This window comes from Phoca vitulina, unplaced genomic scaffold (genome assembly GCF_004348235.1).
Source record: "Phoca vitulina isolate PV1807 unplaced genomic scaffold, GSC_HSeal_1.0 scaffold11, whole genome shotgun sequence".
NCBI classification, from domain to species: Eukaryota; Metazoa; Chordata; class Mammalia; order Carnivora; family Phocidae; genus Phoca; species Phoca vitulina.
In genome coordinates this window covers 45,258,111-45,319,058 of record NW_022589714.1, presented here as the reverse complement: position 1 = coordinate 45,319,058, position 60,948 = coordinate 45,258,111, and the positions used below count along the sequence as shown (strand labels likewise).

The 60,948-nt window shown below is 45.6% G+C and overlaps 1 protein-coding gene and 2 pseudogenes across 4 annotated transcripts; 1 reads left to right on the top strand and 2 right to left on the bottom strand.

Moving 5' to 3' along the window:
• The first annotated feature begins 4,415 nt into the window (after positions 1-4,415).
• RNF8 (ring finger protein 8) lies at positions 4,416-38,849 on the top strand. 3 transcript variants are annotated; one of them, XM_032409901.1, is made up of 8 exons: positions 4,417-4,703; positions 11,250-11,378; positions 21,935-22,675; positions 24,964-25,026; positions 27,429-27,518; positions 29,852-29,959; positions 31,869-32,073; positions 38,393-38,849. In XM_032409901.1, exons 1-8 carry the CDS (start codon positions 4,593-4,595, stop codon positions 38,407-38,409), a joined length of 1,464 nt encoding a protein of 487 aa, XP_032265792.1. In that variant the 5' UTR covers positions 4,417-4,592; the 3' UTR covers positions 38,410-38,849. The 3 variants fall into 3 exon arrangements, with proteins under 3 accessions (XP_032265794.1, XP_032265792.1, XP_032265793.1); XM_032409903.1 differs by lacking the exon at positions 31,869-32,073 and having other exon boundaries at positions 4,416-4,703; XM_032409902.1 differs by lacking the exon at positions 11,250-11,378.
• Positions 38,850-41,046: 2,197 nt separating this feature from the next.
• On the bottom strand, positions 41,047-44,589 carry LOC116635807 (annotated as a pseudogene).
• Positions 44,590-54,389: 9,800 nt separating this feature from the next.
• On the bottom strand, positions 54,390-57,533 carry LOC116635806 (annotated as a pseudogene). Its single transcript, XR_004300212.1, has 5 exons — positions 57,508-57,533; positions 56,691-56,914; positions 55,874-56,485; positions 55,011-55,286; positions 54,390-54,898 (listed from the first exon to the last, which is right to left on the bottom strand). The product of XR_004300212.1 is annotated as a class I histocompatibility antigen, Gogo-B*0101 alpha chain-like (transcript).
• Positions 57,534-60,948: the final 3,415 nt, after the last annotated feature.

The following is a 60,948-nucleotide window of genomic DNA, read 5'->3' as shown; positions in this document are numbered from 1 at the left end:
TTTGGACTGGATGATGATTGTTGTGGGGCTGTCCTGTGATTTGTAGGATGTTTTGCAGCATCCCCGGCTTCTAATCACTAGATGCCAGTAGCACCCCTGCCCCTGTCAGGACAACAAAATATGCTCCCAGATATTGCTAAATGTCCTGGGGGGGGGGTTGCCCCCACTTGAGATTCACTGTTATAAGGGAATAAACAGGGGAGATGGAGATAATAAAATCCCTAAATCTTAGAAGGCAGTATCTCCGAACTGTTTTGACCATGCACTCTTAGCAACAAAAGAAGGGCTGAGGATACAGCCCAGCATATGCATATTTATTTATTTGTATAAAGTCTATGTATATCCTCTGTGTTGTCCTTTTATGTAAGTATAAAATATCCACAAAAGTAGACTTTTTTTTTGAAGGATTGGATAAAAACCTAAGTAGATATCCGAATATATTCTTCCCACAAGCAAATGGGTCATCTTGTGTACTCCCTGGGGTATGGCCATTTCACCTTAGAGACCACTGCTGGGCTGTAATGAGTACAGCCTTTGGGGCTAGGTAGGTCCAAGCTCACAACCCTGGCTTCAGTCTCCAGCACTGCCATTTACTAGTTGAGTTACATTTATTCAATCAATAAAAATGTCAGGAATACAACTGAAAACAAGACATAACTCTCAAGAAGCTCATGGTGAGGAGACCTTGAGCAACCCAACAGTCTCAGGTTCCTCATAGGTAAGTGGAGATATCTGGCAGCATGGTAGTGAGGATCAAGTAAGATAATATATGAAAAGCATATAATAGGTACTCATAAATGGTACCTACTAATTCACTGTAGGGCCATTAGTGATAACTAAAGACTGGAAAGAGCCAAACTGTGTATCATTCAAGGACTGGTTGAAGAAACAAAGGTACATCTGCACAATGGATTAATACACAGCTGTAAAGAGGAAGGAGGAATATAGATCTATCCTGCTATGAAGTGATCTCCAGGATATGTTGTAAAATGAAACAAACAAGGTATGGGGTCAAGTAGAGATGAAGCACAGGAGACTTTGTAGGGAGATGAAACTATTCTCTGTGATACTATAATGTATGGCACTATGCATGTGCCAAAACTCATGGAACTTTATGAAGTGAGCCTTAATGTCTATGAATTATAAAAGATCATTATAGGAGGTCAGGGGATCCTAGATAGAATACAGACTGTGACAAAAGCATCTATGAAATAACCTCTTCGAAGGGGGTGGGGAAAAGGGTGCCGATCTAAGGAATTTTGGAAATGAGTGAAGTCTGTAAGACTAAAAGTCAAAGACTTGTGCATAAGTAGTGTACTCTAGTTGATAAAGTGTTTCCCACGGGTATATGGGTTAACAATTTTGAAAACACTGTATGTATACTGGAAATGACGATCAAATAAATGGATGGCATATGGTAGGAGCCAGGCTTTTCAGTTTTAGAGTGGAAGGTTACAGATAAGCAAGGGTGGGGGGATGACTGGAAAGATCCAGGGGCCAGGTGGTAATGCATTAGAGTTGTAAGCCATCATTATGCACACGTTCAGCTTACCAATGGAGATATATGTGTTATTACATACATTGTACATACATACATACAAGTGCATACATACATTATAAATATTCATAGATATGGGGATATGGAGGAGTTAGTATTCATACAAATATTTACTTCCCTGTCAGCTGAGAGAACCTAGAAGCAGTAACAGTTGCAACAAGCACAGTTAGTGTCCAGGTCTTGGTTTCTAATACCATTTCCCAATAAAAGGAAGCAGGGCTCCTTGGAGAACTGGCTGACTCTAGATGTAGAGCATCTTGTGCCAGAGAGTAAGGATGTGCTCTATAAAGCGCAGTGATGGAAGTATGTCAAAGGGACAATGTCGTCAAAGTAGGAACAATCTGAGCAACAAAATAAAGTGGTATTGGATTATAAAGCAAAGTATAAAATAAGTGAGTCCATACCACTATGAATATGAGTCCATACCAATATGAATAAATGATTCAATAAATAAATGGGGGAGAAGAGACAAATCTCCCATGCAGAAGGATTATTTTTTTTAAGATTTATTGATTTTAGAGAGAGAGAATGGGAGAGTGGGGGGGGAGGGGCAAAAGGAGAGGGGAAGAAGACTCCCCTCAGAGCGCGGAGCCTGATGCAGGGCTTGATACAGGGCTCAACCTCAACCCTGAGATCATGATCTGAGTTGAAACCAAGAGTGAGACACGCTTTAACTGACTGAGCCACCCAGGTGTCCCGCCCATGCAGAAGAATTATAAGCAATATATGTAGATACCCTGCTCTTAAGGAAGTGGAGCATAACTCCCCACTCCTTAAGTGTAGGCGGTGCGGGGTGACTTCCTTCCAAGAGGCACCGTCTGCAAAAGCGGAGAGGAACTTTACAGAAGAGAAACCTGACAAACACTGCCTCAGCCAGATCAAGGTTAACATCAACAGTAATAATTCATGTTGATAGTATGTACCCTCACTATGATATGATGAGAATGACATTTTACCTCTCTGGTCTTCCTCCCTAAAACCTATAGCCCCAGTCTAAGCATGAGAAAAACATCAGACAAATCCCAATTTAGGGACATTCTACAAAATACCTGGCCAGTACTCCTCAAAACTGTCAAGGTTGTCAAAAACAAGGCAAGTCTGAGAAACTGTCACAGCCAAGAGGAGCTTAAGGGGACATGCCAAGGAAATGTCAGGATGGCCTCTAGACGCCCTTGCTGTTCCCGGCACAGAATGCTAAGGTAGGATGGAGGCACCAACAGGCATTTAATCCACAGCCTGGGGAAGCACCTGCATGAGTACAGTTGTGGCTCCCACCCATTTTCCTGACCCTCTTTTACATCACAGGCTGAAATGCTTTTTCTTTTTTAAGATTTTATTTATTTATTTGCTTATTTATTTATTTATTTGAGGGGGTGGCGGAGGAGGAGTAGAGGGGGAGGGGGAGGGACAGGCAGACTCCATGCTGAGCTCAGAGCCAGTGGGGAGAGCCTGAGATCCTGACCTGAGCCAAAACCAAGAGTCAGACGCTTGACCAACTGAGCACCCCTCAGGCCGAAATTCTTGATCTGACATGCCACACAGATAAACCTCCAGGCTGGGGTTGCAACTGTGGTTAGGAAATTAGAACTGAATTGGCATTCTACCCTACCATTGAAATTGTTACTTGGAGAAGATTGCTAAACTTCTCTGTGCCTCTTTTCTCATCAAGCTTAAAATAAGAATTATCATTGTAACCACTATCATCATAGTGTTTGTGAGGAGCATACAAGATAAAGTATGTAGGGTGCTTGGCCTAGTACTTGGCACTTAGTTCTCAATAAATGTTAGCCCTGTGCTGTTGCGCTTTGTATGATTCATTTAGTGTATATATTTTCCCCTGACAGAATTTAAGAAAATTGGTAACCAGGTATTGGAAAATGGAAAAGACAAGAGGGGGTGTTGAGTTATCACCGATGTACTCACTGCAGGGAAGGGCTACCACACTATACTGGAGGATCAAAGAAAAGAATTTCAGATATTGTTGTTGTTTTTAATAGCTTTATTGAGGATAATCTACATACCATAAAATTTGTCCAATGGAAGTGTATGTAATGCTTCAGTGACTTTTCAGTAAATGTACACAATTGTGCAATCATCACCACAATCCAGTTTCAGCACATTTCTATCACCTCCCCAAATTCTTTCATGTCTGTGTTTAGTCCCGGCTCCCACACCTAGTCCCAGGTAACTGATTTCTGCCTCCATAGATTTGTCTCCTGTTAAGTTTTGAAAAATTCAGTAGTAAAAGGTCATGCAAAACAGATGCTATTTAGGAACAGTCTCAACACATTTTGTGCTCTTTTTTTTTTTTTTTTTTAAAGATTTTTTATTTATTTACTTGACAGAGAGAGACACAGCGAGAGAGGGAACACAAGCAGGGGGAGTGGGAGAGGGAGAAGCAGGCTTCCTGTCGAGCAGGGAGCCCGATGCAGGGCTCCATCCCAGGACCCCCGGGATCATGACCTGAGCTGAAGGCAGACGCTTAACGACTGAGCCACCCAGGCGCCCCTCTTTTTTTTTTTTTAAGTAAGCTCTACACCCAAGGTGGGACTTGAACTCACAGCCCGAGATCAAGAGTCTCATGCTCTACTGATTGAGCCAGCCAGGCGCCCCCAGACTTAACATACTTTAAAATCACAAGTTTAAAGTTGTTTAAAAGTTATAGTTTTAGGTAACATGGAACTCGTCATAAAGTAAAATCAATTTTTAAAAAAAGCGGGGTTAAGGTGAGAAGAGGTTCCACCTAGGGGAAGCTAGGAGTGGGGTACTGGTTCTTGAGAAGGGCTTCCGGGAGACGCCGCTCACCTGCGCCACCCCCGCCGCGGCCTCGCTCCGGCGCAGGCGCAGTGAGTCCGGTTTGCCGGCTGAGCGGGCGGGGCGCGGAGCCCGAGCGGGTGTTCACATCGATCGCGAGCGCGTAGCGATTGCTTCTGTCTGTTGTTTAGGTATGGCGCCGGCGACGAAGCTGAGAGGCGGCGGGAACCCGGGCGGGGGTCTCGCGCTGTGCTGACCGCGAGCGGGGCCAGAGTGGGCCATGGAGGAGCCCGGCTCGTTGGTCACGGGAGACCGCGCCGGTGGCCGGAGCTGGTGCTTGCGGCGCGTAGGGATGAACGCCGAGTGGCTGCTGCTGGAAGATGGAAACGAGGTGAGGGGGAGGGGTTCTTCGCGGGGGAAGGGGGTTAGAGGAAGCAGGGCCGGCAGGGAGCCGGGGCGTCGGCGGGAGGGATGAATTGAAGAGAGGAGGTGGGAGCCGGCCAGAGGGGAGAGATGTGAAGAGGGGTCCTAAGGGAGAGGAGGAAGGGGTTCTGGTGCGGGCGGTTGGCGGAGTCGAGGTGCGAAGTGTTTGGGGGGGGGGGGGGGGGGCGCGCGGGGGGGGAGGGGGGGGGGGGGGGGGGGGGGGGGGGGGGGGACTGGGACAGCCCCTGTTTGGATCGGACGGAGCCCTGTGGTGTCCGGTCCTGGCGGCAGAGCTGCCCCAACTTCCACCCGGAGTCACGAAGCGCCCGGTGTCCGGGAGGCTGGGGGGAGGAGGGGAGCGGAAAAGCATGAACTTTTTAGAGTTTATTTTGAAAAAGACTGTGAGTTTGGGTCATGTCCCTTTAAATGCGTAAATATTAATGTAAAAATGTCTTCCTTTCCAACTCTTGAGGAAAATTGACGCTTTGGGAGGGTCCACATTTATCCTGTGAGTCTTGGTACGGGCTGAGTGGCACCCCCTGAGGTGGGTTGGGGGTAGGGATTCAGAAATACTAGAGCTGCCCTCTCCAGGGGCCGCTTGTAATGTTTTCTAATGCGCTCATGAATGCAAAAAAGAAAAAAGAGGAAAGGTGAGGCACGGTTCCGGTTGGGGGCCGCTGGGGTGGTGGTTTAGAGAGAGTGATAGAAGAGGGGGCAGAGCGATTTAGAGTGCAGTCCCCTCCGGAAAGGGAGCTGGATCAGGGATCAGCTTGTGGTGGTGACTGGGAACCATTTGGGTTTTGAAATAATTTCTATGAAAGATAAGTCTTTTGATTATCATGTATGTTTAATTAGATTTTTTCTATAAGCTACATAATCTCAATTCAGTCTCCCAGATATTTATTATTTCTGTTTTTTGGTGTATTGTGAGAGGGACAAATAATAGCGACTTTGCCCTCAAAGAGTTTATCGCTTGAATGGGGAAAGACAAGTTTATACAGTGAAGCAGTCTGAGAACAGACATGCAGACTGTACAATCAGGTGCCAAGATGTGGATTATTTAGTACTGTCCTAGAACAGTGGTTCCTCAAGTCAGAGATGGGAGTCAGGTCCAGCCTTAACTTGCTAGATTAGGAGGTTTTAAATGGTTACTCAGGTGCTGTGATTTGAAGAACAGCAGGAAGACACCTCTTCCCCCAGATCTCTCTTTTTCTATCCAGGTATCAGTGCCTGGAGTCCACATTAGGCACACATTCTTTTTTTTTTAAGATTTTATATATATATTTTAGAAAGAGCAAGAACATGCTAGGAGAGAAGCAGAAGAGGAGAATCTGAAGCAGACTCCCCGCTGAGCCAGAGCCTGACGTGGGGCTCTATCCCACCACACAGGGCTCGATTCCACAACCCCAGAGATCATGACCTGAGCCAGACCCAAGAGTTTGATGCTTAACCAATTGAGCCACCCAGGCACCCCTCAGCACACATTCTTTGAGCTTGAGGCTTGAGCCTTGACGTTTCCCTGCCTGGCTTTTTCCAAAAGCATTTACCTTTGGGAAGTTTAACAAATGAAGATACCAACACCTGAATATTAGTAGCTATTCCTTATTTTGTATTAGGTTTGGGCTTTTACAAGTATTACTTAATCTGAGCCCTGCAAGTGTTCCACACTCACACACAGCCCTATAAAGTACTTAGTCAATTGTTAACATTCTTTCAGATTCAGTTGATGTGGACTAATTCATTACTTCTGAATAGCTTGATAGCACTGGGAGTGGGAGTAGGAGTTGGGGGCAAAAAGAATTAAAGCCCCTGTAGCAAAGGCAAGAGGAACTGTAAAGTACTCCTACATATATTTTAAACTCTTGGATAATTTTGTGTAGGGCCACCTCTATGGGAAGAGACCCATACACACCATAGTGAATGGTAAAGACCTAGTAGGAAGACCGGCTTGCCCTGGGTGCTTTGTGAGAGACCTGCCAGGCCTGGCTGTCTGCAGGGTCTGGTATTAGGAAGTAGTTGGAGCATAGCCTGCAGTGTGTATGAAGAGAGGTCTGAATTAAGGCAAGAGATGAAGTCGAACTTATTTTAGTGGCCCCCAAACCAAAGACAAGGTGGTGTGCACAAGATTTAGGAGGTGTGCTTATATGATTTAGTTATAGCAGCAGAATCAGTTTCCTGCCTTTCCAGTCCCCCTCAAAGTCTCAGATTTCCCAGATAAAACGATAAAACAAGGTTCTTCTTATTTCACTGAAGGGAATACAGCAGTAAATTGTCTGTCTGAATGGGTGTCCTTAAACTTCTTTTTTTTTTTCCCCAAAGAGGCCTATTTATGTATGTATGTATGTATGTATGTATGTATGTCTCTGCGCCCATTGTGAGGCTCAGACTCAGGACCCTGAGATCAAGAGTTGCATGCTCCACCAACTAAGCCAGCCTGGCACCCCTGTCCTTTAATTTCTTGAACCAATCCAGAGAGTTTGGGGGAAAAACAAATTAGATAGAGATGTATTGCTAATTAGCTAGGCCTTATAAGTATCTAGGTCTTTGGGAAGAACCATAGTATCTTCGTTTTTCTCTTTTTCTTTTCTTGTATTTGGTTTTCATGAACTTTTTTGCCCTAAGGGGGTTGGAAAAAGGGAAAGGATGGTTCTAGAGTATTTGCTGGCCATCTGGGAAACAATAGGAGTCATGCTCAGGAGAAATGAGATAGCAGTGAAGGTGGGTAAGGATGATGGCCTGCAAAACTGTTGTAAATAGAAACAACCCCCAACACTTGCACTGGTGGTTTGTTGGCACTCAGTTCCCATGGGAAATTTACTTTTATGTGCAAATGATGCTGGAATATCCGGATAAGCGCACCACAGACTCTAACCTTGGTGTACCTAGGTGAATTATAGGACCAGACAGTAAAAGGTAGGACGAAAAAGAGTGGTTCCTTACTTCCCTGGATTCAGAGTCTGTAGGAGGCTATTTGAGAAAAAGGCACTCATCTCCCTTTTCTGTAATACATTACCCAGACAGCTCTCAATGGTAACCTGGCTGTCTCCTCTCACGTATTAAAATTGTCTATGGAGTACTTCCTTCACCGGGGCGCCTGGGTGGCTCAGTTGGTTGGGCAGCTGACTCTTGATTTTGGCTCAGGGTCATGAGATCAAGCCCCACATCAGGTACCATGCTCAGCTGTCTTTCAAATTAAAAAGAAAAAAAACAAAAACAGAAAGAAAGCTACCTACATGGAAATTCTTACTGCTCCAGGATGACAGATAAACCCTTAAACATTGCATCTTTAAAAAATTTTAATTATTTGTTTAATTATTTTAAGTAGGCTCCATGCCCAGCATGGGGCTTGAACTCATGACCCTGAGATCAAGAGGTGCATGCTCTACTGGCTGAGCCAGCCATGTGCCCCTAAACATTCCATTTTTAAAGGAGATATAGGTAGGTAGATAGATAGGTAGATGGATAGATAGATATTCAGAGGAACTTGGATAATAAATGGAATTTCTGGCAAACTGTTCAAAGAACTGAAGAACTGAAATCAGATTGTAAGAGTTCCTGGCTTCTGCTCTATAGTTTCCAGTGGTAATGACCCAGTTTCCAAACTTCTGACCTAAAAAATGCTCATCCTAGAATCTGGGAGGACTCGTAAGCTCTTTATTCCTCTATTCACTCACACATATTTACTAAGCACTGTCCCAAGCACAGAAATACAGTGGTACACAAGATAGATAAGGTCCTTGCTTATGAAATTTATATTTTAGTAAGGGGTGGGTTGGGTAAAGCAAACAAGATAATTTTGGATTGTAACAAGTGCATGCTAACAACACGAAGGAATGCAATGGTGGGGGAGGGTGCAGGCAACAACTTTAGGGTAATCAAGGTAGGCCCTTGAGGAGCTGAAACTTGAAAGATGAGAAGGAGCCCATACAGATGTCTCAGAAGAGTGTTCTAAGTAGAGGGGACTGGAGAAAAGACCCTCAGGTAGTGGTGAGTGTTTCTGACTGTGGTATGAGATAAGACTAAAGAGTTGGAGGGGGTTAGGAAGTTTGGATCGTTAATGTAGTTTGGAAAGAAGGGAAATGGTCTGATTAAAAGATTTTAATTACCACTCCAGCTGCTGTGAAGAATGAAGTTGGTCTGAGTGGGGAAGGCAGGGCAGAAGCAAAAACAGCTGGAGGAGGTCAGGTTGTTTGGACTAAGGTATTGGCCATAGAGATAGAGAGAAGTGGACAGATTTAGGATATATTTGAATTACAACCGGTAGAATTTGCTGATGATTTGAATGTGAGGAGGAGGGACAGAGAAGAATCAAAGATAGCTCCTGGGGTTGGGGCTAAGCAGTTGCTTGGATGGTAGTGTCAGTTACTGTGATGAGAGTTTTAGGGGAAGCATAGATCCGGGGCAAGGAGACTCATGATGGTCTTTGAGGGACTGAGGAGGACTGGCATGATTCTGAAAGATTTTCAGAAAGAACAAAATGGGTAGCTTTTAGAAAACCACAGACCATTTGGCTTACTGTTCCCAGCTAAGGTTGTGGTATGGGTTATTATAGAGATGGCTTGTGCACCAAAAAGAAGCAGTAGGAGATTCTACGATCTAAATCTCAAGGGAATTTCATTTTCTTCCTTGACAGGGTTATTATAAACTAGACTGGTCCATCAGAAAAGTGTGATAGATGAGAATTGAGGCTTCTTTGCAACCTTTTTCGAGAGGCTCTCATGCTTTCCTCATGGATAAGATAGAAAATATGGACTCAGTGCAAAGACTTCTGGTTGAATTACAACTGGTTAAAGGTGTAGCCAGATAGTGTGGTGGAATGTTTACTAGGCTTTCCTGGGAGCTTTGCCTTTGGCTACATCCTGTTTCAATCTTTTTATCTGTGTCTTAAATGAATGTACAGAAGGCCTTATATCAATATGGTGGATGAGTCAAAGCTGGAAGGGATATTGAGTATGTCTGATGGCAGATTAAAAATTCAGAAAGGTCTTGACAAGCTCATGTGATAGGCTGAACTAACAAGATGAAATTTAATAGGAATCAATGTAAGGTCCTGCACTCGAATCCAAATGTACGAACTAGTCAAGTATAGGACAGAAGAGACATGACTTAGCATAGCAATTCTTGGAGGAGGGTTAGACCAAGAAATTTAATCATTCCCAAGCCCGAGGATACATTGGCAGCATGATAGATCTGCTGTGAAAGCTAATACAATTTATATGCTCCAGTGATGATATCTAGAACTGGGAAAGTGATGCTTGCATTTGACTGTGTTATAAAAATTAATTTTTTTTTAAATGTGACATCTAGGAATAAAAATAAACCAGGAGTCCCTTCACAGATGTATTAGGCACGCAAAGAGACGCAAACCTATGCCATGGGAGTTAAGTTTGAAGTAACTGGGAACATAGGGCCAGAAAAGAGAAGACTAAGTAGACACTTTGTAACTGTCAAGTGGAAGGGAGATGGCAGATTTTCTCATGGTGTTCAGAGCAGAGCCAGAGCCAAAGGATGGAATTTATAGGAAGAAAGATGCCAAATTAGGGCCATTGAAAAATTGGAAGGACTGTCTTGTATAGAGGCTGTAGTTCTTGGCAGTGTTTAAGACTAGTTGATGGGCGAAAGGAATGAAATCTTGCCATTTGCAACGATGTGGATGGAACTGGAGGGTATTATGCTGGGCAAAATAAGTCAATCAGAGAAAGACATGTATCATATGACCTCACTGATATGAGGAATTCTTAATCTCAGGAAACAAACTGAGGGTTGCTGGAGTGGTGGGGGGTGGGAGGAATGGGGTGGCTGGGTGATAGAATTTGGGGAGGGTATGTGCTATGTATGGTGAGCGCTGTGAATTGTGTAAGACTGTTGAATCACAGACCTGTACCTCTGAAACAAATAATACATTATATGTTAAAAAAAAAAAAGATAGTAGGAAGGGAAAAATGAAGGGGGGGAAATCGGAGGGGGAGACGAACCATGAGAGACTATGGACTCTGAGAAACAAACTGAGGGTTCTAGAGGGGAGGGGAGTGGGAGGATGGGTTAGCCTGGTGATGGGTATTAAGGAGGGCACGTACTGAACGGAGCACTGGGTGTTATACGCAAACAATGAATCATGGAACACTACATCAGAAACTAATGATGTAATGTATGGTGATTAACATAACTAAATAAAAAAAATGTTAAAAAAAGGAAAGAAAGAAAGGAAAAAAAAAAAGACTAGTTGATGGGGGTGTGTGGAAAGGATTCCTCCATCTCATGACAGAAGTTTAGGGTCCTCCCAACACTGACATTCCATGATTAACTTCATTCAGCTGTCTCTTGTCAGAACTTCTTGCCTTTTTCTACCTGCTGGTTCCTGTGGTAGCTGAAGGAGATAGCTGATAAGCTATATGGGTTTCACAAGAGTCTGGTATCTTAAGTCAGGACGTGTGGATATTGCTGGTTGACAAGATTGCAAAGGACCTCGCTTTTCAGCAAAATGACTGTGTCTCTTACATTGTTGTCTTCGTAGGTGACTATAGGGCGAGGATTTGGTGTCACATACCAACTGGTATCAACAATCTGCCCTCTGATGATTTCCCGAAACCACTGTGTTTTGAAGCAGAATGTTGAGGGCCAGTGGACAATTATGGACAACAAGGTACAGGAATCCACAGATGCCTAATGACTTTTACTGAATTTTTGTTTATTTTTAAATTACTTTTTTTTTGCATAGGTAATACAGAATACAAAATTAAAAGGTTCAAAAGTATATCCTCCCTTAGCCAGCCAGTTGTCTTCCCCACAGACGACCATTTCTGTATGCTGCCAGAGATTAGATTATACCAAAATAATTTCTTTTTTTTTTTTTTTTAAAGATTTTATTTATTTATTTGACAGAGAAACACAGTGGGAGAGGGAACACAAGCAGGGGGAGTGGGAGAGGGAGAAGCAGGCTTCCCGCAGAGCAGGGAGCCCGATGTGGGGCTCGATCCCAGGACCCCAGGATCCTGACCTGAGCCGAAGGCAGACGCTTAATGACTGAGCCACCCAGGTGCCCCCCAAAATAATTTCTCATGACTTGAATGAAAGTTCATTACTTCGAAGGAAACTCCTGAATTGGGGCAGTAGCTCCTGCTCCAGAAACAAGACTGAGTTACTGGGGGAATTGTCCTTTGTGAGTCATAGGTACAGAGACCTTGGGAAAAATCTGATGGATATTCTGGAGTATACCTATGGTTCAGAGCACTGGGAAGAGGAAGGAATTGAGCTGACTGCACTTAGCTCCTTCCCTTCCCAATTCCTTTCCATCAGAGCAACACTCCCATCCTCTTTTTAATCCGTTTTATATATTTCTGTCTTGAGGAAGATTTCCTTTGAATATAGGCCTTTTTTGCTTTAAACAAATTTGAAAATCACTGGTCTGGTGTGAATACTAAGGGAGGTGAAATAGTGTGTAAAGCCCAGCAATTAGGAGGCACCTAAAGGGCAGATATACAAACACCCAGGGATACCGTGAAAATAGAGACTATGCTCCGAGAGAAATTCGAATGTTGACAGCTAAGGCATTAGGAAGTAGGAAATGTCTTCAGACACCATCTTACACTGCTCTGGTTGGAAGGGTTGTAACGACACCTGGTAGAAAGAAGGGTAATAAATGGTCTGAGACCAGTTCTGAGGTGTGCTGGGGCGGAGGGGTCACCTTACACCGCCAAGCACTGCTTGGGACGCCAGCTCGGTGTCTTACTATTCACCTCAGTTCTGATAGCATCGAATTCCACAGGTTAACACCTATGCTTCTGACCAACAGCTGTAGATTGGAGGCTCCAAGGATGCCAGTCACAAGTCCCAAGTTGTTTACTTGTACTTCTAACCAACTGGAACCAACTGGTTCCAATGACTTCCTCCCCCTTTGGATTTGATTAATTAGCTAGAGTGGCTAATTAACCAACTGGGTGGCTCAGTTGGTTAAGCAACTGTCTTCGGCTCAGGTCATGATCTCAGGGTCCTGGGATCGAGCCCCACATCGGGCTTCCTGCTCAGCAGGGAGCCTGCTTCTCCCTCTCCCTCGACCTGCTACTCCACCTGCTTGTGCTCTGTCTCTCTCTGTCAAAAAAAAAAAAAATCTAAAAATTAGCTAGAGTGGCTCACAGAACTCAGGGAAACATTTGCTTATGTTTACCGGTTTATTATGAAAGGATAGGAATAAAGGATACAGAGGAACATCCATACAGAAGAGGTGTGTAGGGTAAGGTATGCGGGAAAGGGCACAAAGCTTTCATGTCCTGTCTGGGTGTGCCACTCACTCAAAACCTCCATGTAGTCATCAACCCAGAAGCTCTCTGAGCCTATCCTTTTGGGTTTTTATGGAGGCTCTATTACACAGCATGATGGATTAAATCATTGGCCATTGGTGATCAGTTCAATGTCCAACCCCTCACTCCTCCCAGAAGGTTGAGGGGTGGGACTGAAAGTTTCAACCCTTCAGTCACTGGGTTGGTTCCCCTAGCAAATAGACCCTATCCTTAGGTGACCTCAGGCTGGACCAAGGTTGCCTCATTAACATAATAAAAGACACCTTTCTGTGTCACCACTTAGGAAATTCCAAGAGTTTTTAGGACCTCTGTGCTAGAAACAGGGATAAAGACCAAATATGTATTTCTTATTATAATTCACAATATCACAGGTATCCCACAGGCCTGCCTCATTTTGCATGCTTAAAACTGCTGGATTTAAGCTGTTGAGAAACTACCTTCCTGACTAGGATGAAATTGAGTTGGCATTGTATTGAAGGAGAGGGTATAAGTGCTAAGTAAATTGGTTTGGCACGCTTGGCAAGGCGTTAGGAGCACAGTAGAGATTGGTGCTGCAACGGGGGCCTCAGAGATGATCAAGTTTAACCTCTTCTGGGAACAGAGGAATCTGAGACCCAGAGAGATAAATTGACTTGCCCAGGCCCTTCTAACTGGTTGAGTGAGTGAATGAGCCAGGGCTCAAACTCAAATAAGTCTCTACCATATCGTGTTGTCAAATACCAGTGAAGTACTCTGATTTGCTCTACAGGTACGCTCCGCTTTTGGAAAGTTCACATTATCTATCCTACACTTCGCTTTTACAAAAGACCTACGTTGGTTCCTGTATTTGCTAACGAAAAGAAATAGATTTCTTTTACAAAAAAAGGGCAAAAATAGTGTTTAACATTTGTTTTGCAGTGAGCTGTCATAGAGGCAGCATGCAGCAGAGCAGTGAGAGTGGCCCTGCTCAGCTCTTTCCCAGGGAACTACACTCAGCATCTCAGCATCAAGGTGCCATAGCTTTGAACTGTGTCTGGGAGCATCTGTGCTTTAATCTCGATTTATTTTGTGCATCTGTTAGCAAGCGATGTCCTAAGGTATCAGAAAAGCCTAAGAGAGGTTGTATTTTGGGTCTGGGAACAATAAAAAAATTTTCCACATAAGTTAATAGTGATTGCTTCTTTGCTTCTTTGCTTTACACCATTGGCTTGGGAACGCTCTACTTTTGTATATCAGGGGAAACCTGTACCAGTTGTATGATTAAAAAAAAATTAATGATGCATATCTAAGTCATAGATGCCAGGTTTTAAAGCCCCTGCAGTAGCTTATATCAAACCACCTTAGGAAAAGATGTTTTCCTTATCAGAGTTGGTTATCTGAGAAATGGGGTTGCAGTATTAGAGAGGTGAGTTCTCTGGTGCTTCTCTCCTTGATTATGTGCAGTATGGATGTGTTCCGTTTATGGGATAGCAGATTTTGAGAGGTTGGGAAGCCATCAGCTGGCTGATTTTAGTGTTCCTTGAATGTCAGCCTTAGGGACACAGAGGCAGCCCACGCCAGCCACAGATCATGACTGCTTCTGGGCCGCTCTCCAGCATTTGCCATGTACCCTTTCTTCTAAGGCTGTTGTTACCATGAGACTCCTCTCTTAGAGCTCAGACAGATAATACAGAGAGAAAGCAGGCTCCAGATTCTTTCAAGTCTTTTCTGGTTTAAGCCTCTTAGCTTTGATTCCATTTGTGAGGTAACTGATTTTTAAGAGAAGCTGTGACTCGAGTGTTTTGATGGAGCAACTGTTCTTACAGGTAAAAGCACCAACCCCTCCACCCCCCTGCCTTTTTTTTTTTCCTTAACAGATGCTCCTTTTCTTTGTGGCTTTTTTCTGGCATGATGCCTTGGCAGTCCTCTTCTGATGAAGGATTTGAATTTCAGGTGCAGGACATTATTGTTATGGTCATATTTGAAGTCATTTACCAAGTCTTTTCAAGAGGTAGAGATTTCAAATAATTCAAAACTCAGAACTACACTCTCTCTTCATTAAATGGTCTCTCTTATATGCTGGAATGACCAGAAAGTGAAAGCTTAAGTACAGATCTAAAAATTGCAACAAATGCAATTTTAGTTTAAATTGACTTAAAAAAAGAAAAACCTTGAAGGACTGCTGACTCTGCACACACAATGTTGTCGTGTACATTTCAGTTGAAAAGCTCTTCACATGGCTCATCTTATGTATTAATATCCAGCTCTTTCAGAAAATTGGTTGTTTCAGAGTCAGTCTGAAATGCCTTGGTGGGTTTACTTGCCTTCAGTCCTCGAAGCTCAGGCATGTTGTTTGAACCTTTCTCATTCTTCTCCTCTCGTGTTGTTATTCGTGTGCTCCCTGGTGATTCCTACCTTCATGTCTGCAGGCTCTGGCATTTAATGTGTCTGGTGAATTCGATCATCTGTGAACAAACCTTGTTGCTTGGGACAGTTCAGCTTCTGGTTGTCCAGCAGCTGGAGCAGTGGCTCTCAACCCCATTTCCAGTTTTTGTGCTTACCTGGGGTTTTTCTAAATATACTGCTGGTATCACATTAAAATTAAGAACTTCCATTCATCAAAAGACACCATTCAGAGAGGGAAAGGCAAACTCAGAGTAGAAGATGATATTTGCTACACATAACCGATGAAGGATTTATGTTTGAATATGTACAGAACTCCAGATCAATAAGACAAAGAAAGATAACCCAGTTTGTTTGTTTGTTTGTTTTTTAAGATTTTATTTATTTATTTGACAGAGAGAGACACAGAGAGGGAACACAAGCAGGGGGAGAGGGAGAAGCAGGCTTCCTGCGGAGCAGGGAGCCCGACGCGGGGCTCGATCACAGGACCCTGGGATCATGACCTGAGCTGAAGGCAGACGCTTAACAACTGAGTCACCCAGGCGCCCTGAAAGATAACCCAGTTTTAAAAATGGGCAAGAGCCAGGCACTTCACAAAAGATTATGCCCAAATGTTCAGTATCCATGAGAAGTTGTTCAACCTCATTAGGGATCAGGGAAATGCAAATTAAAACCACAATGGAATACCACTACATACCCGCCAGAGTGGCTAAAATTAAATACTGACCATCCTAGGCATTAGCAAGGATGGGGGCAAATAGTCTTTTGGTAGAAGTATAAATTGGTACAATCATTTTGGAGAATTATTTGGCATTATTTATTACAGTTGCACATATATACAGTTGCGCATATTCTCCTGACAATAATTTCACTGCCAAGGAAACAGCCCAGGTGTTCATCAACAGTAGATACAATCTTACAGTGAAACCTTATACTAGAATGAATATGAATGAACTGCTATATTCAACAGCATGGATTAATCTCACAAACAATATTGAGTGAAAGAAGACAGACACAGAAGAATACATATTATATGATGCCATTTATATAATTGTCCAAACTAGGCAAAACTAGTGTGTGATGTTAAGCCACACTAGTAGAACCCTTATGGAGTGGGAGGGGCTTAGGCGCTAGAGGGAAGTAGGGGTGGGGGGTGGGGGGACGTTCTGGGATGCTGAGAATGTGGAATTTTTTTTTAAACCTTGTAGTTACACTGAGATGTTCACTTTGTGATTATTCATCTAGTTGTACATTTATGATTTGTGCACTTTTATGTTTGTGTATTATGCTTTAGTAAAGAATTTCTAATACCAAATGCTGGTGAGCATGCAGAGTAACTGGAACTCTTTTTTTTTTTTTTTTTTTTAAGATTTTATTCATTTATTTGAGACAGAATGAGAGAGAGAGAGAGCACATGAGAGGGGGGAGGGTCAGAGGGAGAAGCAGGCTCCCTGCCGAGCAGGGAGCCCGATGCGGGACTCGATCCCGGGACTCCAGGATCATGACCTCAGCCGAAGGCAGTCGCTTAACCAACTGAGCCACCCAGGCGCCCAGTAACTGGAACTCTTAAACACCGCAAGTGAGAATACACAATGATACCACCACTTCGAAAAACAGTTTGGCAGTTTTTGTTTTTGTTTTTTTAAACAACAAACATTTACTTCTCACAGTTCAGGAGTTTGGTAGGCATCAAGATCAGTGATTAGGCAGGCAGGTTTAGTTTCTGATGAGAACTCACTTACTGGTTTGAAGATGGCTGCCTTTTTTTCTTTTTTTTTTAAGGGGGGGTGGGGAGGGAGAGAGAGAGAATCTTCAGCAGGCTCCATGCCCAATGTGGAGCTCTGCAGGGGCTTGATCTCACGGCCCTGAGATCATGACCTGAGCCAAAATACAGAGTCAGACACTTAAACCAACTGAGCTGCCCAGGGGCCCCAAAGATGACTGTCTTCTTGTTTCATCTTCACATGGCAGAGAGCACTGAGAGCGGAAGCAAGCTCTCGCATTTCTTCTTCTTCCTCCCTCCCTCCCTCCCTTCCTCCTCCCTCCTCCTCCCCTCCCCTTCTTCTTCTTCTCTTCCTCCTTCTTCCCCCCCCCCACCCCAGTTTGGCAGTTTCTTACAGTTAAACATACACTTCCCCAGCATTCCTGTTCCTGTCCCAAATTAATGAAAACTTACGTTCTCACAGAAACCTGGATGTGAGTGTTTCTCGTGGCTTTATTCATAATCACCAGAAACTAAAAAAAAACGATGCTAGGGAGTGGATAAACAAACTGATATGCCCATTCTCTGGAATACTGCTTACCAATAAAAATACCAAACTACTGTTAATGCAACAAAATGGATGAATCTTAGTCATTATGCTAAGTGAAAGAAGCCAGACTCAAAAGGATGCATTCTATGTGATTCCATTTATACAACATTCTGGAAAAGGCAAACCTATGTAGGGCAGAGAATATGTGAGTAGTTGCCTGGGAATGAAGGAAGGGTTAACTGTAAAGGGGCACTGTGTCTTGGTACAAATTGTGCACGTACCATATGTGTTTGTGTATAAACTTGACTTTGGGGACGCCTGGGTGGCTCAGTTGATTAAGTGTCTGCCTTCAGCTCAGTTCATGATCCCGGGGTCCTGGGATTGAGTCTCGCATCAGATTCCTTGCTCAGTGGGGAGCCTGCTTCTCCTTCTGCTCCTCCCCCTGCTTGCGCATTCGCGCGCGCTCTCTCTCTCTCTCTCTGACAAATAAATAAATAAAATCTTTTTTTTTTTAAAGATTTTATTTATTTATTTGACAGAGAGAGACAGCGAGAGGGAGTACAAGCAGGGGGAGTGGGAGAGGGAGAAGCAGGCTTCCCGTGGAGCAGGGAGCCTGATGGCGGGGCTCAATCCCGGGACTCCGGGATCGTGACCTGAGCTGAGGGCAGATGCTTAACAACTGAGCCACCCAGGCGCCCCAAATAAATAAAATCTTAAAAAAAAAAAGCAACTGGGGCACCTGGGTGGCTCAGATAACCGTCTGCCTTCGGCTCAGGTCATGCTCACAGGGTCCTGGGATCGAGTCCCGCATCGGGCTCCCTGCTACGCGGGGAGCCTGCTTCTCCCTCTGCCTCTGCCTCTGCCTCTCTGTCTCTCTGACTCTCATGAATAAATAAATAAAACATTTAAAAAAAAAAAAAGCAACTGGACTTTAAAAATCCTGATACCTAGTCCCCATCTCAGACCAATTAGCCCAGTGTTTCTTTTAAACATTTCCAGGTGATTTCACTGGACAGTCAAGGTTGAGAACCACCGGGCTACATAAATCATTTAGTGAACTGCCTGTTGGCTTTGGGTTTCCACTCTCCTCAACAGCTGATTAAAAATGCTGGGCAGAGACTGAGCATCAAGTGAAGTAATTGGTGTTTACGTGGGTGCAGGTTATCCCACCTTTTCCCCATTGATGGCTAGGAGTCACTGGGCAGGCTTTTCTTTGGTTATCACTTTGCTGTTGCTGATAGTGCTCAAACTGGGGATCGTGAAAACCAACATCAAGAAAGGCTTGAGGGGCGCCTGGGTGGCTCAGTTGGTTAAGCGTCTGCCTTTGGCTCAGGTCATGATCCCAGGATCCTGGGATTGAGCCCAGCGTCAGGCTTCCTGCTTGGTGGGGAGTCTGCTTCTCCCTCTCCTCCCTGCTTATGTGCTCTCTCTTGCCATCTCTGTCTCTCTCAAATAAATAAGTAAAATCTTAAAAAAAAAAAAAAAGGCTTGAACACAGTTTGATTTATTTAAACCATTGCATTTAAGATCATATCCTGGGCAATACTCGATTGTTCTTACACAGTCATGGTATTTTCAACCTTTTCTAGTCACCTTGTGAACAGACCTGACTTGGGGCTGTGGTCCAAAGTATACCACTAGATGTCACCAAGGAGTGATGAATGGATAAACAGATGGATCCAAGGGTAAAATGGGATGGGAAGATGTTGAGAGTTTATTTTCTGGATCTAAAGGGCTCTGAAGGAGGCGGGTTACTGCGGAGGATCTAGGGAAGGGTTTGCAGTACCTCTTAAAAGTTCACCCCAGTTTTTTAGGGGTTCCTTATTTGCTCCAGACTTGGGCTGCTTCTGTAACCTTCTTCTTTTATTTAACCCTCTCTTTGTCTTTGAGATTTTTCTTAAATATCTGTACCTTGGCAATAGGTGGCCTCCTGTGTCATATTACTTTCCCTGAGACCCTTTTCCTGTGTATAATCTGTAATTAACTATTCTGCTATAGAACTGTTCTCAAATAGAGTCTTTTGGCCTCCCTCCCCCTCCTTTTTTATTTCTGCCTGTGTTGTTTCAGAAGTCAGCAGAACTCAACACTCTCATAATTTCTCAGGCTGAATATGAATAGAAAGGTTGGGAGAAGTTTAGCCAGATAAGCCAGGTTAGGCCCAAGGCAGTGAGTTAAAGCCAGTCTTTCTGTATGTATCTATGTTCATTTTTCTCTTCCTCTCTCCCCTCCAGCCACATAATATAAAACAAGCAAGGGCCTACTACCAACCCAGAACTGAGATCCAAACTCTAGTCTTCATCCTCTGTGCCTTGTAGTCAAGCCCCCATCCCTCATTTTTGGGTTGACAGGTATCTTTTCTAGCTGTGAGGAGGTAGCTGTAGTTACCAACTTGAACATAGTCTTAATCCCAGTTCAGATGTGACCTTCATCTCTGGACTGTCTCCCAAAGATAAGTTCTTTTTCTTTTTTTTTTAAGATTTTATTTATTTGACGAAGAGAGACACAGCGAGAGAGGGAACACAAGCAGGGGGAGTGGGAGAGGGAGAAGCAGGCTCCCTGCAGAGCAGGGAGCTCAGTGCAGGGGTCGATCCCAGCACCCTGGGATCGTGACCTGAGCCGAAGGCAGATGCTTAATGACTGAGCCACCCAGGCGCCCCTTTTTTTCTTTTGTTTTTTTTAAAGATTTTGTTTATTTATTTGACAGAGACACAGCAAGAGAGGGAGATAAGTTCTTAATATGGGTTAAAATGCCATCTTTGCCTTTCTTTCTTTCCTTCCTTCCTTCCTTCCTTCCAAATTTATTTAAGTAATGTCTACTCCCAACGTGGGGCTTGAACTCACAACCCCAAGATCAAGAGTCCCATGCTCTTCCGACTGAGCCAGCCAGGCACCCGCGCCCCCCGCCCCCCCAGCCCCATCTCTTTAAACTTTAAATCCTGCATTTGTTTCAAGTCTGTTTTTAGAACCTGTCATCTCCATTTAGCATCTCTTCTCTGGCCCAGCTCTACATGATAGTCCTTTGCATTTATAGGCTGTGCTGTGTAATCCCATATTTACTTATATGTGCCCTCGTGTTTTCCTTTCCAAAGTCAGCTGCTAAAAGTTGTTTTCATATCTTCTACTTTTGTGCTCAGTATATTTACCTTGCAAGATGCTGAGCACAGAATTGAAATGACCGTTGATAAGTCGATTGAGCCAGAACATAATAATAGTAGTGAACACTTATATAATGCTTACCATGTGCCAGGCACTTTTCTAAGTACATTACATATGTCATCTCATTAAATCTACACAAAATCCATGAGGGAGAGTCTATTATTATCCTTCATTTTATAGATGTGGTAACTGGGGCATGGAGAGGTTAAGAAAGTTAACCAGAGTCACACAGCTATTAAGTGATGAGGCCAGATTACAAGTCTAGGCACTGTGACTCCAGGGTCCATGCTCTCAACCCCTACACTGTGGTTTAATTTAAGTCATTAAAGTAAATATTTATCAAGTATTTGTTATATATGAGTCACTGTGCTCGGTGTTTTACATGTATTATTTCATTCATTCCTCACAGAGCGGTATGAGTTAGGAACTGTACTATCCCTATTTTGCAGACAGAACTGGGACACAGGTTAAGTAAAGTGCTGAAGGCCGGGCAACTCATAAATCCAAGGTGGTGCATTTGGGCTGTGAACTCAAGTCTGTCTGAGCCAGAGCACCAACTCTTAACCACTATGCTGTGTTCCCCAGTGGACCTCTGGGGCTATTAATTGGGTTAGATCCCAGTACGAGGTACTGATACATTCTTTTTAGGTTTATGTGTACTGGGAAGTGCTTTGCTCATTCACCAATGTGTTCGGGGGCCACGTTAAGAGACAGTGCTTGTGTGACTTTCCTGGCTAAGCCTACCTTTTGAACCTCATCATTAGACGCTGCTTCCTTTGCTAATAGCCAGTTTTCCAGTCTTGGGCCATGGCCCCCAGTTTAGGTCAATAGGAGCTATTCAACTGCAGTTTCTTTTAATGCTGCTGCATTTGAGTAATTCATCTGCCAGTAATAAGGTGATTCCTGCCTATTATACCAGCAGTTCTCTGTGGAGGCATGAATGTAAAATGTAGGTAAAAAGCCAAAGCTGTTGGAAGAATGCTGTTTCTAAGGGTGGTGGTTTATGAACCTTTTCTATTTGTTCTCAAGGGTTTTCCTTCTGAAAAGGCAGAAGGTTTTGCAGCAGCAGGAAAAAGTCCATTAAGAGGAAGAAAATCATGAAGCTTATTTCGTCTTTCTTTCCCTTTTTCCAGAGTCTGAATGGTGTTTGGCTGAACAGAGAACGTCTAGAACCTTTAAAGGTCTATTCTGTCCATAAGGGAGACCACATCCAGCTCGGGGTACCTCTGGAGAATAAGGAGAATGCAGAGTATGAATATGAAGTTACTGAAGAAGACCGGGAGAGGATGTATCCTTGTCTTGCCCCAAAGAATGACCAGATGATGGGAAAAAATAGGGGATTGAGAACTAAAAGGAAATTTAGTTTGGATGAATTAGAGGGTCCTGGAGCTGAAGGCCCCTCACATTTGAAATCCAAAATAAGTAAAGTGTCTTGTGAACCTGGTCAACCAGTGAAGTCTCATGGGAAAGGTGAAGTGGCCAGTCAACCGTCTGAATATTTGGATCCTAAGTTGACTTCTCTTGAGCCGAGTGAGAAGGCCACAGAGGCTCATGTTCACCCTGGCTCCGCAAAAATCATAGAGCTTCATCGTAAGAAGCAGAAAGCCTCAAACCCTTCAGTGTCTCAGAGCAGCTTAGAACTGTTCAAGGTGACCATGTCCAGGATTCTGAAGCTGAGAACACAAATGCAGGAAAAACAGGTAGCTGTCTTGAAGGTGAAAAAGCAGACCCAAAAAGGGAACTCAAAGAAAATTGTGAAAATGGAGCAGGAGCTGCAGGACTTACAATCCCAGCTGTGTGCGGAGCAGGCCCGGCAGCAGGCCAGAGTGGAGCAGCTAGAGAAGACTTTCCAGGAAGAGGAGCAGCATCTCCAGGTACCACACAGGAGGGAAGGGCGCCAGTGCTCCTCAGGGATGGGCAGGCCCTTGGTGAGCCTCTGGCCACAGCTCTGTGTTTCTGGGTCAGGGACCGCGTGCTTTGAGTGCCAGGGACGCGAGATGGAATGGGAACGAAGGACTTTGAGAGGGAGAAGGGGGTAGCGTAAAGTGTTAAGACTTCAGCATGATGGTCAAGAGCCGGAGTGTGGTGCCATGTTGGGGTAAGGTAGCTGGCTAGCCAGGACGTAGCTGATCTCAGGGTGTAAAGCTGAGGCCCCTGAGAACTGAGGTAAGTTCAGAGAGAGGTTAGATGAAGGTGAGGAGGCCACAGAACCACAGTACACTCAGTTAAACCAATAGTGGTCCTTATGAATTATCTTTCTTTGCTGTGTCAAAGCCAAATCACTTAGCCCCAAGGCAGCGATGGGTCAGGTGGTAACTCTGCTCTTGTTGTACCTGGCAACTTACTAGCTCTGATGATTAGTTAACTCTGTAGCTAACCTAGGAAGTGGGAGCCTAGAAAGGCAGAAAATGTTTTTGTTTCTATCCTAAGCATCCAGCACAGGAGGGGCCAGGTATATTGTGATTCAGTTGTTGGGTTGAGTGATAAGCACCTTCCCCAGTGCCTTTAGGGGGAAGGTCGAATAATGACTGTCTTAGCTGTGTCAGGGTAAGACCAAATGTGTCTCCATCCCTGAGTCATTTGCTTAGATTGCAAGCTCTTGCACAAAGCCTCTAGGCTAGAGCTGATCCTGGTCCCTGCTCAAAATGTCAGTTCCCATCTGGCAAGAAGCACATGTTTACTCCCACCTACTTGCTCAGGTAATATTGAATGTCAAGAATTCCCCATTGTTGACTTAGAAATAAAAAGGACCAATCAGGATTGAAGAGAATAAGCTTTTCTGTTTTGTTTACTTTGCTCAGGGGAAGGAACAACCAGTAGTGTTGGCTTATTTCTGAACAATTTATAAATCTCATTCTAATCTCTGCTATCCCCTTGAACTGGTAGCATTAGCAAGGGCCATGGATTAAATGGGTCTTTCTGAGGGTATACACTGCTTGCTTATGTGTACCTTTTTGCTTCCCCTACCGGCCTGGACTAGTTCTTGCAGTTAATGGAGGGAGTTCATCTTTACATATTTAGCATATGACACCTTCACCAGAGCAGAACCTTCTTTAAAGGCTAATGTGTCCAGGAACAAGAGTTATTATTAATTAATATTTGTGGCTGCTTTGGTCATGCTTCAGGATATAGCTATAAAATCTTTTTCTATATCAAAATGGTAAAGAAAGGCAAAAAGGACTGGCTTGGAGATTTTCTAGGGTATTTGAGGGTCATATATAAATAGCTCATGGTGAAATGTATCTGGTCCTTTGTTTATGAGCTGCATGTCCCTCTGCCACCAAGCCCTAAGGATTTATTCTCCTCCTACTAATTGTTCTAAAGCTCATTTAACTGTTGCTTCACACAGATTTTTTTTTTTTTTTGGAGCACCTGCCTTGCCTGGTGCTCTGTACTTGGAGTCCAGGTGGTTATGAAGATGCTTAATAAAGGGTTTTTGCCATTAAGAAATAAATCTTGTTCAAGAAATGAGATATATTATACACGTAAAATAATCAGGACAGTTTTAAGTCAATGTATATTTAAATTAGAGAATAATTTCCAGTTGGCGTATTAAATGGGCAGGTAATTCTTAAAGTAAAGAGGGAAGGGCCTAGAGGGTCTTGTAGAAGGTGCTGGACAAAGGACAGCGATGATGTGGAAGGCATCCATATCAGAGGGGGCTGATGGAGAAAACAGTGTAAGTTGCAGCAAGGAGGAGAGGCAGTTTATGGGCTAGAAGTGACAGAGACTCACACTAACAGGGCGGCCAGAATCGAGGGAAGAAACGTGGTGGAGCTTGTGAGTGTCAACCTAGGGGATTATATCTGAGTTTAGATATTTGGTGGCTTCGAAGCTCTCCGTTTACATCTTTCTGGGAGTCACGGTGTTAGCCAGTGAAGAAGACTTGGAGTATTACCCCAGGGGTTCTCTCCAGAACAACTCAGGTGGTAGCTTGAAGGTGACAGCCCTGAGGTGTGCAGTGTTTGAGTAAGTAGTTCACGCTGCTCAAATCCCTTCCTGCCAACAGCTTAAAGTAAAATGGGAGATTTTCCACCTGCTCCCTGCCCCCTGTTGTTTCCAGATGCTCACAGAAGCCAGTCTGCTCTGCTTGTTGCTAGATTTTGTTTCTTTTATCCCCCTCTCTGCAGGGAAACCTTCCATTTTGTTTTTGGCTTTGCAGGGTTTGGAGAAGGAGCAAGGAGAAGAGGACCTGAAGCAACAGCTGGCCCAGGCTCTGCAGGAGGTAACTTATCTCTTGCCACTGTACTGGGATTGTAGTGGGCTGCGGCTTCCCGTGGCCGCTGGCTGCCTCTTGTGCTTAGCACACACCTCTGCAGATCTCCACTCTGCAGACAAGCGGCTGCTCACACCATCAGGTTGGAGACTGGGCCTCACAGACATGCCGGGACTCAGCATGAAAACCTGGGTCTTCATCTGAGCAGACGTTGCTCTAGTGAAGATGGGACGGAGCCTTTAGCAGTTAGGAGGCTCTCTGGGGGAAGTGGCTGTGCTTCCAGAAAGGTGAGGGCAGCAGAGGGGCATTTCAAGCTATGACTTGGCCACCAGGGCCTGCAAGGGTCTTTATTACCTCACTGTTCCTGAGCTGAAGCCTTCCAGAAACCATTCAGGAATGTTCCAGTTAAGCATTTTAGGTCAGGTTGAGAGTGCAGTTTGACAGTCAGCAAAGCATAGCGATTTACTGAAAGGGCAAGGCTCACAGGAATAAATTCCCCTCAAAGATTGCCTGTAATTTATTTCATGTAACTTGACTATCATCTGATAGTCTTTTAAACCTGCTTTATCTTCCATCTTTAACGTGTTTATGATCAGGAATTTGATGCAAGTTCTGTCGGGAGGTTAGTGGGATGGTTCAAATCTCCTTGAGAAGAGTGAGCAATTGCATTAGAATTTGTATAGGAGAATTTTTCCTTACGTTCTTTTCTTGCATATGTAATTCCCAACCTTCTTAGAATGCTAATAGCCCCGTATTATTGTGAGCTCTGGGGGGAATGCCTGCCTTGATTTCCCTAAGGGGTGTACAAATAGCCTTGAAAAGCCTTGGGTGAAAATTAATTCAATCTTTTTGGAATTTTATTTTCTAAGCTTGTTTATTTTCTAGGGTGGGAAACTAGGTATATTTCCCATTTAGAGCATTATTAAATTGTATTGCAATATTGTTTTGAAATCGACTGGAAAAGAGTAAGGTTCTGCTACTTGGAAATCCCCAAGGGATCATTGAGTACCTTGTACCCACAACAACTCACCCTCTCCTGAGAGATAGGAAAACATTTAGCATGAGGTAGTTGGCCAGTCTCCATTCATTAGTCTAAAATGGGATACTTTTAGGTCATGGTTGATAACAACATGCCTAGGGACATACCACTCTCTCAACTGAAACAGTGGTTGTTTTTTGGTCCACCCTGTTGGTCCCTCTGTAGCAGTTTTTTTTTTTTACTTACTAGGCAATTACAAAAACTTGCATTTACATAGAGCTTTTTTTTTTTTTAAGATTTTATTTATTTATTTGACAGAGACACAGCGAGAGAGGGAATACAAGCAGGCAGTGGGAGAGGGAGAAGCAGGTCTCCTGCCGAGCAGGGAGCCAGATGTGGGGCTCGATCCCAGGACCCTGGGATCATGACCCGAGCCAAAGGCAGACACTTAACGACTGAGCCACCCAGGCGCCCCTACATAGAGCTTTAAAAACTTTTCCAAATGCTTTCATATCTGTTATTTTATTTTCTTAACACTGATGTAGGAGGGGCACCTGTTGTCCCATTTTATAGATGAGTAAGTTAGGCACATACATCTAATCAGTGGTCAAGATGAATACCCAGGCCTTCTGATATAATTGCTTTTTGGGGGGAGACCACACATCTTAAAATTTGTTTCTTGAGTAATATCTTTTCAGAAATATTTACCTTTATTCCACCCTTTTTAAGAAAGGATTTGAGGTGAGAATTAAAGTGTAAGCTATACTTAAGCGCAAGGGTGCTCAGAAATTTTCATAGTAGAATCTCTTGACATTCAGTGTAGGCAGTTAGTCACAATGATTGAGCTATTAGCTCTTGGATGTGCCAGCTTCCAGAAGACACAGGCAGGGTTCAGGCAGCACTGCCTTACAAGCACGTCGTATGTGATTTGTAGAATAAATAGGTTAAAGGTCTTTTTTATCTCAATAAAAATGATTATCTAGACATTCCATTTCTCCCTGATTATTTCTTAAAAGCCACTCCCAGTGCTGGGTAGCCTCAGATTACTTACCAGCTCTTGAGCATTGGTTCCCAGAATCACTTGGGCGGCTTTTTTAAAAAAATGCACATTCCTGGGCCCCCAGCCAAACCTACAGAATCAGACTCTCTGGAAGGCAGTGTAAGTTCTTTAGTTGATTTGGATGGCCATTGAGGTTGGGTTATTTCCAGAGGGATTAATGGATTTGATGACCACCCTCCCTAGCTGCCCCCTTCCCTGAAGAAAACCAGCAGGTAAGTGGGCTGTCCTGAAGGAACAAAGGCATTCTTGAAATTGCCAATCCATTGATCCCTTGAACCAAAGCCACTGATGGAGGGAGCAGGCTCATGTGTGGCTGAAAGGAAAGATGCAGTATAAGCTCATCTTGAATATGTATCTGCTATGTTTCTGCAGCATCGGGCTCTAATGGAAGAACTAAATCGCAGCAAGAAGGACTTTGAAGCAATCATTCAAGCCAAGAACAAAGAATTGGAACAGACCAAGGTACTAGAAAGAAGATGAAGGTTTAGAATTTGGTTAGTACATGCAACTCAGCATTTTCAACAGTGCAAGGGTTGCTATGGTGAATGAAGAGAGAGATTATGGCAGTTCTCTGCCTCAGGGGATATAATCCGTAAAATTATTCAGGCCTATAGAAGGGTCTGCCTCTAAGACATTTTTTTCCTTCCCTCATTCAGAAGCGAAATGGTGGGAATGAGACTCTCATCCTGCAGTCTCGTCCTTTGGCTGTGGTAGATGCCCCTTCAGAGTGTTTCACTGAGACAGGCTAAGGGGTGGTATAGTCGAGAAACAGTTCATCCTGATGCATGTAGATAATTATTTCCCACATCCCATCAGTGGAATGCTTAAATTAGGGGTTCTAAACTCAGGTGCCCACCAGGGTAGACCGGTAATAGAAGTGAGTGGAGTGGCCTTGGTGCAGGATCACGGTAGGGAGCTGTGAGGACAGAGGCACACCAGCCAGGGGCACTCGCCAGCCCCCTTCCCTGCCCCCGTCCCCGAGAGGCAGCTCTTCTCTGCTGCAGGCAGTCGTTGCTGTCCAGAAGTGCAGGCCCACTGTTGTCAGATCTTCTGCCTTTTCCACAGAAGATGGAAATCCAAATGTTTATGTGAACCATTTCAATTTTAAATATTAGCAACAAATTCAAGGTTTTTTTTGTTTTGTTTTTTAATATCATGAGGGCCAAACTAAACAAATCTGCCAGCCAGATCCAGTCCACAGGCCACCGGTTTGGAACCTCTGACCTAAACTTAATGCCTGAGGCTGACTGCATCTCTCAGCCCACCCTTCCCCACAGACAGACCTGGAGCAGAATACAGAAAGGAGGAGACTCAACTTTCATTTGGTTTGAGATCCTTATCCTCTGTTTAAATCACATAGTACTTTCTTTCTTAAATTCCAAAAAACCACCAAATCTTTTTAAACCTAGCAATTTGTAAGTTTTCAGGGAACTTGACTTTAGTTAAAATGGGTCCAGACCCTCTTCACTGCCCTAAGCAGTGTGACGGTCTTTGCTTTGATTAAAAGAGACAATAAAAGATGAAAAATTGGGGCGCCTGGGTGGCTTAGTCGTTAAGCGTCTGCCTTCGGCTCAGGTCATGATCCCAGGGTCCTGGGATCGAGCCCCGCATCGGGCTCCCTGCTCAGCGGGAGGCCTGCTTCTCCCTCTCCCGCTCCCCCTGCTTGTGTTCCCTCTCTCCCTGTCTCTCTCTCTGTCAAGTAAATAAATAAAATCTTTAAAAAAAAAATGAAAAATTAATCAGTTACTCAGATACACCCTAAATGGCCTTACCTTTCCCGTAAGGGGCTCCTGACACTTTCAGTTTAGGGGATGAGGTGCTGACTTAAATAAATGTTTGCGGGGTGCCTGGGTGGCTCAGAGCATTAAGCGTCTGCCTTCGGCTCAGGTCCTGATCTCAGGATCCTGGGATCGAGCCCCACATAGGGCTCCCTGCTCGGTGGGGATCCTATTTCTCCCTCTCCCTCTCCCTCTGCCGCCCCCCCTGCTTGTGCTTGCTCGCTCTCTGTGTCAAATAACTAAACAAAATCTTTAAAAATAAATAAATGAATGAATGAATGAATGTATGTATGTATGTATGTATGTTTGCTTCAAGAGAACATACCTAGGATCCTTCCCAAAAAGTGTGTCCACGGGTGGTCTGACCTCTTGGGGGAAGCAGAGGGAAATTGGACTGCAGAGGGAAATTGGACTGCAGACCTCTGCAGGAGGTGGAGGTGGCAAGCATCATAGAGCTTGGATCCCCAAGGGCCTGGAAGAGGCCCTCTCAGCCTCCTGCCTCCAGGGAGGAGTATAAGTATTAGCCTTATTTTGTAGAAGAGGCAGCTGCAAGGAACACAGGGGACCTTATAAACTAATTCAGGCTTCCTGCCTCTTTGGCCTGTTTTTCATGTCTGCTTTCATGTCCAGTAAGTTCTTGGTTGCTTGGGATGATTTTATATCACCTCTAAACTGCCGTTAGTTATAGGATATGTAATCCTCATTATAGTCTTGGGTGGTCTGAACGCTACCTTCAGTTTTTCTCATTTGGTTAGTTCTGGGGAAGGAGACAGACCTACAATGCAAATACAGAAAAAGTGGAGAGAGGAAAGAAAGGAAGACAGTGCCCTATATTAGAAAGCAGTTCTGAGAAATCATAACCCTCTGGGAAAGGGTTTCATTCTCCTGTTGCTGCGCCAGGTTGAATATTTTATTTAGACTCCTGAATCCTATTCCAGACAATTAACCTGTTCCCTGTCCTGTTTTGCATTCTTGTCGGTTCCTCCAAATGACAGGTGGGGTTGTGTGTCTTTGCAGGAGGAGAAGGAGAAGGTGCAAGCACAGAAGGAGGAAGTGCTTAGCCACGTGAATGACGTGCTAGAGAATGAGCTCCAGTGTATTATTTGCTCAGAATACTTCATTGAGGTAATTACAAGCAGTGGCTCATGCCTTCTTACTCCTCTCAACCGTGAACGGAGCATCGGCTGCACAGGTTCTGCTATAGGGAAACATTCTGAAGAGGTTTTTATTCTAGGAATCTGTTGTAGTTATCTGACCTGAAAGTGACTTCGAGAGGTGGCCATGTCTCATTTGTCTTTTGTAGTCTTCTTTACCTTTACTGATCTTTTTATTTTGTGTGTTGTTGAGTGTTTATTTGGTACAGTCGCTCTTTTTAGCTGCAATAAAGCCTTTATTTCTTTGTTGTTGGGAGAAAACAGGGCCACGTGGCATTAGATTTTTGAGGTATCAGAGTAAAGCTGCTCAATAAAGCTTCTCTTTCTTTACTCTGAATGGGCGCAGTGCTGAGAGTGGGCGGATAGTTCATTCAGCCTTTAACAGGGTGGTAAATGTCACTGACGTGTGACCACTTTGGGAATTCAGCCAAATGGAACATATTTCCGGGACTCTGAGGCTCCCTATGAAAACGAAAACATCTCCTAGGTTACCATTTGTTATCATGTCAAATTTTTGCATTTGTGACCAGTTCATCTTATACCATTCATCTTAAACTCAAGTTGTTAAATGACAGTGCTTTTCAGACTTCTTTAAAAAAAGAAAATGCATGTACACACTCCTTCCTTGTCTCTGGTAGTCTATAGGGAGGTTGAGTCTATTAGCCTCCTGAGAAATCTGCCCTGGGTAGATCTGTTTCTTTTGCTCTGGATCCAGTTTGACTTCAGGTCATCATTTCCCCCATAGTTTCTAGTCATTTGATTCCCTACTTTGGAGAGACCCAGTGTGGCTTTGACAGGGCTCTGCTAGAGGGACGCAAGGGAAGGGATGTTGGGCTGGGTGATGAGTTAGCCCACCCGGAACATCTCCACAGACAACAGACAAACAACCTGACCCGCGCCTTGTTTACCGCAGACTGCCTGACCTTTTCTACGGTCACCTTGTAAAGTCAGTGTTGGAAAGAGGTTTTATTTTAATCAGACAGGTTTTTAGTCCTGTTTGTGAGGATTTATCTCATACAGTTAACAAAATACCTCCTAGTTGGCTTTCTGTGCTTGACTTGGCATTTGAAAAATGCATAATTTCTAGTATTTTCCACTGCTATCCTAAAAGTAGGAATGAAGACTTTTGAGCCTCAGAAAAACTTGTATCTTAGGAGATGTACATAAACAAGAGTAGTGAAGAGCACGGTTTATATTTTCAGAAGTGAAAAGGGCCCTGGCAGACATCTGACCATTGGAGTGACTCGGAGGAGCTCCTCAGCTTTAGACTCCCTTCTGCTTTCCCTCTTCTCTCAGGCTTATTTACTTAAGGATTCAGTCACTGTCAGTGAATCCATTACACTTTTCCCATTGTTTTAGTTTCTTTTTCCCCAGCCTTTTTAGTTGTCTTTTACATGTATTTTACTTTTTTTTTTGAGTATAGATGCTGCCTCCTGCCGTTCTATACACTGAGTATTCAGAGTGTGCTCCCCGTCATCTATTAAGATTGATCTGATTCTCCATTAGCAGGTTATACATTTGTTTTCCATGAGAGAATTAGTGATGTATTTGTACCAAACATTCACACGCTTACTAGTCCTGCTTGTGTCCAGTGACGTTCGTTTGCAAGGTAGCTAACCTGCCTTGGCAGTGTCGGCTGAGTTGGTGGAACAAGACAGACAAATTTGAACTTACCTTTGAGAACGAAGATGAACCATCTGACTTAAAATCTCCCATCCCCAAGAACAATTCTAATACCATCTGTAAGCCCTCTAGATGGGATTAGGGTTAAATTTCCATTTGGCCTTGGAAATGAACTCCTGTCCTAGCTTTGAGATCACAACCTCCCTGGGAAAGTAAGCATGACGGTTCTGATATGTGTGTTCACGTTCCCATTGTAGGCTGTCACCTTGAACTGTGCCCACAGTTTCTGCTCCTACTGTATCAATGAGTGGATGAAGCGGAAGGTAGAATGCCCCATTTGTCGGAAGGACATCAAGTCCAGAACCCACTCCCTGGTTCTGGACAATTGCATTAATAAGATGGTAGATAATCTGAGCTCAGAAGTGAAAGAACGACGAATTGTCCTCATTAGGGAACGAAAAGGTGAGTGGGTATGAATAAGAAGGTGAGTGCGTACCCTCAACAGAAGACTGACAAACTTAAGTAAGCAGATTTTTTGGTTGGGGAAGAGAGTAAGATAAATGATTCTTAAGCTAAAGAAGAGGAGGGAGAAATGGGAAAAAAGGAAGGAGAGTTAAAGGTAATGAACATGTGAGAAAGAGTTGAGGGAGAATGGACTCGCGTATTTGAGCAGCGGGAAAGGGGGAGACTTAAGTGTATGTACCTTGGTTATGGATGTGGGTAGAAAACACAAGGTCAGAAGGTTTATTGTACCAATCACTAGATGGTGCTGTTGTTCAGGACAGTTCAGTTGCTGTCCAGGTGTTGGCAAAAATCTTGGGCTGGGTACGCAATCAGTTATCAATAGGAGACGAACAAGTCAGAGATTGACAAATTGGAGAGTGCTTGATGAGAACACACATTTTATAGTAAGTCACAGCTTAATTACACAAATTGAACATAATGTTAAATTAGAGAAATTTAATCTTTGGGGATGCTAATATGTCTACCAGCTAGTCTCCCAGTTGGAGAGAATTTGGATAAAGAGATTGGGGAAATGGGTGGGTGAGTTCCCCTAATGAACCATGCTTCCTTGGTGAATATCCACGTATTCAACCAAGTGATCTCATCACCCTTGAAGCTTGCTGTGTTGAGGGTTGCAGAGCCCCTCCACTTGAGACTTAAATGTCCTGTGGTTAAAGATGCATCTTGGGGCAAGGCACAAGGAAGCTAATGGAGAGGAAAAAGGATTGGTTATTGGCCAGGGATGAGAGTGCGTAGAAGCAGGCTGGATCCGATTATCACGGTAATAATAGTCCAGCACAGCACTACCTTCTGGGAGAGCATCAGAGCCAAAGTGCAGTGATGTCAGTTGGCTGCCCATAAGGGCCGAGCAGAGAAGACCCAGAAGCTCACTGCCCCTTACAGGTGCTCCTCACCACCTGGCCATTGGTAACCCAGGTTCATCCGTGTCTCTGGCTATACCTTTCTCCCAGTCCAGGGAAACTGAAGGCCTAAACGCCACACTGCTAAGAGTAGGATCTTTTGTCCGCTGCTTCCTTCCTGCTAGCCCTTCAGCAGATGTCAGCCACTTTGAATAGGGCCAGGAATCTGCTGCTAGTCTGCAGGCGGCCATGCTGTGACTCTGGCCCTCGGCTGGTCAGCCAGAGTGGAGGCCGCGAGCCTGTGCGGGGCCAGGTGAAGCAGCTGCTGAGCAGGAAGTGGGCTTGAGCCTGTTCTGCCAAGGAAGGCATCTCACCTGGGGAAGGGGGGGACAGCCCTCAGGTGGTTCTTTGGAACCAAAGTGTTCTCCACTTTCCTAACAGCTGTGTGCTCATAGATTTTGTGGCCAGTTTGAGCCCTCCCAGATGTTTTACCTCGCAGGAGCCGCTTGATTCTGGCAGAATCCCATTGCTCTTCCCCTCACTTCTCCCTCCGTCAGCATTTACAGGAACGGTACACGCCACATGGGGATAAAGAGATATGTACGGCCTTGTCACCGTTCCCACAGCACTAAAGCCCATATGGAGGAGGGAGAGAGGCGAGTAGGCAGTCGGACAAGTCCCACGCCAGTGTGCTGGTACACTGTAGAGGAGCGGGCTGTCGGTTTGGTCGGGGCAGGTGGAGGTCCAGTAGAAAGCTTCATGGAAGAAGTGTCACTTGAACTGAGTCTTAAAGGTTCCCAGGGGTGGAGCTTTCCAAGCAGAGGCTTCAGCACAAAGCACAGAGGCACGAGAAGCAGTGATGTGTTCATAGCAGTGCCCCCTCATTGCCCATACGTGACAGAATGTCCACATGGGGCCAGGGCAGCCTGAGGACAGCCACGGCTTAGGAAGTGTCCGCTGAGGTATCGTGAATGCCTTCTGAGAGGAGCAGTGACCTGGGACCCAGATTCAACCCAGGTCAGCCTTTGAGTTGGAGTGTGCTGGGTCTCGGGGGTTGGGGGGTTGGGGACACCCATGTACTTTCTTCACCCAGCCCACTGACTGGGTTTCTTCTCGTGCGTGGAAGCGCGATAGATGGCTTCATGCAGCACTGGAAAGGGAAAGAAGAGCCCCGTGTCTTAAGTTCACCTCTGGCTCCCCTCACACAGTTAATCCTGTAGAATAAATCACATCAAACCCCCCTTTCTCTCTAGAGGCTGAAGAGGGTGCCTCTGTGCCTTGTCAGTAACCCTCGGAGCTGACGCGGTGAACTGAAGCGGCCTCCCCGCCGCGCTCCCCCACCGGGAGGGGCGCTGACACTGGTCTCCGTTTCCGTGGTTATTGCAGCGAATGCAGCTCCGAGGTGTTCTCCAGAGACAGGCAGAAGGTTCTGAGTCCCGATTTAGGGAAACATGTGCCAGAGCCATCAGCAGCTTCACTGGTCTGCAGTGTGAGGTTTAGAGAAAATTCTCAGTTCAAATACCAGCCTTCCTTACCAGTTGAAAGCTGCTTTAATCCCCAGTGCATGGGAATTTTAAAAAAGGACCAGACTTAGGATCTGGGAACTGGGATTGGCAGGCCTGTAATTGTCGGAGCTCGGATACCACGGGAAGGCTGTTTTCCTCCTGGGCAGGGGTTGCTCTTACCACAGACTCAGGGAGGGAAACCCATCTGTCGGTGGCAGCGTAAGGTGCTGATTCCACCAAGAGCAGCCCCACTCCAGGCCTCCCTGGCTGGTTGTTGTCTTCTAGTTCCCTATCCCCGTGGGAGGAGTGATGCCGCATGACTGATGAGCCACTGATCCTTGTAAACTCTGTGAGGCCAGATTATACAGAGGAGAGGAGGATAATGCTCGGATACTAGATCCTATGTTAGAAAAAGGATGCTCTGGAGCTGGGGCAGATAACAAACATCTAGTAAGTGCTTGTCACATGAATAATTGTGGCTCTCTGGGATATTGATACGAGATTTTCTGAAGGGAAGACATTCTGACATTCCCTATAGAGGATCTCCCTCCGGAGCTGGTGAGGGGCTAGAGCAGTCTTCTGTCAGCTACTTCCCCTCCTCTGTGTGTTCTGTTCTCATTGAATGTTGGTTGGTTGACAGAGTGTTAACATTCTCACTTTTAGCTTTCCCTAGCAGTTTCTTTGGGTTGTGCTCAGAAAAGAAGAAAGCAGATTATCTAGAAATAAAATCTTGTCGGTCCTTTAGAATAGTGATTTTCAATCCAGGGGCTTTTTCAAATTGCGTCCCCTGGCTCCCTTGGTACCGTTACACTGAGCCAAGGCTCCTGGCGGGAGCGTGCTGTGGCCTTTAGGTATGCCGAGGTGGGGAGAAGGCTTGAGGAAGCACAGCTTCCCTGAGGGTGACACAGGCCCCCGCAGGCTTGAGGGTCGCTGGGAAGATCGACTCAGGTCAGACCACAGAGCCTGTGGCTCTTGCCAGTTTCCCGTAGGCTATGAGGAGGGTGATCCAGACACGGGACAGGAGAAAGTGGCAGTCACTGAAAAGAGATCTGTCTGCCCAGCTGCAAGGTTTTCCGTGATAATGCCCATCTCCCTCTGCTGAAAGACAGAGCCTCGTAAAGGAGGATGTGGGCATGGCCACAGTAACCGTGTCTGGCAAGCTGAGCTCATCCAGAGAGAATACTTGTTAGCAGGTACTCTTAATCCACCCAGTCCTGCCCCTAGAAAATCTGAAGGTCGTGCGCATGAAGTCAGCATGCCTGCCCAGCACAGGACAGTTCATCTGGGGGAAAATGGCTCTCAGCAAGGTAGGCATGGGCTGGGGTGTCCACATGCACGCACTCAAATAGTATGTAACACTGAACTCTTTAAAATTTTTGACTTTTAAAAATTCTTCCTTTGTAAAATCGCCATGGGATAGAAAATTAGTAAACTTGTTACTAGAAGCTTTTTTTTTATTTCTCCATCACCACCTCCCATTTTTGCACCTTAATTTTCCTTTCCTTCTCTTTGTCTATTGTCCTTCCTTTCCTTATCCCTTGATGGGCATCTCCCCCATCACCCTTACTGGCATCTCAGAATGCATAATTGGAAATGACAAGGGCAGCACAGGAACTGTCCCCCCAGTGGGGGAGGGGACCGTGATCGGAGTAGAGGTCAGCCGTGGGATTAATTACAGTGTGTGTGGAGTAGCAACCCGTGAAGCCCTAGAACCTCAGATTGCTTGCTGACTCTAGAGTCTTTTAGACTTCTTCTTTTTTTTTTTTTTAAGATTTTATTTATTTGAGAGAGAGAGCGCGCACTCGCACAAGCGGGGGGCGGTGGGGAGGGCATAAGGAGAGAAACCCAAGCAGACTCCGTGCTGAATGCGGAGCCTGACACACACAGCCTGAGGCGGGGCTCCATCTCACTACCCTGAGATCATGACCTGAGCCGAAATCAAGAGTTGGACACTCAACCGACTAAGCCACCCAGGCTCCCCTTTTGTCTTCTTAATGATAAAACAGAGTTATTTTGGTTCTCTAAAAAAATGGATTCTCCCTTCCGATAAGCATGTAACTTTATGATTTGCTTTACAGACATACACTTTTCAGGAAGTTCTTATTATAGAAGGCCACCTGTGTACATAGGAGTGTCATTAACCAAACCAGATTTTCCCTGAGAGTTTCTTGGTTTCTACACTTAACTCTAGATGAACACAGAGCATTTTTAGATTTCCATGAACTAATCTTAGAGAGTGGCTGGGGTCACTGATTATGTTTCCTCCTCCCTCCCCCATAGAATATCATAGAATTAGGTGCATCACCCGTTGAGGCTTCTCTGCACCAGCTGGATATATATCCTGCCCGACTGCCTGCTACTGTGGTTTTTAAGAAATCTAATGAGACCAGACATGCTCCTATTCCTGGCTAAGGCTTCTGCTTGAATTGCTTTCTGCTTTCCGACTCTGGAGAGTTTGGACCTCTTTTACCCTTGTCCCATGAAACCTGAACCAGAACCAATATCTGTTCCTTGCTTCCTTTTGTCTGGGCCTTTCCTTCCCAGTTCCTACTAAGTGCCAGGTGTTGGGGATAAAAGTAAGGAGGGCATAGGATGAAAAATTGCCTTTTGGATGTAGCAGGAGTGTGGGACATTGATGACTTTATCTAGTACAAGTTTGGGGGGCTGGTGGGGTGAGAGGCTAGTTTGCAGTGAATTGGAGAATGAGTGTGAGGTTAGGGAGTAGAGCAAAGTAAGATAGACAGGGTCCTGAAGAAATTTGGCTACCGCCAAGACAGTAGGGACAGCACCAAGAGAAGGCCATAGTTGGAGGAGGAGGTGGGATAAGAGGAAGTTTTTGTTTTGTTTTTTAAAGACATGAGAGATCCAAGTGTGTTCAGTTGCTGAGCCTGTGGCAGAGCTCGAGGCTGGGAAGTTGAGATAGTGGGCAGGCTCAGATTCTTTGGAAATCAGGATGGGGCAGGGCAGGGAATGCATGGCCCAGATTGGGGAATTAGTCTTTAAAAGTGGGAGGGTACATCTATTTTCTAGAGAGAAGGGTTTAATGTGGGAGGGTGGGCAAGGAAATTTGCTTGAGGAGAGTCAAGAGAATTTCTTTCTTGTGGCTTCTGTATTTTTCTGTGAGTTACTAGGTGAGGCCATTAGCTGCGGGAAGGGGAGCCTCGCTTAGCTCTCCAAGGCTGCCCACAAGTGGAGAAGAGTAACTTTTATAACCCTGTCAGTCCTCCTGCCGACAGTTGTTCAGGACCTCAATCTCAGGGAAGGGGACAGTCTCCCTGGTAGCTTTATTGTGCTCTTAGGCCAGGATCCCTGCTTCCCCGGATTGAGGAAACAGAAACAGTGAATAGCAGTAAATTGTCCCTCCCACCTCCTCCCTGTCTACCTCTCCTTGCCTAGTGCTGTGTATATAATTCCTTCGTCCTTCAACGCATGTTCATTGAGGGCCAGCTTTGTGCCAGGTGCTGCTCTAGGATCCAGGAATAGAAAGACAAGTGAAAATCTAGTAAGTTAGATGTGATTAGTGCTAAGGAGAAAAAGCAAGGGATCAGGGAGTGATCATTGCCATTTTTGGTAAGGTGGTCGAGGGAGGCGTCAGAGAGAAGGCAGTACTGGAGTAAAGCCCTGGAGGCAGCGGCCAGGCCGCCCTGCGGGGAAGAGTGTTACAGGAAGGGGGAATGCGCCTGGGGAGGCGGAGGGCCGCGAGGCCGCCAGTGTGACCGGAGTGGAGTGTGCCATGGGGGCGAGGGGGGCAGCACAGAAGGACCTCGTGGGCCTTTGGTAGGAGTGGGCCTTGAACTCTTACTCTGGGAGAAATGAGGAGCAGGCTCTGTGCAGCGTGACATGAGGGTGGCAGCAGGGAGGCCGGGCCAGGGAAATGCAGCTCCTCTAATTCTCTTTTTTTTCTCTTCCAAGCAAAGAGACTGTCCTGAAGACCATGCTCCAGGGGCATTCGAGGGACTACCAGGCAGTGGAAGCTTGGGAGGGTCTAGAGGATTATCTGTGGACAGGTCTTGGGCCTCTCTGAGATGGCGCGCGGGGCAGAGCCCCGTGGGACAGAGACTGAGTTAGCGAGTCCTCCGCACGACCGTTGTTGGCTGGCCGTGCTGCCACCACGAGGGCTGCTTCCGGGGACTTGATAGACTCCGCTTCCCTGTGTGGTGAATGGGTTATGTATTTCTGTTCTGCTTTTTAACTTTATTGTTTGTTAGCGTTTTGGTACTTCAGAAGCCCCTCAGTTGACATTTGTTTTGGACGGGTTGGGGTACCCCTACGGCTGCCCCTAAAAGCTAAGGCAGCCTCACTTGGAGAGGATGGTCTACCTCTTTGTGAAAACAAGATGTCATTTCCTGGAAATAAAATGTAAAGCCTATCAGTTGCTCAGCTGGGCTTTGGTGTATTTATCTTCTTCCCTTCCAGCTCCCACACAGTCTCGCAAGTAAACACTGGTAGCTCATAAATTGCAACCAAGAAAGTGACTGTATCAGATGATAGACTCAAGTGAATGTCAGCCTAAGAACCAAGCCCAAGATCATGGCCATAGCAGATGCGCTCTGTTAAGGCCCTGACTGTTTTTCCTTTTCATTCCAGAGGTAGGTCACTGCTTACCTGGTTTCAGGAGGGGGTGGATTCCCTTCTTTCAGCTGGGATTCGGAAGTTGTTTCTGAATCTATTTTATTTATTTAGTAAACTCTATGCCCAGCGTGGGGCTCAGACTTAACAACACTGAGTTAACAACACGCTCCACTGATGGAAGCAGCCAAGTGCCCCCAAATCTTTTTTACCTAGTGTCAGAAAACAAGGGCATTGGTTTTATGAGAACGCAATTTTATTTATGTATTTATGTATTTATTTATTTATGTTTAAGTTAAAAGTCATTTCTCTTTTGCTGCCTCCCCCCTCTTTTAAACAGAAAGAGAACTAGTTTGATGTTTGGGAGATAGAAGCTTAGGAAAACCTGTGGTCTCCTTGGTTACTAGTGAGAATGAAGGAAGAAACAGGAAGCTGAAGAGTAGTGATTTGAAACAGGGAGCTCTCTCGTAGGATTATGAAACTGCACATTATGTCATTCAGCAGTTTGCTACCCGCTGGACAGGTATTTTCCTCTCCCTTTTTACTGTCTACCTGGAGAACCATACTTTGTAGTTCTTTATTTATACTCCCTGTGTTTTCATTAAGGATTGGGAAGTATTGACTCACCAACTTTTTAGGGACTGTAGATTTTTTCCTTTGTTGAGTATTCTGAAAATATTGGGAACCCAGAGTCCTAATCTTCATTTCCATCTCTGGAACTTGATTACTGATTGGAACGCTGGTGCAGTCATGGTGGAAGTGAGTTAAACATACAAACAGGACTTGAGTATTCTAACCACATCATAAAAATCCTGATAAATAAAAGATTATTAAAAATAAAAGATTATTACCATCTTGATGTAACATTGAATTTCCCCTGTACGTGTATTTTGTGTATATGATTGTGTGGGCATATATAAATTTTTGTATATTCTGTTGGGTTTTTTTTTTTAAGATTTATTTATTTATTTTAGGTGGGGGGTTGGGGGAGAGCCTGTCAAAGTGGAGGGAGAGGGAGAGAGAATCCTCAAATAGACTCCCCACTGAGCACGGAGCCTGACGCAGGGCTCGATCTTAGGACCCTGAGATCATGACCTGAGCCAAAACCAAGAGTTGGCCACTTAACTGACTGAGCCACCCAGACACCCCTTTTTTTAAGCTCACATCATAATTCACTGTTAGAAGAGTACAGATACACATTTTTTGAATAGGTAATATGGTTGCATGCTTTAAAATCAGAAGGTACAAAGGGATGGAAAGTGAAAATCCTATCACCCTTGTCCCCCAGTGACCACTTCCTGGCACAGTGCTGATGAGTGTTACCAGTTCTTTGGGTGTCCTTCCAGAGATCTTCTCTGACTGTACAAGCAATATACACATAGTCTTTTCCCTTCCTTAAAATGAATTACGACAGACTGTACACTATTCTATGCCTTGCTTTTTTTCAGATATATCTTGCGTGATGGTTCCGTATCACAACACAAGGAACTTCCTCTTTCTTTGTTCTAGCTGCCTATTATTCCATTGTGTGTTTGTACCATAATTTGTTTTTCCAGTCTGTTTTTGATCTAGGTTGCTTTAAACCTTTTACTTTCTTTTTTTTATACAGCTCTCAAAGAAAGTCCTATTAAATAAATCTCAGAATAGTACTTTTAACTAAAACAACAAAATAAAAATAACAATAAAATCACATAGAACCCATAATATGATATGCAAAGAAGGAAAAAGGAAAGTCTGGAAATCCACATACTGTGAGTTCTCTATTAAAATCAAGGAGGCTCAGTCTGTTTCTTTTTTTAAAAATTTTTTAAAGATTTTATTTATTTGACAGAGAGAGAGTATAAGCAGGGGGAGGGGCAGAGGGAGAGGAAGAAGCAGACTCCGCTGAGCAAGGAGCCCGATGTGGGACTCGATCCCAGAATCCTGGAATCATGACCTGAGCCGAAGGCAGACACTTAACTAACTGAGCCACCCAGGTGTCCCTCAGTCTGTTTCTTTTAAAAAATGTTTATGGTTGTAACTATTTTCCTAAATGTTTTATTAGTAATAGTCTTGTAAGTCTGGTTCCATAAGAATCTATAAGATAACCACTTCCATCTGAAGGTCCAACAATCCGCACTGAAATAAGAATGAAATCAATTAGGCTCCCAATTCCACAAAATCCTATGGCAGAGTATCCAAGATAAAATGATCTCCCAACCACCCAAGAAAAAGACAGTGCAACTATTACTTTGTATGAACAGCCATTTACGTTTACTTTTGGGAGCTTGAAAAAATCAACTTCATTTCCAGTAAAATATGCTTCATTGCCACAGAAATCCTCCTAAGTTGTCTTGGATGCTAGAAAACAAAGCACGAGCTGTGTAGTTTGTACAAGTAATTAGTTCTTGCATAGCATTGTTTTTTGGTTGGGTTTTTTTTTTTTTTTTTAGATATTTACAAAAATATTGTCCCATTTTGACGTTCTCACGCTTGTATCTCCTTGCCCCCAGTGGTGGTGGGGGCAACCCTCCAAGGTCCCGTGGTAACTGACCACAGGACACCCGGGAGCTGTTGGGCATGTTAGAGACCAATGCCTCCCGCTTTTTACTCTTAAAAACAATGTTGCAGTGAACATTCTTATCGTTAGAGCAAAGATCCTGGAAGAAGAAACATCTTGACTGGAAGAGCCTGAAGGCCACCGGCTAAGACTAATCTCACAGACTGACCATTCCCTCCTTCAGCTGCTAGACACAGGGTGACTTACAACCTCTGCTTTCCGAACACCACGTTCTTCTCCAGTGTGCCACACAAGTTAAGAAAGTTGAGCTCTTAAGTACAAGCCTAAGAAAAAGAAAACTTAACATTTAAAAGTCAGACTAGCTGGGTCTGAATCCCAGCCCTGCCATTTGTAACTATGTGACCTTGAGCAAGTTACTCAACCTCCCTGAGCCTCAATTTCTTCATCCCTTAAAAACCCTGACATGCAGTTGTGAGGCCTAAATAATTATCCCAGTTATGGCACTGCTCACAAGCAAAAACCTGAATGTTCTATTTTTAAAAGACAAACCAAAAACTAGCCCAAACTTTTGCATCATTTCTCTGAGCTACAGGATGTTCTTTCCCTGGAGAGATATCTGATATTAAACATCTACATTTTGCTTGCCTAGAAAAATACATGGTAACTTTTCTGCCTGTGGCACCAAACCACAGTATAGCTGAGCCCCACCACTGTGTAGTCTGACTCTAATTAAAGGCATGTTCTCTACAACAGGACTCTGAGAAACTGGGTAAAAAGGGTTTGTTTCAGAGTCAGCTTTATTACACAGATGAATACAGCCAGCCTGCTCTGTGAAGCGCTTTGCAGTGAGTGGCAGGTGTCCCACATACATCTGATTACGTTAACCTAGAAAGGGCTTACTCTACCTCTAGGCGTGCTTCATCTCAGCAATCAGACTGTGCCTGGGCAGGGGACTTTGCCCTTTGTGGGTTCGATAGCTGGATACTCGTCATCTGCTTCTCCGATTGGAAGCTGCTCTTTTTAGAGAAAGACCTAAATCCCCGTTACCTATCTCCAGCCCTTCTCTCACTACTTTTTCCTCTGAACCACTATCCAGGCAGTCAGCACAGCTGCAAGAGTGCCTGCGATGGGCGATTCTCTCCCAACTGCGTGTTTGCTTTTTACATCCTGACTCTGTATAGAATCTCCCCACTTCATAGCTAAGGGCATCCTAGAAACTTAGGGATGCCCTAAATATGTTCTCAAAACACATTCTAGGCCTCTAAAGAATCCTAACAATTAACTCTATTTGACACAAATTAAGAGAAGGAACATCTAACTTGCCTTGTGGTCCTAAGCTCAGAACCTACGAAAGTAAAGAGAATCATGTAATCACTGTCCCCCACCAAGAGATGGCAGTCTTGTTAACAGGTACAGGACCTGATTTGAGCAGAATGCTGCCCCTGCTAACAGTAGGCCAAGAGCTTGTTCTTCTGAACAGTTAAACTTCCCACTTGGTCACTTCTTTCAGCTTTTTCTATAAATGGGAGTTGAGGCAGTAGGAGTAGGGGCTTCTAGGGAGAAGATGGGCCTTGTATTGATGAGAAATAATGAACTGTCTTGTTCAACTCATTTTGTCCGTTTAGAAGAGCATACGAATTCCAGGAGAGGGTTGGGTCTGTAGTAGGTGCTCAGTAAATACATGCTGTATTTCTCCCGTCTGCAGCACCCCCGAACAGTGTACCCACTAGGGGTTACCAGAGCTCACTACTTTAATCTCCATGCATCATATCCTGCTTCTTGTTTGCTTTACCAAATTCTATAGCAGATCCCCACCCCAGATCCAATTTCCAGACCCACTGTCTCTACTACCCACTTCCCTTTGGGCTCTGTGAACACTTTAATCTGGTGTAACTTTTTTGTCATACAGTAGCCATTTGAATTCTGGATGTTTCCAGTAGATTCAGTAATAGTTATTAAATACCCATTTTTGACTAGGTGCTGCTCTATGTGTTTGGGGTATGGCACTGAAAAAAAAAAAAAGCTGCTGTGAGCCTACAGTCTGTTCTAGGAGGGGTCAAAAGGTCAAAAGCTTCCCACAAAGGTTTTTCCAGATTACTGTGGGAGGGGTTTAGCAGTGCTACCTATGGAGCTAGCATGTTGGATGTGTCTTCACATTCCTTAAACTCCAGACTGCATCCACTCCAAGATATGAAGCTGGAATTTCATACCTTCAGGACCTGGGTTGCCAGAGTGTTCTCCAGCCATTTGCCTCCACTTAGGATGTAGGGACCAGCTCTTTGGAGATCAGCCTCTCCCCAGCTCTAGCCAGGGGCCTTCAAGGGCATCTCTGAGTCAAGTTTGGGCCCTCACAGCATGGAAGGCAGACCCAGAAGACCCCCTCAGAACTGCATAAGACCACCACTGCCCTATGTAGGCAGTCAACTAGGTGACCACTGAGGGGTCAGGTAGGCACAACCAAATGTGTCTGAAGTAAGTATTGACACCACACTGGGCAGGTTTCCAGGACATGTGCCTTTGTGAGTTTATGACAGCTGTGAGGACTCTCCTGACCTGTGGCTCTTCTCGGTTCCTCAGCTCCTTACCCAGACCTCTCCCAGTGGTGCCCTGACTTGCAAGAGCTGATTGTGTGTATCACTTCCTAATTCCACATTCAGTGAGGTCATGTTGGTAGTTTGAAATCAGTCACGGTGGGATTATTTACACCATGGAAATTTGGCAGAATGCCACAAATCGGAGCCCCCTGACCCCACTGGGATAGCCAGTTAAACACTTACCAGAACGTCACTGGCATCTCCCCACATGGTTGATTCCTAAGGCCTTCTCACCCTGGGTCTTCCCAGTTTTCGTGGAAAAAGCCAGTAGTCAGGCCCAGGGTGCTGTCTCCTTCCTGGCACTCTGGAATTGCTCTGCAGGATGGCAGTGGTGTCCCTGCAGAGGCAGAGCGGCCCTCCCACAAGTCTAGGCCACACTGAGTCACCTTTGGAATCACGGACACTTTCAGAATCTCCAGTTTCTCAGCAAACTTGCTGCTGACCATCAGTCCCATAAGCACTGGGGCCAGACCTAATCCCAGAGGCCCAGGGAGAAGGCAGATGCCATGCCACCCCCTGCACCCTCTTCTTCAGTGACCTGAGTTTTCGTAGCCGTGAGTGCAGACGGATTCTTGGTGGAGGACAGGGATATAATCAACAGCCGCAGAGCCTCCGTCCTCAGCAGGGCCATCAGTGTGCCCATCATGCTTACTTGAGCCGTCTTCCTACAGGAGTCCTCTAACAGAGAGTGGGCATGGGCACTGTGGCTGGAGTACTGGGCATCTCTCCAGGCCTGGAGCCCTAGTGCTGGATGGGGTGAACCACATTTCGTTCTGAGCCACATGCATCTGGATGTTAGCCCTCCCTCTTGGGCTACACGGTTCCCACCCAGGAGGTTCCCACCATACAAGCCAGCTCTGGTTTCTTCCAGCATGGCCACAAGTTGTCCTAGGTAGCATCCTAATTATTTCGGAGAACCCTTCCCAGGCATGGTGTGACCTGGGAGCTGGCAGCTTCTCTTGACTCAGAGGCCACCAGATACAGCTCAAGGGCTGACCTTGAGAGCAGGCTGATTTCCCGGTGAATCTCTCAAGTCATGAGATCTGTTTCCAAGTGTACAACCCCCACAGAGCGGCAGGAACTATCTTCCTACTCCCATTCGAAGAATCTCCTTAGTATGCAGGCTCCTCAAAAAGTTACAAATAGAACCACCCTATGACCCAGCAATTGCACTACTAGGTATTTACCCAACGGGTTCAAAAATACAGATTGAAAGGGGTACATGCACCCTGATGTTTATAGCAGCATTATCAACAATAGCCAAACTATGGAGAGAGCCCAATTGTCCATCAACTGATGAATGGATAAAGAAAATGTGGGGTGTGTGTGTGTTTGTGTGTGTGTGCGTGTATAATGGAATATTACTCAGCTATCACAAAGAATGAAATCCTGCTATTTGCAACCACATGGATGGAACGTGTATCATGCTAAGCGAAATAAGTCAGAGAAAGACAAATACCATATGATTTCACTTGTGGAATTTAAGAAACAAAATAGATGAACATATGGGAAGGGGAAAAAAAAAGAGGGAAGCAAAACATAAGAGGCTCAACGGTAGAGAACAAACTGAAGTTTGATGGAGGGAGGTGAGTATTAAGGAGGGCACTTGTTATGATGAGCACTGGGTGTTATATGTAAGTCAGAATCACTAAATTCTACTCCTGAAACCACTATTACACAATATGTTAACTAACTAGAATTTAAATAAAAATTTGAAGAAAAAATGAAGAACCTCCTTACCCTTCTGCAACAGGTCCTGAAATGTGGGGAATGGAAAATAGAACCTCTACTACCTCCCCTTCAGATGCCTAAATATGAGGGGGCCAGATTATTCACCTTTCTTTGCTCTTCTAAGGAGAAGTTAGCTTCTGAACCCCTGGGGAAGTTCTCAGCATTCATTCATTTGTTCCACAAATATTTCCTGCTGAATACCTACTACGTGCCAGGCACTGTGCTAGCTTCTAGCATTACCACAATCTATGACCTTATGGGACTTATCCTGGAGAACACACAGAATAACAGGTGTTCACATAGAAATAGTACTGGGGGTGCACCTGGGTGGCTCAGCCAGTTAAGCATCCAACTGTCGATCTCAGCTCAGGTCTTGATCTCAGGGTCGTGAGTTCAAGCCCCATGTTGGGCTCCACACTGGGCATGGAGCCTACTAAAAAAAAAAAAAGGAAATAGTACTGGGAGTCAAGAGAACACAGGAAGGCACAGTATAAGGGACATAGAAGGCTTCCTAGAGCATTAGACATCTAAACTAAGACCTGAAGGACAACTAGGGGGTCACCAGGTTAAGGGTGAGGAGAGAGTAGGGCTGGGGAGGGGAGAAGTGTTCTGGGTAGAGAGAAGTGGAAAGCCGTGGAGGTGAGAGAGAGCATGGCCTCCTTGAAGAAGTGAAAGACATTCTGTGTGGCTGGATTATAGAGTTCCTAAAGAGAAGTAATAATATTAGTTAATGATAGATAATTGTTACCAATTAGCATTGTTACCAGCACTTTAAGAGAATTAACTCTTGTTAATTCAACCGTTATAATTCCATTTTATAGATGAGAAAATGGAGGCAATGAGAGATTACATCACTTGCCCAAGGGCACACACATTGGTGGGAGTGGAGAAGACGCAGCTGACAAAGTGATCAGCCCCTACTATGGAGTTAGGGCCTTATCCTAAGAACAGTGAGCCATCACTGGAGGTTATAATTGGGGGGAGCGACATTTTCCTCTGTTTTGGGAAGATCAATCTGGTTGCTGTGTGGAGGGTAGGTTAGAGGGGGGAAGACAGAGGATCCAGGGAGGTCACTTAAGCAATTCCAATAATCCAAGCATTGGAACCACATCTAACAGGTCTCTGTTAGAGGACTCCTGTAGGAAGACGGCTCGAGTAAGCATGATGGGCACACCGATGGCCCTGCTGAGGACTGAGGCTCTGCTGCCGTTGATTATATCCCTGTCCTCCACCAAGGATCCGTCTGCACTCATGGCTATGAATTAAGGCATTGGCAGTTGGGGTGGGGAGAAGTGAAGGATTTCACAGATATTTAGCAGGTGTATTGAGCAAGACTTCTGATTGATTGGATGTGGGGATGAAAGAGAGCATGGAGTTAAGGTGATGACTGGGCTTCTGCCTTGGACAATGATCTCAGTGAGATTATTCACCAAAGTAACTCAGGAAGAGGAAAATGGGGGAACATATTGGTGAAGGATGAATTTCTGTTTTAGGATTGTTGAGTTTGATAATGCCAAAAAGAAAATTGCATGGAGTGAGTCCCTATGCATGCTAATTAGTATGCTCCCCTCCACGGTCCACACACATTTTAATTTTTCCGGATAGTCTTCTGGACATCATCTTCCATAGCAATGGTTGGAAATAATTAAACTAGTCCTAGATAGCTGCTTTTAGGAATTCAACTGTTATCAGGTGGATTTGAGAATTTACTCTGCCACGATGCCCGAAGGCGGTAAGTGTGCCACATGATATCAGACCTACCTCCATTCCAACATCCACTAGATTGGCTGTCAAGATAAATATTCGCAAACTGGGAGAGCGTAAGTGCTGGAACAGAAGAGCTGTTGATTCAAGATTTTTCACACACACTTGTGGAAAAATCCATGCGTGAAGTATACTCAAGTAAGCGTTGAGGTTGACACTTGTGACAAAAAGAAATGCCCTATCAAGTGATCTTATGAAATTGCTACCCACATCGGGACATGAGACAACTACTCACAAGGGCTTTGAGGCTTCTCCACATAGAGCTGAGAGCTCAGACATGGCACCTGGGCTGGCGATACAAATGTGTACAGATAGCCCCAGGGGTCATAAGGGAGACTAAAATCCCCCAGGGAGAGGAGGCTGAAGGAAAAATACCCCAAACAGAGCACTGAGGACTAGTGATACACAAGAGGAGCCACCTGCAGAGACCGAATAAGGGTAGCAGGCAAACAGGAGGAGAAATAAGTGGTGGTATCTCAGAGGGCAAATGTGATGGCTGATTTTATGTGTCAACTTGATTGGGTCACCAGGTGCCAGACATTCGGTCAGACACTATTCTGGGTTCTGTGAGGGTGTTTCTGGATGAAGCTGACATTTGAATCAGTGGACTGAGTAAAGCAGATTGCCCTCCTCAACGTGGGAGTCCCCGTCAAGTCGGTTAGAGGCCTGAATAGAATAAAAGGCTGACCCTCTGCTAAGTGAGTGGAAGGTTCCTCCTGCTGGACTTCCTTGAGCTGGACATGTTTGGGGTTTTTTTTCCTGCCTTTGGGCTCAGACTGAAACATCCGCGCTTCCTGGGTCTCTAGCCTGTAGGCCTTCAGACTGGAATTATACCGTCAGCTCTCTTGAGTCTCTGGCTTGCCAACGGCAGATCCTGGAATTTGTCAGCCTCCAGAGTCACGTGAGCTGTTTCCTTATACTAAATCTATCACCTACCTACCTACCTACCTGCCTACCTGTATCATATTGGTTCTGTTACTCTGGAGAACACTGACTAGTACAGCAAGGCAAAATTTCAGGAATTAGGGAGTGGTTAACAGAGCTGAAGTTTGCTGTTTGGTCAAGTAAGACAAGAACTAAATGAAACTGGACCACTTTCTTACACCATACCCAAAATAAACTCAAAATGGATTAAGGATTAATGAACTCAAAATGGATTAAATGTGAGACCTGAAACCATAAAAATCCTAGAAAAGAGCACAAGCAGTAGTTTCTCTGACATTGGCCATGACAACATTTTTTAGATCTGTCTCCTGAGGCAAGGGAAACAAAAGCAAAAATAAACTATTGGAACCACATCAAAATAAAAAGCTTCTGCACAGCGAAGGAAACAGTCAACAAAACTAAAAGACAACATACTGAATGGGAGAAGATATTTGCAAATGACATGTCCAATAAAAGGTTAGTATCCAAAATATATTAAAAAAACTGATACAACTTAACATCAAAAACCAAGTAATGCAATTAAAACATGGACAGGGGTGCCCGGGTGGCTCAGTCGTTAGGCGTCTGCCTTCGGCTCGGGTCATGGTCCTGGGGTCCTGGGATCGAGTCCCGCATTGGGCTCCCTGCTTGGCGGGAAGCCTGCTTCTCCCTCTCCCACTGCCCCTGCTTGTGTTCCCTCTCTCACTGTGTCTCTCTCTGTCAAATAAATAAAATCTTTTAAAAAATAAAAATAAAATGGAGTGGTTTTTTAGACTTTTGTGGAGGCCACTAAAACCTAATATGGACACTCTCAGAAATATGTGCATGTATAAAGAAATGTAAAATGTCAGTGTATATATGTGGATCATCTGAAGTGATACAGATCTGGGTTTTTAACCCCGGGAAGAGACAAAGGCTGGGAGAAGGCATGTTGAATAATCACTTCATCATGCAACAATGCTACTCCACTTACTTGTGAGTAGGAACTGGAGTAGACATCAGCTGGACCCATAACAAGCATCAAGGGAATAAGTTGAAAGATGCCATTTATGAGTCACTCCTTCATCCAAGCGGACTTGCATGCCTACAATGTACCCAATCAAGTTCTAGTCTCAGATCACTGCTCCACATGTGGAAACTCATCATTCATTTCCATTCCTGACCCCCAATGTCCATTCCCAGAACTTGTACGTCTCTTCCCAAGTAAAGGAGGCTTTCCACATGTAAACAATCTTGATGGAGGCAGAGACCACCTCCATCCATAGAGAAGAGAACCCACTTTGTCAAACAGTCTTGTAGTTGGACATGACATGAAGTGTCAACACTCACGTGACCACCTGCCAGACTCTGACTCAGGACACGTGACAGACACACTGGGACAGCGTCCATGCATTGGGCGCAGGGGGTCCGAGCAGTGTCACAGCGGGGTCATGCAGCGGTCAGGGGCAGCAGCGATAGCAGTCCCAGCCTCAGAGCCCAGTGTCCTCCCTCAGGGGAGTCAGTGGTGTGGACAGGGGCATCGATACCCAGTAGCAGGGTGCTGGCTGGATGTGGGCCTCCATCGAGGGTCCAGCGTGGATTCTGCTCCCGGCTGTGTAGCCTCAAGCCTGCTCAGTGGCTTTCCTTGAAACAAAACAAACGCCATGTGCCCTCTCTCTTCCCTAAATCTCTCTGTAACTGTACATATGTATCACAAGGAGTCAGAAACCCATGTAGGGAAGAGTTTCCAAGAGCAAGATTTCAGACATTTTTTTCCAGCTTTACAGAGATATGATTGATATACACCATTGTGTAAGCAAGCTTAGGGGTACAACCTGTTGATTGATATATTTCTATCCTGCAAAATGATAACAACCACTAAAATCACAGCATTAGCTAATACCCGCATGTCACATAGTTACCATTTCCTTGTGAGATGCAAACATTAAGACCTACACTCTTAGTAACTCCAAGATTTTATGTTGAGCTGATAAGCACTTCCTCATCTGCCACCTGGCTGTGCCCCCTGGGAGAGAAAATATGTTTCTCCCAGCATGTCTTGCATTTTTCTTCCTACAAAAAAACCATTTAAAGATTTTGTTTATTTATTTGAAAGAGAGACAGACAGAGAGTGTGCGCACCTGCGTGTGTGGGGGGGAGGGGCAGAGAGAGAGGGAGAGAATTTCAAACTCCACGCTGAGTCGGAAGCCTGACTCGGGGCTCAATCTCATGACCCTCAGATCACGACTTGAGCCAAAACCAAGAGTTGGACACCCAACCGAGTCACCCAGGCATCCCCCAAAAACCAATTAAATGTGTATGTAAGACCTCTTCCCACAATGAGTGCTCTCATCAATGACTTCATTGTTTCCCTATCTGGTGGAGCCCCAAGAGTTGCTTTTGGCTTTGTTACAAAATACTCAGGCCTCTCCCAAGACCCACCGTCTTAGAATGCTGGGCGAGGGCCTAGGAATCAGTTAATAAGGCCTACGGGAGAGGTTGGTGCCCAGCCATGTGGGGATCCTGCTCTATGTGCTTGCTACTCAGTGTGGGATCCGAAGATCAGCAGCAGCGGCAGCACCGACCCATTATCAACCCAGAATCTCACGCTCTACTCCAGACTGGCTAGATCTTCATAGTCCAGCCAATTCCTGTGCACGATGAAGGTCGGGCCTCCCTGATCTATGTGTCTTCTAGATGCAGAACCAGACTGTGCAGTACGCTCTGGGTGTGCGCTCTGATCAGCTTGCTGAGCCCTGAGGAGTCCAGGGTTTGGTCCTGTTCCTTTCTCTTCTAAGGCCATCGCCCCCTTGGTGACCTCATCTCTGCTGAAGGCTTTAAACATCATTTATATAACATCACTTCCCAAATCTATTTCTCCCACCCAGATATTTCTCTTACCCTGCACTCTGTATCCAACTGCCAACCCCGCTTTCATTTCTAATAGACATCTCAGATTCCATATTCCTAAAGTGGTTGCCTGTGATGCTGCTTCCCCAGATATGCTACTTCTAGAGTCTTCTCCATTTCCATGAAGGCACCGCACATTTCTACTTGCAGTCTGAAATACTGGATGCCCTCCTTGATTCCTCCTTCTCACCACCCAGAATGAATCCATTAGGAAATGCTGCAAAGTCCATCTGTAAATATTTCCAGCACCCCATCACTTCTTATTATTTTCCCTCCTTACGCCCCAGCCGTACAGCCCATGTCCCCCACCTGGGACACTTCACTGGTTTCCTACGCTTTCCCTACTGGTCGCTTGCCCTGCACCTCTCCATTCTGCAAGGTGCTGCTAGAAAGTCAATCCCATTGATCTGTTCGTTCATTCTTGTAATTCCACAGCTCACTCAGAGAAAACTCAAAAGCCTTCTAATATCCTCAGACCTCCGTGACATGGCTGACCTCTGACCTCATTTCGTCTGCTCTCTGCTCCAGCCACACCAGCTTCCTCACCTTTCCTTGAACACAGGACACGCCCCTGCCCTGGTGCGTGTGCGCTGGGGGTTCCCTGGCTGGAAGGAGCTCCCCCGAGACCTCCTCTTACACAACTCCTTCATGTCCTTCAAACCTCTCAGAGGTCACCTTCTCAGTGAGGCTCCCCGATCCCTGGAGTAGAGTAGCCATCATACCTGTCCCAGCACGGTGCTCTCTGGGTCACCTTCCTCACAGCACCTACCAACTTCCTATTGAAACCCTTCCCTTATGTACTGAGCTTGCACAATACACAGTTCACCTCTGAATGACCCTGGTTTGGACTGCGCACCACCCCTTACCTGTGGACTTTTATACAGTAAATACCATCCATGCATTTTTCTTCCTTAGGATTTCTTACTATTTTCTCTAGCTTAATTATTAGAATACAGTATATAATATATGTAGCATATAAAATATATGTTAAACAACTGTGTATTTTATCACGAAGGCTTCCAGTCAACAGTAGGCTCTTAGTACTTAAGTTTTTGAGGAGTCAAAATTACACCTGGATTACTGACTGCCCAAGTGGGCCACTGCCCCAATCCCCACATTGAGAGACAAGCGCAGTCTGCCCCTTACCACTAGAACATAGTCTCTACAAGACCAGCAAGTTTTCCCTCTCCTTAGTCTCACTGAGGTGTCCTAGATGAAACATAGTGTGGCCTGTATGTGGCACATGACAATTATCAGTTGAACGAATGGGCAGGTAGAGGACCCCCTCTTCCAGATGCGCCTCAGGCACAGCTGTTCCGTGGCAGCTCCCGCCCCCCGTGCGCCCACCTCGCCGTCCGGGCTGCCCTCCCCTCCCTCGCTCTGCTCAGCCCCTCCCCCCCCACCATGTCTCGGGCGCACACAGCACACAGAAACACTGTACTTAGCCTTTACGGGTCCTTTTCTTCAACCACCTAGAAATCCATGTTAGACTCTGCTTTATAAATCCATGCACTTGGATCGGAGCCAGCACTAAGATCACTGAACTAAGGGCAGGGAGAGAGAGCAGAGCAGCAGAGAAGGTAGAAACTAACTGAAGTTTAATAAGGATGAGAACCTTTCAGATTCCTCCTCTCTCTATCTCCAGAATCTAAAGAATAATCCAGACAATAGCTCTAGAGGGAGGGGAAGACATGGATGAATCTGGAAGTTCATCCCTCCATACCACAGAGATTCCTGTGTGCAGGGCCTGAACTAGGCCTGTGGGAACCACAGCCCAAAGGACACCCGCTGCTGTAACTGACGGGGTCGCCCAGGGGAGAACGGGACAAGTACACAAGAGCAAGAACATGCCTGATGCTCTACAGAAACAATGAAAAAAACCACCCAAAATGGGGGCTATGTCATGACCTGGGCCTGAGCCTAAGCTGACCCAGTCACAGGAAGCTCTTGCTGCACAAGGTCCTGGTGACAGGTGACGTCCAAGTCTCTGTGATCACAGGTCCTGGTGAGACAAGCTTCCACAGAAGGGGCAGGACACAGAGCAGAGAGATGACCCAGCTGAGGGGTGAGCATGTCATACCCATGATGCACTGAGCACTGACTGGGCACAGGCCCCATCCCCGCTCTGCTCCTCGGAGCCTTCTCCTATCCCCACCTGCAATAGACTCAACACAGCAAACAAAAGTTCTGGAAGGTTCTCAGTGCTTCCGCTTATTTGCTGTCTCAATTTTACAAATCTCCTCTTTTATTACCTCATCAACCCCACATGCCAAGTGTTAAAAAACACAAACTCATATCTAGATTCTCATTTTCAATAGGGAAGTAAGTCATTCGTACTCAGTCCAGCATGAAATAAAGACAGGGATGGTGACGGTCCAGCCCTGCCTCTGCTGGAACAGGAAAGCACATCAGAAATGAGAAGGCAGGTCAGTACGGGAAGGGGGCGTGGTGGGCAGGGTGGGCCACTCTCCCCACCTCCTCACGTTATGCTCATAGGAACACAGACACTTTCTGACACTTTTTGCACAAAGAGAAGTCAGGGGTTGTTGGTGTTACCAAGTGGGAGTGTGAACAAATCTTGCATCTCTCAGGCCCCACAAGGCAGCTGGTCTCACGCTGTGAAAAACAATCATGTACAAATTTAGGTCAATCACATAAGTGCGGACATTCTCAACAGCCCCCTGCATGCTCAAAGTGTCCCTAGTGCCCCAAGCCCTCCCCACATCAGGCCCTCAGAGGTCTCACTATAGTTGCTGTGAGACGCACATCACAGCCCTGGGCAATGTCATTGCCTACTGGGGGAAAGGACAGGAGCTATGGGGTGGGTGAGCTCCCCATGGGGTCCTGTCTACACTAACCAAGGGTCTCAGGGATCACCCCCTCCATCCTTATGTGCAGAGTGGGAGTAGTTTCTTGTTATTTGACCTGTGGGAAGAAAACATCATGTCAGAGGCCTGGACAAGGCTGGGCCATGCGATCCTAGAGGACGCTCCTAGCCCTGGTCCAAAATGAAGTTTGTAGAATTGTGACTGAAAACCCAGAACAGCATCAGGAAACATGAAGAACCGAGGTGTGTGGTCACTGGACCACCTGACTTGCTGGAGGTCTGTCCTCAGCAGGGACCTTCCTCTCTGTCCTTTGACTGCTGGGAATCAGGTCCCCACCACCAGAATTACCAAGATGAAAATTTGCCCTTCCTTTTCATAAGTGTTTGCTACAGAGTGAATGTTAGTAATCAGCTCCAGAGTGGGCAAGTCCATGCGTGTGGATGGTACTTCCCAATAACAAGGCAGGACCATCTCATACCTAGGAAACCCCCCAAGGGGACAAGAAAACTCAGTTTCCTACCTGAGCACTTCTTTCTCCAGATCACAGCTACAATGACCACAGTGATCACAAAAAGAACCAGACCAGCAATGATGCCCATGATGGGCTGAGGAGGTGGCTCTGGAAAGGGAAGGGAAGGTGAGGGGCCCAGACCTGTAGCCTGAGTCCACACTTTGCCAAAATTCTCCAGAAGGTTTCCTGAGAAGAGGCTCTACCCCAAACCCCTCCTTACCCCATGTTAAGGTGATGGGCTCGGGCAGCCCGTCATGCTGCACATGGCATGTGTATCTCTGCTCCTGTCCAGAAGGCACCACCACAGCCGCCCACTTCTGGAAGGTCCCATCCCCTGCAGGCCTGGTCTCCACAAGCTCTGTGTCCTGGGTCAGGTCCTCCCTGTCCTGCTGCCAGGTCAGGGTGATCTCTGCAGGGTAGAAGCCCAGGGCCCAGCACCTCAGGGTGACATCATGGTCAGAGATGGGGTGATGGCTCACATGTGTTTTGGGTGGTTCTGAGGAAGAAGAATCCGAAATCCACACTTGGGTGTACCTTTATGGACCACTGAAACAGCATTCATTTGACCATCTTGAGGTGGACAGGGCAATTGGTTCGGATGAAAAAAGCACAAAACCCAGACACCAGCCTAGCCTTTGGGATCTCCTAATCCTTGGAAAATTCTAGAATCAGGGAGATGGCCCAGGGTAGGACGCTGTAGGTCTAAGGGGGAGAGCACACTGTTGGTCCTGACAATGGTGGCAGGTGATTGAGCCAGAAAACCCGGAGTCAGATGTCCAAAGATGTTCTCAGACGCAGAACAGAGATATTCTCAGATGGACGTTAAGTCATGGTTCACAAGGTGGCTGTTAGGGCCAAAAGGAACCACTGATGGTCTCCACCTGCCTCCCGGGAGAGACTGGATTCCTCAATTGTCCTATAGAGAAAGTGGCCCTCTGGGTGAGTCACTCAACAGTAGGAACATGAACACGGAGGCTGAGCTCCTTCTCCCCACCCATGGGGGAGGTGGTATTCTGACACTGAGTCCACTTGCCCCTCCTGGTGGGAAGCCAGCCCCAGTGGAGGCCCCGCGGCCCCTGGCACCTGCGCGCTGCAGCGTCTGGTTCCCCGTCTCCAGGTACCTGCGGAGCGACTTCACGCACTCGCTCTGCGCGTCGTTGCTGTCGTGCTCGGCCACACCGGTCGGCCCCAAGCCGCAGCCAAACATCCGCTGGAGGGTGTGAGACCGCCCGCGCGGTCAGCTCTGACTGTCACCACCCCTGGTGCTGGACAAACGACTAAGTCCACACAAAGTAAAACCGCTTAAAAGTTCCGGCGGGCTCTTCCAAGGTCCGGGCGGGGTGGGCTCCGCAGCCTCGGTGTGACGCTCGGACCCCGACACTCGGGGCGACCGAGGCCCGTCGGCGGGGATGGGGGTCGTGACGTGGGCCGGACCCCGCGCCGCTCGGCCGCCTCGCTCTGACGTAGTAGCCGCCAGCGATCCATAGGTTCCGTCGCGACAGCTGGGCGCGGCCTTGGCGCTTCGCGTCTCCCGGTCCCAGTGCTCCGGCCCCTCCCGCTCCACCCACGGCGCCCGCCGCGTCGCTGTCGAGCCGCACGAACGGCGTGTCGTCCACGTAGCCGACGACCACGAAGCGGGGCTCCCTGCGGCCGGGCGGGACACGGCGGTGCGGAAATACTTCAGGGAGTGGGAGCCTGCGGGCGCGGAGGGGCGCTGGGCCCGGGGCGCAGGTGCAGGCGGCCGGGAGGGCAGGGCGGAGGCGGGAGGGACGGGGGGGCACAGGCCGGGGCGGGGCGGGGGGCGGCGGAGAGGCGCCTTCCCGGAGGTCCCGCGTCCCCGCCCGAAGCTCCCCTCGCTCCGGCCCCGCAGAGGCCCTTTCCTCCCGCCCCACGCACTCACCCGCCCAGGTCTCGGTCTCGGCCAGGGCCCCCGACAGCAGCAGGACGAGGGTTCGGGGCCCCACGGCCCAGACCTTCAGGGTCTGAGGAGTAGGTGCGTCCCTGTGGGTGTGGTCAGGACTTTCGAACCCGGAATCTCGGTGCCGCTGATTGGGTTCTCCAGAAACCCGACACCCAATGGGATTGCGAACTGCGGTCGCGTCACTAGTATCCCGGCGGGAGGACCTGACGCGTTGTGGGAGTGAGACGTGAAACCCAGGGAGAGGGACTCTCCAGCCCCAGACACCGCTGTTGACAGGCAGGCCTTCCCGGGGAAATGCGACTTTGCCCCGATCCCTCGCTTACTGCACAGTGCGCTCTTTGTCACCTTGTCTCCCTGAGTCGTGGCCCAGGAGTTGTGTGAGTCAGTGATTCTCAAAAATTATGATCACAGGATATCTCTATGGTCTTACAAATTACGGAGGATCCCAAGGATAATTTTGCATCTATGGGTTATATCTATCAGTGTTTACCATAGTAGGAATAAAACAGGGTTAAACATGTATTAATTCATTTAGAATCACATTAATAACCCTTGACATAAACAGAAATATTGCTTTTATGAAAAATAACTATTTCCCCAAGTAAACAGGGCAGTGAGAAAAGTGGATTTTTGTTACATTTTCCAGTTTGCAAGTCTCTTTCTTGTTCTTGTCTGTCTCCTTCGAAGACCCCTGGATGTTCAGATTTGCTTCTGCATTTATTGTGTTGTTTTGGTTGAAGTATATGAAAATATTAACAGCCTTGCACAAATATGGGAGAATAGCATGTTTCATAACCTTTTCAGATAATTGTGGATAGTCATGTTTGATACTATATTAAAACTATATAAGTTATACTTTCTGTAAGGTTATTTGCAAAGTGGCACCTGAAACAGTATCGTTGAGTATGTCCTTCTGTTACATTAAAATCCATGGGCCCAGCTTGCATACTGAATGGATCTTGTACTAAAACTTGATTTGTCTTTTTTTTTTAAGATTTTTATTTATTTATTTGACACAGAGAGATCACAAGTAGGCAGACAGGCAGGCAGAGGGAGAGGGAGAAGCGGGCTTCCTGCTGAGCACAGAGCCCAATGTGGGGCTCGATCCCAGGACCCTGGGATCATGACCTGAGCTGAAGGCAGATGCTTAACCATCTGAGCCACCCAGGCGTCCCTAAAACTTGATTTGTCTTAAAGCAATGTGTTGTTCCCATGTTTATTAGACTGGAATCAAGTTATCAAAACATCCCATTTGTTTTACTATTATCACAGATCCTGACAGGAAAGTTTGTCAGTAGGGAGAAGCTGTCAAGCTTATTGGTGGATCACAAGTTTTCCAAAATTCTGATTTTCTCTTGAGAGTTTACATTTAATCAGGGCAACAAGTACTGTCAGCTGTCATGTGTGAGTTGATTTTAATGAAGGGGTAGGGTCATGTTCATTTTCAAGAAACTGTCGGCCAAATATCCTAAATAATCCAAGTTTCTGTGTCATTCATTCCTTCAAGTAAAAATGGCATTTTGTAACAACAACAACAACAACAAAAACAACCCCAGTCCAGTTAAGTTCATGCAAATTATTTTCCTGGGGGCTTAGGGATATGCTGTACATCCCACACCATCATATAAGACATGTTTAAAATGTGGATTTGAGGGCGCCTGGGTGGCTCAGTTGGTTAAGCGACTGCCTTCGGCTCAGGTCATGATCCTGGAGTCCCGGGATCGAGTCCCGCATCGGGCTCCCTGCTCGGCAGGAAGTCTGCTTCTCCCTCTGACCCTCCCCCCTCTCATGTGCTCTCTCTCTCTCTCATTCTGTCTCAAATAAATAAATAAAATCTTTAAAAAAAAAAATAAATAAAATGTGGATTTGAGAATCATTTAGTAAGATAATTTTTAATGCTTCAACCAGGATGTTTTCAAGTGATACTAGTTTTTTTGTTTGTTTTTTTCCATTGAGGCATTTTATTTGCACGTGTGTATTACATCCCTAGAAAAAGAATCCCAAGATTTTCCCTCCTGTGTGTTTTCATCTTGCTTCTTCATGCTCCACGATGCCAGCTGAGGTTGTCAGGACAATGACACCAAACTGGCAGGATGGGAGCGGATTCTTTTGCCATTTTCCTTTTTTCTTTCTTTCTTTTTTTTTAATGTTTATTTATTTTTAGTGATCTCTACACCCAATGTGGGGTTTGAACTCATGACCCTGGGATCAACAGTCGCATGCTCTTCTGACCGAGCAAGCTTCCCATTCACTCAGTAGAATCCCTTTCCCTGAGCTGCACTTCCTGCCTCTGAAAACTCAGCTCTGACTTTAGCCCCTGAGTGCATCTAGAAGAGAACTCACCTCCTGGAAATGTGGTGCCAGAGAGGGTGCTCAGTTTGGGAAGGGAGTTGGAGGGACAGGGATTTCCCTTTAGTAACTGGGAACAGTTTGTGCCTACAGGCACCAGACCCATGCATAACCGACTTTGATTTTGTGACACACCAGCCCCATAGGTATTCACATCCCAGACAGAATCTGATGTCGTCTGTAAGATAAATCATATTGGTCTTTTCAGTTTACATGTGTCTAATGCATCTGGCTTGCGGTCCAGAAAGCATGCAGAGCGGTACGGTCCAATACAGCATTCTGTGCGGAAGGAATTCTTCTGTATCTGCGCTGTCCAGTATGGTGGCCACGAGATGCATGTGGTTACCGACATGCAGGTGGCACTTGAAATGTGGCGAGTGTGCTGAGCAGTGGCATTTTTAATTGTTTTAAACGAATAGGAATTTAAGTAGCCGTATGAGGCTCATAGAGCTACCATTCAGACAGTATATATCTAGAACGCTCTTAGTTTTCAGGATTCTCCTCAAAAAAGATACTGTGTGACTCATAGGTATATGTATATTAAATTTATCTTCAAATGGAAGTCATGGATTTGTCTATGTGGGTCTGAGACATATGCTTAAAATACAGCATGAAAGTATAATTGATACGCATTATAACAGCTAAAGTTTACAGGCATTAACCAAAACATGATGTTTTACGTCAAGGTCGTAAGTGTTCAAAAATGCCCATCACTGGAGCTAATTGATGTGTCTGTAAAGTTTGGGTGTCTTGTTGGTGTTTGCGTTCAATAGGAGGCACATAAGTCTTCACTGAGCCCAAGTGAGAACATTATTGAACACAACATATATCAGATACCTTGGAGGCCCTGTAATACTTGCAAAAATAAAGCAGAAGATGGACATCTTAGATTCCTCCCACTTAGAAACTTTTACCTCTTTCACCTCCCCATACTTTTGCCCAAATTCAGACAATTCTCTGTGTTTCCCTTCACCTTTGAAACCCTCTGCTCTTCATTTCTACTGAGGGGAAAATATACATGAAATGTTTACAATTGTGGGATGAAGAATTCTCTAAGCATGGCCCCAATGATGAAAACCCATGAAGAAAAACATGAAATTTTGGCATGTCAACCACACACTCACAAAGATACAAACACATGTCATGATCAAACTAAAAGACATGAAAACAATTGTGGCAGACAAAAGGGTAACATGCTTCAATGTTCTTTAGCCCAAGACCACCAGGAGCACCTGTGGGCATTCAAGTTGGATCTATTACTTGTTGCAGTGAGAAAGAACGCACCCCTTTGTGGGCCATGGGGCATCTTAATATGAAGGTGTTGGAACCTATAAGGATATGGGCTTTGGATGGGTGTTTTTTGTTTTTGTATTTGGGTTTTTTTTTGACAGTTGCTTTTCTTTTTTTCCCATTTTTAAAATTTAAATTCAATTAATTAGCATATAATGTATTATTGGTTTCAGAGGTAGAGGTCAGTGATTCATCAGTCTTATATAATACCCAGTGGTCATTACATCACATGCCCTCCTTAATGTCTATCACCCAGTTACCCCATCCCTCCGCCTCCCTCCCCTCCAGCAACCCTCAGTTTGTTTCCTATGATTAAGAGTCCCTTATGGTTTGTCTCCCTCTCTGATTTCATCGTTTTATTTTTCCCTCCCTTCCCCTATGATCCTCTGTTTTGTTTCTTAAATTCCACATATCAGTGAGATCATATGATAGTTGTCTTTCTCTGATTGACTTATTTCGCTTAGCATAATACCCTCTAGTTCCATTTTGGGTGGGTGTTTTTGAAGATCTGTGGAAGCTGGGACTCACTCCTGATTGTGTGTTGTCAGGACGTGTGGGCAATTCTTTGGTTGAGCATCTCAATGAATCTCCTCTCTAG

Excerpts from the sequence above, each read along its gene's own strand:
- RNF8 (XM_032409901.1), top strand. The coding sequence starts at position 4,593 with ATGGAGGAGCCCGGCTCGTTGGTCACGGGAGACCGCGCCGGTGGCCGG. Across the intron at positions 4,704-11,249 it reads TGCTGGAAGATGGAAACGAG|GTGACTATAGGGCGAGGATT; the intron begins GTGAGGGGGAGG and ends TTGTCTTCGTAG. Across the intron at positions 22,676-24,963 it reads AAGAGGAGCAGCATCTCCAG|GGTTTGGAGAAGGAGCAAGG; the intron begins GTACCACACAGG and ends TTGGCTTTGCAG.